This window comes from Lycium ferocissimum, chromosome 12 (genome assembly GCF_029784015.1).
Source record: "Lycium ferocissimum isolate CSIRO_LF1 chromosome 12, AGI_CSIRO_Lferr_CH_V1, whole genome shotgun sequence".
NCBI classification, from domain to species: Eukaryota; Viridiplantae; Streptophyta; class Magnoliopsida; order Solanales; family Solanaceae; genus Lycium; species Lycium ferocissimum.
The window spans coordinates 60,802,791-60,874,879 of record NC_081353.1 but is presented as its reverse complement, the minus strand read 5'-3'; the positions used below and the strand labels follow the sequence as shown (position 1 = coordinate 60,874,879).

Sequence of the window (72,089 nt, the reverse complement as noted above, 5' to 3'; positions counted from 1 at the left end):
CAACATAAAACACGCCTCAACTTATTTAGGTCCGCTCATTCCTAACTTCGAAAAAGTACTAGCAAGGGTAGAATGGTCAACGCACGCATAATGACCAAGTGAGTTGTTACAGTTAATGAAACAAAAATAGAGGTAGTTTAGAATCTTGAAACCTCAGTTGGTGCTTAGGAAGGATTACCAACAGATGATACCCATATGCCCATGAAACATGTTGAGAAACCCGTTCTAACAATGGATAGAGATACTCCAAATGGTATAAGTTTCTCAACTTGCTCTAGGTGAGAATGTTTCTCCTAAAGATGATGATGATTTGCTCATTACTGAGCTTGCTATGAAGAACGTTAGGTCTAGGTGTAGAAAGGCATCTGGTGAGCCGGGTCTAAAGCCTTATGATGAAATAACTGCGGAAAGAGGTTCTTCGGCAATGCCCAGAGCCCTTCACACTAGGGTACAAAAGGGAAAGGTTGAGGAAGAACTGAAAAAGACAATGCTAGCAAGTAAAAGGCGCACAGCTCCCAAAACTAGAGCCACTAAGCCCGTTTCAGTATAATTTGTGAAATCTACAGAGGATATTGCATAAAAGGAAATGAAAAGTAGGGTAATATTGTGGTCACTCCAAAGTCAAGACAAACTGCAACAACGAAACAGGTTAGCAAACCTGTTTCATCTAAGAGGAAATCTCGCCTTCAAGCTGCTGGATCAGCCAACTGAGAGCGAAAAGGATGATTCGAGGATCAAGATTTCAAGGACATTGATAACCATTTTGAATCATGAGATTCTATAAAGGATCCAACCAAAAAAACAATCCTAATGATCAAGAGCATTTTGTGCTAGGAGGAAGAGTAGTCACTAGCTCTGGGGGCCTGGATGGCTATATTGTTGGAAAGGCTTGAGTACCAAAGGTGGACTAACCTGTTCCTTCCAAGAGAAGAAAAGAGAAAGTTATGCATCGAACATTTTACTAAGTTCTATGTTAATGCTACTTTCAATGGATAGCAACTCACTAGCACTGTGCTGGGAGTTAAGATTACCTTGAATGCTCAAATTTTGGGTGAAATTCTGCATGTGCCCTCTATGGGTTAGGAAAAATATGTTAAGAATGAATGGTCGTTACTTGAAGGGGGTGGCAAGTGCCTTGGAGATCACAAGAAAATTCTCAGACAACCCGGCGGCTAGGCAACACAAGAGGGTGCAGAAGAGGGAGACACCCAGGTTGTATCAACTTTATTTTGAAGTGGTGCATCATATGATTATGCCTAGGAAGGAAGGTAGAGCTGAGGCAAGCTTTATGGTCATGGACCTGATGGAACTCCTCGACACTGATGTCAAAATAAATCTGCCCAGTCTCGTGATTCAGCACATTTACAAGATAACTCTGTTGGAGAATAAAGGCCACAGGTTGGCCTATGGGTTCTGGTTGGCTAACATCTTTGAACATTACCAAGTGCCAGTTGAAGTCTGGCAATATCAGACTTCAAAGTATGTCATTAGAGCCTTGGAACTAGTTGATCAACCAGTTTCAATTGGGGAGGCTGATGCTGAGTTGCATATCTTGACAGACTAACTCACAACCAGGAGGCTGAAATTGCAATACTAAAGGAAAAGTATCAGTATGATACAGATATGTTGTATGTCAAGTATGACATGAGCAAGATGTTCTTAATGCTCAGATTCTGAGTCTACAGATTCCACTAGACAAGGAAAGGGCGGAAAACACCAAGACCATTCAGGACTTGGTCACAACTCTGACCAAAGATCCCTCTTTGACCTCTAAGCCCCTTATTTAGTCTCTTTTAGCCCATCATTCTTAGTGTTCCTGGTTCTTGCTGTGAATCCTGGCCCCTGTTTATTTTGGTCTATATGTTTGTTTTTTTCCTTGGTTTGATGCTACAATATCTGCTTAATGAAAGCTATTTTCTCTCTTATATTTTTGCGCCTATTTTGTGTGACTAAAATATTCAAGAAGATATAAATTGAACTAATGTGTCTATTATGTTTGTATATGTGATAGCCCCAGTGGCCATGAGTTTAATATTTTCAATTGGTTCTTAACTGAAGCAACTTTTTAATGATGCCAAAAGGGGGAAGATGTACTGTGTAATGTTTATAACCCTACTATGTTAACCTAGTTCAATCTCAGGGTTGATGTTCAATTTCTAGGCTGTGAGATGTTTGGAACAGGTTACACAGAGACATCAGGGACATGGGTTTGTCATCATAAAAAAAGGGTAATTTGTTGGCACTAGCTCGTGTATATTTTGTGATTGACAAAGTGAACAAGGTGAATGAACCAGGTCAATGACCATGTTCCATCTCAGTACCATATGCGAGATAAAGTGAATGAACCGAGTCCATGAACATGTTCCAGCTCAGAGTCCTGCTGCGAGTAGACTCTTAAATTAATAGATAAGGCCTTGGCGGACAAGCTACATGATTTCTTGCCATAGTTATCAAGATACAATTCAAACTCCTAAAGGAATACTGAAGCCGCATGAATGCAAGAAATCCAAGTCTACTCAAACCCTAATTCTTACAATGGGACTCATCATGTAGGGTTTGTTGTCACACCCCGGTCTTACTAGGGTGTGATGGGCACCCAACCCCATATTCGGAGCCGAGCGAACCCGCTAACTCTTATTACACATATGAACTTATGAATCGCCGTAAATGAATACATAGAATTTTTTTTTTCCAAGTAAAATTTGACATCATATAAGACTCGTGTCACGAAACATAATAACATATCGGCTGCTGGAGCCGCTTACAGACTGACAACCCAATACCCCCGACTCTGTCTGCAAAGTCTCTAATTTCGAACAAAGCATCATAGCGTCTATACTCTGACTCGGCAGCACTCCGGGACAAGTGGAGCCTACCAACTCTGCTGGAACATCCTCTATGCTAGATTCAGCTCATCTGGGTGTACCTGCGCGGCATGAAACGCAGCCCCCGAAGAAAGGGGTCGCACGAGCAATGTACCGAGTATGTAAGGCATGAAAAATAATACAAGAAAGGCACAAAGTATGAATAACATATCATCGGGTCCATAGGATATATAGTGGGATAAAAGAAATAACCTGCGCATAGGAATACCCTTTTCAGGCTGGATACCATGCATGCTTGTCTTTCCATTTTAGAAAAAAAACATTTATTTTTCGTAGACATGGAGAATAGAACTCATATCATGTCGTGTCTTGTCATAACATATCATATCGTATCGTATCATATCATATCATATCGTATCATATCATGTCATATCGTATCATATTATATTGTATCATATCATATCATGTCATATCGTATCATATTATATCGTATCATGTCGTATCATGTCATGTCATGTCATAGCACCGAACAACGTCGGCTCGCCCGCATAGCGCCGAAATACGTCGGCTCGCCCATATATCCCGCGTCCGGGATGATAACGCCAGCTGACCAGGTGGCAATGAACATGTATCCCTTCCCCTTCCCCATATATCCCTTCCCCCACCCCATGTACATATACATATCTCATATACATATGTCATATAAGCATGCAGGAGAGCCCAAAGAAAAGTCGTGCATTCGTCGGAGTGACGTAAGGTCGGCAGCCTCCGACTACTTTATGGAATAATCATGGGCGCTTTATCTCACTTTGAAGGAATAATTATAAAGCGAGACCAACAATCAAGGATAACATCACGGGAAAACATAAAACAGGGACATAGCATATCATTTCATATATTTTGAAACCTTTAAAATAGTCATTATCCAAAAATAGCTTAACATTTCATATCGTCGTATTCATGGTAAGAACATATCCTCGACATATTCTTCATAGACCTTTCCTCATATCTAGCATCATCATTGTCATCATAAAATCATAGTCGTTGTTTTGGTCATAAAAACTTTCAAAAATCGTAAAACTTGGATTTTGGAGAAAATGAATATTGTGGAAAACATTCATAAACTTTTGGGAAGGAAATCATGCTTTGAAATCATAACTTCTAACTTGTGAAGATACGGACGTTATGGAAGCATCAATAGAATTACATCGTATGATTCATGCCATAGAAAGAAAAGGGACAAGCCTTGACATACCTGCGCCGCGCCTTACTAGCTACGCTTATTCGTCCAAACTTGTTGCCGCTAGTCTACATTCAAGACGATTAACGCAATTGTTAGGTTCATTATCGTATGCCTCTCTTAACCCTTCAAATACATTTACTTATAATCTGTCAAAATTTCGGCAGCATCTCCCCTGTAAATACACCGTCCCGAGAATATGGCTCGGCCCAATTCATCCATTAACAACAATCCGAGAATTCAACTCGGCCAAACCAACAACAATGCCAACAATCTTACTAACAACATTCCATTCATATTCAATTCAATTCAATTCAATTTAATTCACATAATCTTTCAACAACTCAATCAACATTTTGCTTTACCCGAAACCTTCCAATTCCACAACAACCATACATGTCATCATCATTCATATACGTTAACTTCAACAACACCCTTCATTCAACACCACATAATTCACAATGACAACAACTAGAATATCAAATTATATCAATTTACCACAACCTACCAAATCCCTCTACCATTCGGCACACAACACTTCTCACATAGATTTTCATGAATTTTCATTCATTTCTATGCATTACAATAGCAACCAAACTACTAAATAAAATTAATTCATCACTTCTACACATACTACTATATTCGGCCACACTACAACATCCATATTTTCCATGAATTTTCCATGTTTTCTATACATTACCACAACAAGCAACACACTACATGAAATGAATTCAATCTTCCACACAACACAACACATACACACACGGCTCAACCATGCATGTACACGGCCACACACCTTCACCTCTACAACACATGAATTTCATTCACTTTTCCATACTTCAACATACATAACTCTCCATAACATAAAAAAAGGGTGAACTCTTACCTTTTTCCCTTCGAGTTTCCTCTTGGTTAAGGTTGTGAATTTGTGCAAATGAATAACCTTTTTATTCCAACCACTCTTCCATGTTGTAGAGGGCCTTCCCATTTACTTGAAATGCAAGAAGAGAATAATTTTTGAACCATGATTTTCCCATGTCCCAAGTTCGGCGACCATGGCCGAACTCCTCTTTTTTTTTCTTTTTTTTTTTTTTGTTTCTTCTTCTTTCCTCCTCTTCTTTTAATTGATGGTTTAATTTTCTTCTCTCCTATATATATATATATATTACCAAGTCATGTGAGGGGCACATGCCCCTCCTCTAGAATTTTCTTTTAATTTCTAGCAAAAAAGATGACTTATTTGTCATCTTTTTTTTTCTCCTTTTATTTTTTCCTCACATGGTCAATATGACCTTTTTGGAACATTCAAGAAACTTATGTGAAATTCCCGTTTTGCCCCTCGACTTTTCTCAATATTACCATTTTGCCCCGAGCCTTCCGCATTATTTCCACGGCCCATTTTGCAAATTTCTCTTTTTGCCCTTAACCTCCCTCAATATCGCCATACTAATAATAGTCATAAATAATTTTTATAACGACTTGCTCATTAAAATAATTTTTGAAAATAGTCTCGCCCTTAACTTTCCACAACGACTTTGGAATTTCCAAACGTACAAGATACGGGCTATAACATCCTCCCCCCCTTTAGAACATTCGTCCTCGAATGTTTAACTGACCTTATGGCGCGTCATAATATTTCGGGAGGGTCCCCCTTTATAGCTGCTCTTTCCTTTATGCCCGCTTCTTATCCTTTACCTTATTCTCCTTATAATCAAACTCCTCGATTTTTACATGAATTCTTAATCCGTGTCATGGATTTCCTTTTGCCAATCTGTCGAAGTATCCCTCGTACTTCCATATGCTTTTCCTACTTTTTGGATTGTGTTGCGATTCCTCTTTAAGTCCAATATAATATGTTATCCCCCCCTTTTAAGGGGTTCCTTACATGCTAACCGTCCTTTTATAAAGTCTTCGTCTATACCTTATTCCTTGTCTACCTTCCCAACTCTGTGTCTAACATATCGGAAACTCCTAATCCTAAGTTTTTCTTTTACTTTCTGCCTATGTCATCATTTTGTCCCCATTTCCATACCCTTTCGTTCACTATTCGTCCTTCCGCTTGCTTAACTCACTTACTCATAATTCCTCTTTAACGCGCGCGTCCGTGCCTGTAGCGTACGTTCATATTTCGCAAGTGTTCGCTACCCTTGTTCTTAGCACAGAATCCTTACAATTTTCGCTCTCCCTTCATCCTTATTCATCGGGTCTTTAACTATACTTGTGATGCTATAGCCGAGTGGTCTCTTATGCACACTCCCTCCATTTATTCTGTTTCCGCTAAGATCAAATCCTTCGTACTTCACATGAATTCTTATTCCACACCTTCAACTTCCACTCGACAATGTCGACCCATTACCTTTATATACCTTTCAATACCGAAGTCTTACAACACCGCCACTAAACTTAGTCATTCCTTTTCTTACTTCACATTTCCTTGTCACGTTACATTATTCTTTTAGCCTCACTTATCGCAATTAGTTCTCGAATCTCATACATTCCTCTCCGTCTTCTTTTACCACACTCGTCCCTTTTCACATACTTATTTCGAGTCCTTTTCCCCAATAGCCTCGTGTTTTGCCGCAGTTTTTCTCGAGCTTCACTTACTGAGGTTCCTTACCTTTCTCTTTCTTCCGTCACTTTGATTTCTTCATTTTCCATCTACTCACTCTCTTTCACCTAATATCCTGTAGCAAATTAAATTGTCAACTTTTCGAATCCTTCACCAAACCTTGTTCTTCTTATACCATCCCCCTGTACACAAAAATATCAATGATGTCTTACATGTAACATACAACTATATCACATTTCGGTCACCCGTATATCGCCGATTTCAGTGTAATAGGTCGAATACGTCAATACTTACCCTCGTGGCTTTCCATGTCGCCACTTACCTTTTCCGTCGTATGTAAGGCTTACATAAGAGATTTCATTTCCTATAGCTTGACTCTATCGCACGATCTAGTTCGAATAGAAGGTCAACAATCCCTAGATGCCCCGTAGCCTCCTCGTTTATAAACGTGGCCGGCTTCACACCCATAAAATCGCGTGGACTCTCCGGACACGACTTTGCGTACAACCCTAGGACAGACTCGCTATGATACCACTTTGTCACACCCCTTTCTTACTATTACTATTTTGGTGCGATGGGCACCCAACCCCATATTCGAAGCCGAGCGAACCCGCTAACTCTTATTACACATATGAACTTATGAACGTCGCCGTAAATGAATACATAGAAAAAAAAATTCCAAGTAAAATCCGACATCATATAAGACTCGTGACACGAAACATAATAACATATCTTCCGCCGGGAGCCGACAAAACAATTACGTTACCGACAACCCAATACCCCCCGACTCGTCCGTAAAGTCTCTAATTTCGAACAAAGCATCATAGCTCTATACTTCCGACCCTAAAGAAAGACAATTCCGGACAAGTGCCGAGCCTACCAACTCGCCGGAACATCCTTTATGCTAGATTCAAACTCATCCGGGTGTACCGCGCGCATGAAACGCACCCCGAAGAAGAGGGTCGCACGAGCAATGTACCAGTATGTAAGGCATGAAAAATAATTCAAGAAAAGGCACAAAGTATGTAATAACAATATCTTTTGCGGGTCCACAGACATATATAAGGGATAAAAGAAATAACCTCGCGCATAGGAATACCCTTTTCAAAGCCGGATACCATGCATGCTTGTCTTTCCCCGTTAGAAAAAAACATTTCTTTTTCGTAGAGATACGGAGAATAGAACTCATATCATGTCGTGTCTTGTCATAACATATCATATCGTATCATATCATATCATATCGTATCATATCATGTCATATCGTATCATATTATATCGTATCATATCATATCATATCATATCATATCATGTCATATCGTATCATATTATATCGTATCACGTCGTATCATGTCATGTCATGTCATAGCACCGAACAACGTCGGCTCGCCCGCATAGCGCCGAAATACGTCGGCTCGCCCATATATCCCGCGTCCGGGATGATAACGCCACCGACCTGTGGCAATGAACATGTATCCCTTCCCCTTCCCCATATATCCCTTCCCCCACCCCATGTACATATACATATCTCATATACATATGTCATATAAGTACGCAGAGAGCCCAAAGAAAAGTCGTGCATTCTATTGAGTGACGTAAGGTCGGTAACCTCCGACTACTTTATGGAATAATCATGGGCGCTTTGTCTCACTTTCAAGGAATAATTATAAAGCGAGACCAACAATCAAGGATAACATCACTAGAAAACATAAAACAGTGGACATAGCATATCATTTCATATATTTTGAAACCTTTAAAATAGTCATTATCCAAAAATAGCTTAACATTTCATATCGTCGTATTCATGGTAAGAACATATCCTCGACATATTCGTCATAGACCTTTCCTCATATCTAGCATCATCATTGTCATCATAAAATCATAGTCGTTGTTTTGGTCATAAAAACTTTCAAAAATCGTAAAACTTGATTTTGGAGAAAATGAATATTGTGGAAAACATTCATAAACTTTTGGGAAGGAAATCATGCTTTGAAATCATAACTTCTAACTTGTGAAGATACGGACGTTATGGAAGCATCGATAGAATTACATCGTATGATTCATGCCATAGAAAGAAAAGGTACAAGCCTTGACATACCTGCGCCGCGCCTTACTAGCTACGCTTATTCGTCCAAACTTGTTGCCGCTAGTCTACATTCAAGACGATTAACGCAATTGTTAGGTTCATTATCGTATGCCTCTCTTAACCCTTCAAATACATTTACTTATAATCTGTCAAAATTTCGGCATAAAGATCTCTCCCCCCGTAAATACACCGTCCCCGATAATATGGCTCGCCCAATTCATCCATTAACAACAATCCGAGAATTCAACTCGGCCAAACCAACAACAATGCCAACAATCTTACTAACAACATTCCATTCATATTCAATTCAATTCAATTCAATTTAATTCACATAATCTTTCAACAACTCAATCAACATTTTGCTTTACCCGAAACCTTCCAATTCCACAACAACCATACATGTCATCATCATTCATATACGTTAACTTCAACAACACCCTTCATTCAACACCACATAATTCACAATGACAACAACTAGAATATCAAATTACATCAATTTACCACAACCTACCAAATCCTCTACCATTCGGCCACAACACTTCTCACATAGATTTTCATGAATTTTCATTCATTTCTATGCATTACAATAGCAACCAAACTACTAAATAAAATTAATTCCTCACTTCTACACATACTACTATATTCGGCCACACTACAACATCCATATTTTCCATGAATTTTCCATGTTTTCTATACATTATCACAACAAGCAACACACTACATGAAATGAATTCAATCTTCCACACAACACAACACACACACACACGGCTCAACCATGCATGTACACGGCCACACACCTTCACCTCTACAACACATGAATTTCATTCACTTTTCCATACTTCAACATACATAACTCTCCATAACATAAAAAAAGGGTGAACTCTTACCTTTTTCCCTTCGAGTTTCCTCTTGGTTAAGGTTGTGAATTTGTGCAAATGAATAACCTTTTTATTCCAACCACTCTTCCATGTTGTAGAGGGCCTTCCCATTTACTTGAAATGCAAGAAGAGAATAATTTTTGAACCATGATTTTGCCATGTCCCAAGTTCGGCGACCATGGCCGAACTCCTTTTTTTTTTTTTTTCTTCTTCTTCTTCCTCCTCTTCTTTTAATTGATGGTTTAATTTTCTTCTCTCCTATATATATATATATATTACCAAGTCATGTGAGGGGCACATGCCCCTCCCTCTAGAATTTTCTTTTAATTTCTAGCAAAGATGACTTATTTGTCATCTATTTTTTTTTCTCCTTTTATTTTTTCCTCACATGGTCAATATGACCTTTTTGGAACATTCAAGAAACTTATGTGAAATTCCCGTTTTGCCCCTCGACTTTTCTTAATATTACCATTTTGCCCCTAGCCTTCCGCATTATTTCCACGGCCCATTTTGCAAATTTCTCTTGTTGTCCTTAACCTCCCTCAATATCGCCATACTAATAATAGTCATAAATAATTTTTATAACGACTTGCTCATTAAAATAATTTTTGAAAATAGTCTCGCCCTTAACTTTCCACAACGACTTTGGAATTTCCAAACGTACAAGATACGGGCTATAACATTTGTGTTCAGCCGACTTGCTGCACACCAAAAGCTATATTTATCCAAGTCCTCTCATGAAGAAAGAGACTCACTCACATAGAGAGAAAATCAAAAATTGATCAAACACAGTCAATGCCATAATTGAGTGTTCTGATTCCTGAAGTGCGGCCTGGTACAAAGAATAAGATTGAAGAACCTATTTCATAGAGTTATGTTTTACAAAATTCAAATCTAGAATCGTGTATTAAGAATGTTTATCGAGTTGTACCTTTACTAGCTTTCATAGAAGCAATTGTCATAGGTGTAAACACTTGTCAAATTCAACTTCAAGTTGAGGGCAACTTGAAGTGGGCTCGATAGTTTAGAGAGATTGTTGAGATAGGAATTAGAGTTAGTTCCTAGGTTATAGAGTTTGTAATATGGATTTGCATAGGCTCACAGTTATAGTGGAGTTTTGGGAAAAATCATGCAGAGGTGTAGGTCGTGATTTTTTCACCCTTGTGAGTCGGGTGGTTTCCACGTCAATACTGTGTCCTTACTTTCCTGTTCTTTATTATTCTGCAAACGTTAGCTTGAAACATGTATAGTAACTTGGCCTATCCTATAGGTGAAAATTTGGCATAACGTAGGATAGATTTTTTATCGTGCAAAATAACAACCCTAAACCCTAAACCCTTATCTAATTTTTTTTAATCGCTCGATCTTTTGAGGGTCTACTCTGATGCCTTCTCTTTGTACCACGGGGCTTAAGAATGCCACTTGATTGTAGCCAAAGTTCACATTTTAAGAATTTTCATAGAGTTTCCGGTCATTAAGTTTCTGCAAGTTATTTGGAAGCAATTGGTATGCTCTTTTTTACTTTTTGAGTACCGAGATGTCATTTATGAATACTATCACAAAGGCATCAAGGAATGACTTGAATGCTCAGGTGCAGTTGGAGCATTAGTTAAATCAAAGGTCATCACTAAGAATTCATAATGTCCATTCAAACAATCGTTTTAGGGATATCTTTCTTCTTTATTCTTAGGTGATGATACCTTAACCTCAGACCAATTTTGGAAAAACATTTGGCAGATTGAATTTGATCAAATAGGTCATCAATTCTCGACAATTGGTATTTTTGCTTAATTGTGACTTTGTTCAATTGACGATAGTCGGTGCACATTCAAAGTGAATCGTACTTCTTTTTTCAAGAATAGAACCGGGGCCCACGGTGACACACTAGGTCTGATAAGACCCATGTTGAGAAGATCCTTCAACTGTTCTTTTAATTCCTTCAACTCCATAGGAGCCATTCGATAAGGCAGGATAGATATGGACTGAGTTCTTGACAAAAGATCAATACCAAAATCTATTTCTCTGACAGAAGGAATTGTTCTTTTTCATCTTCAACAATCAGAGACATACTAATTACAACCGGGGTAAGCGCGTGCGCCCGCGGGGGTGGGGGGGGGGGTGACACATGATCCCTAACGTTTAACACACTTGGCTAACCATTGTTAGGGTTAACGTTTAGGCTAGATGCACTTCAGTTACATCCTCAACAATTAGAGGTGTATTAATTAAATGTACCACATAAACTCAAAAAAGTCCTCACCCCTCAAGGTATTAAGAAATCTTAGCACATCAACATCAATATTTAACATGTAATAGCCATTCCTTTTGTTAACTTTACACGCAAAAGTTTCAACATTATCGACTCCTGATTCACTAGCTAACTTGTAAAACAACATAATATAGAGCTCATCTACATCAATTTTCAGTAGCTCAAGACTAGATATTCCATTAGCATATCTTAGCCCAGAGTCTGATAAAATGTAGCCACTGTAGTACATTTGAAGTATGTCTATTATTGAATCCATTTTCTTACCATGCCTACAAAGTGACAAAAAGACATTGATAACAGTGATTAATTGACAAGCACTGCCCCTTTACACAAATCAATAAACAATACAACAAAAATCCGTAATTTTTAAGTGAAAAAACTTCCAACATTCCTTTCTATCTTCTATGAAAGAAACACTATAATATTCTAATATACCTTAGTGGAAAACTAACAAGAACAATACCCAATGTAATTCACAAAAAAATTGAAAAACCTTACACGAATTTGAGATTTTACAAAAAAGCCATAGAATCTAATCGTAAATCATGGAATATGTCATCGCATGCATGACACAACAACAAATGGCTATTACACTTATATTAGTTAAGAAATAAATCAAAACCCCTAAATATTCAAGCCATTATTACTAAAAAAATCCCTAAACCCTAAAATCTGGCAAAATAGACGATGATGAAGGAGACAAGAAAAATAAACTAAGAAGGTGTGAAGAAACTTACTACAGTAGCCTGGAAATCGTACTAAATTATCGTAAAAATCGTGGGAAAGACGACATGACCAAGGGTTGAAACCGAGGGGTATGTCGAAGAAAGAGAAAATGAAATCTGAAATTGGGTATTTCATTTTTTAACATTTAATATCCTAAGTGATATTTTTAAAGTGACATGAAAATCGATGTATAGTCGGTTATATTACACGCACTACTGACCTAGCCCAAAAAGGAAAATGTCGAGTTTCAGTGAGTTTGAGTGTTCAGTTGGCAAGTAGGGAGTGCAGGGGCCGGGATGACAATCAGGGAAAAGTACAAGGGCTTCCCAGGCCATTTCGCCAATGAAATAATAATAATAAAAAAACTCTCATCTCTTTTTTCTCCTTATTTTTTACTTTTACTTTGATACTACATTACGTTCATCTTTGATATTACGGAAAAGGGTCAAAAATGCCCTTAAACATGCGAAGTTGAACAAAAATGCCATCTATTAATAGTTTGGCTAAAACATGGCCCACCATTAATTGTTTGGTGAAAATTGCCCCTGTTGTTACTTAATTGGGTGAAAATTGCCCCTATTGTTACTTAACTAGGTCAAAATTGCCCTTTTCATAACCAACATATCTTTTCTTTTTAAACATATTCTTTTCCTGATAAAAATATTATTCTTAAAGAGTTCTTTTCTTTAAAAATCCCTTTTACTAATAAAAAAGTGGGAAGTAATTTTTTCTTCTTCTTAATCTCGTTTTATCAGTTAAAATAAAATAGCCCCATGTATTTTTTTGGGCCAAACCAAGCAGCCGGGACCTTTTTTGACCAAACTATTAACATATGATTTTTTTGTTAAATTTTGCATAGTCTACGGATATTTTCGACCCTTTTTCAATAATATTAATATTTTAATATTATTTCTTAGTTTTTTCTCAAGAAGTTTTTCTTTTTTGCCAAAAAAAAAGAGAGGAAATTAGTTAAAAGGGATCTTAACAAAAATGAATAAAGGTCTCATATGATTCTGTATACATGGTAGATTATGGCATACTACATAAGCGATCTGTAATATTTTGTAGAGGGTTATTTAATCAATTCACAACTAAAAGAAAACAAAAGGACAAGTGAAAGGTTGAAGAGGCTTATTACTAAAAGCCCCCCTAATGAAATCTTAGTAGGCGTTTGGCCATAGATATCAAAAAATTATTCACTCTATTTGAAATTTTTGAAGTTGAAATCGAGTTCGTAAGGCCATAGCAGCAAATAATACATGTATTGTTTGAATGTATTTTTTTTCTTTCTAAAAGACATGAAATATGATTTATTACCCTAATTTCTAAAAACTAGCAAAACCATCCAAAACAATTCATAAACATAACCAGTTGGTTGAATTAAAACAACAGCACCAGATGTTTACACCCATCTCGGTTAAGTTAACCATAGATAATAAACTAAGGTCTAGAATTTTTCTTTTAATAAATTTGTAAAACTAACTACTCTAAGAATGGAAAATGAAAAATAAAAATAGTTATGTCCTTTGGGATATGGTTAATTACTGGCATAGAAGTATTAAGAAATTACAGTCAATCTACTTATTGTTTAAAAGATAACCGAAATAGTGTGAGAATATTTTATATTATTAATTAATACCATCTGCAAAATACTTGGTTAACTATGGTTGACTATTAATATACATATATATATTTATAATTAAATAATGTGACAAGTGTCATTTATTTATTTGTCGGGTTAAACACCCGATGTAGGTAAGTTTTTACCGAAAGTAAACAATAAATTACCACTAATGTATCGCCATTCATAAGGTTTAAGCATATTTCTTGTACATGTGAAGCTAGACAGAGTGACACTATTATGCAACTATCCCCACCTTGCACTTGTACTCCATACAAAACCCCACAAGAGCTAAAACAAATACTAATTGTAAACACTACCAATTGTGCCGTGGGTACGGCTTTTCTGCCTTGGCTTTTATCAAACTCTGCCTGGGCTTATTTTGGTTTAGATTTTTCAAGGTGGACATCAACACCGAACCCAACTAGTTCGCTCTGCTCCGGTTCTTTATTTCGATTTTTTGAAGTTCGGTTCGGTTTGGTTTCGATTTTTTCAATTCGTTTTTTTTATATGATATTAGAAGCGATTCCATTTGCACTAATTCATATTCTCAAACGCAATAAAACATAAAACTGATAAATTAAAATCAAAATCAAACAAACAGGATACACAAGAACAGAAAATCATAACCATGATATAGGATTACTAGGTGTTATATACATACCATAAGAATAATTAAGAAAATACATAAAAGACATGCATTAATCTTAAAGACATATCTTAGTCACCTTCCTTTGTTCAGGATATTTGATTTTCTCAATCGAAATCCGAAAACAGTGATACAAAAGAAAAGAGGTTTGTTACAATTGGGTTTTTGGGCTTAAACTTAATGGGCCCTGGATTATTTTAATTTTTTTTAACGTATTAAATTTCGGTGTTGGTTTTCTGTCTCGCTTTTATAAAACTTCGGTTCGACTATTTCGGTTTCGACTTTTTAAAGGTGGACACCAAACACCGAACCCAACTAGTTTGGTTTGGTTCGGTTCGGTTCAGTCCGATTTTTTCATTTTCGTTATTTATGCCCAGTCCTACTACCAATACTATAATAAATGAGATTAAATTTATAAAAATAGAAGAATTAAGGTAAAATTTGAAAAAGGAAAAACAAAAGCAAGGGTCAAAAATAAAAAGTGAAAATAAAAATTTGGTTGTTTTTCAAATTCTAAATATACTTTCTGGCCAAAAAGTGAAAAAAAATTCCGGGAAAAAGTGAATAATTTCCATGGCCAAACGTGTCCTTAAAATCTGAGTCTCAGAGAATACAGGTCGCTGGAGTTGAAACAAATTAAGGTAAGATTAAACTACGATTCGTGTTCCTCAATTCTCTCCCTATAGCTTCTGACCTGTAGATTAAAGATGGAGAAACCCCAATAACGTTGCTGAGTTTTTTTCTTCAAATTCTTTCGGTATAATTTCCATCTTTAATCTCTACTTCTTCTTCTTCTTTTATTTTATTTTATTTTATTTTTTTATGTGAAAGAAGTCTATGCAAGTTAATTATTCTAGGAACTCTTTTAACTGTTATTGCCTAAATAAAACTTCAATTTAACAATAAATATTGTTTCACAGGATACAAGGCTGGAAAAGTATTTTTGTGTGTGTGGGGTGGGTGGTGTTGTAGGGTTATTCGACCGGTTAATTTTTCATTAATGGAGTTTTACTGTTATTGTTATCATTTGCTTTGATGGACTAACTTAGTGATGTTTACACCATTACTGAAGAAATGTAACTTATTTTGATCAATCACATAGGGTTCGTTTGGTAGGGTGTATAAGAATAATACTGAATAGGGTGTATTAGTAATGCTGGGATTAGTTATGCTGGCATTATTTTCTTTCGACTGTTTGGTTTGTTGTATTCAATGAATAAGGTGTATTAGAATAGGAATAGTACTGGTGTTAGTTATACATAGGTTTGCTATGTATAAGAATAGTACTGCATAGAGTGTATAACTAATATTGGTTGAAAAACACTACCAAGCAAGAAATTAATAGTACCAGGGCTAATACATGTATTATTTTCTCTAATACATCCTACCAAACGATCCCTATGTGTTCGTAATTTTTGGACTTGTAGATGTTATTGCCACTTAATCTTTGAATTGATCAAAACTACTAAAAGAGTAGTCAGCCCTCATCAGTTTTATGGGGTACTGTTCAGTGTAAACACTTACCCGCATGGGGTGTATACAACAAACCAAATCAACTTACCATCATTAAGTTTTTATCTCTGGGTCAGATGGAGAATTCATATGAGCTTGTTTGTAATCCTGAATCCATGTCGAGTAACACAGTATGACATTTCCAACAGGAGAAGTGCTTCTTTGTTAACCGCACTGTGGTCGTTTCGTAGGGTGTCTTAGGTAGAATAGTGTTGGTATAAAATTTTAGTACAATGTTTGGTTGTGAATGTAAGTCTAGTACAACTAATACCAGTATTACTTATACACCCTATTCAGTACTATTCTTATACATAGTAAACCATGGCATTAACAATACCAGTACATTTTTTATACTTATACACTCTATTCAGTACTATTAGAAATTATGCAATTCATGTATCATTAAATCAACAAACCAAACAGCGGTAATGATAATGTCAGCATAACTAATCCCAGCATAACTTGTCTTCGAACCAAACGGCCCCTTAATGCTTTGTAACTACTCAGGTTTGGCAGAGCGACTTATATTATATAGATCCTCTCAAGAACTTGAGGACTTTGTCACTGACTCTGCTACGGAATGTAGAAAATAGTACTAAATGGAAATGTTTTATATGTTACAGAATACAGTTGTTCCTATAAAAAAAGGATAAACACAGAAAACTGTCAGATAAAAGACATCTATTAGTGTTTTCATGTCTGCAGATTTGTATTGTCAGGAAGTAGAATTTTTCTATCTTCCTTTTGAAAGATTGTTCCAATAGATTGAAACTGGTGGCTTATTTTGTCAGACAGGAAGCTGTAGATTTGCTTACCCACTCAGGACCTTAAGAGGACTTTGTCCCAGTTATATTGTTTTGCTGGATTTATGGTATTTCTTGGGTGAGCATTTCCTGGTGGTTGAATAGGATCTGAAATGTTTTCTTACTGACACGGTCGTCTTTGAGGTATGATTACATTCTTAATTGAAGGGTGAAGCATGTGCAGTGTATTCTGTTTGTGCTTTCGGAATAGCTGAGATGACTCGCTTATGTTGCACATTGCTTTGATGACCTGGATTTGATTCATGTAGACAGTGATATCCAAGCTCATGTTTTTTTCTTAGGCATATCTGAAAGCGTCACCATGCCTCGTAAGGTAAATTATGGAGTTGATTATGAGGAAGACTTTTATGACTATGAAGATTACAATTATCACTATGATGACGGATATGAATATGCAGAGACAAATGGTGAGTGTCTCCAGCCCTTCCCAGTGCTATATAGCTGAAGGCTGCATCTTTCATCCGTAATCACTCCCAACAAAAAAAAAAAAAAAAATGTAAACGAACAAGCAGAAAGAAAATGTTAATCATATATAAAGATTATCACTTCATGATAATTCTGAGTTACTTTTCTCCATAGTCATCTTTTATGTAGAACTATTCTAATTTTTCTCCCAATGAATGCAAGCCACACCAAACACTTGTGATTTTCTGTTGAACTACTACAATGCGACTTGCTTTAGTTGTGTCCATTTTCCTCTGAATTTCTTGTTCATCTGGCATTATCAGAAATTGTTTTAATCTACACGATAAGAATAATGTTTTTGTTTCTATTTCGTTGTTTGGTTGTTGAATATGGTCTTGAAATATGTTGGTGGAAAATATGAGTTACTGTACATACTGGACTGCTCTAAACTGCTAACAGGGATTTGGTAAAAGGATGAATAATTGTTCAGTTAGTAAAACTATTTATGGGCTATATAATATCAAAAGCTTAATGAATGGCTTTTAAAAAGTTCTGTCCGCTTCCATTTTATATGACGACACATTCTGTTCTGAAATGTCTCAAATTGCTTGACACTTTCACAAGTAACTGCATCTTGTACAACTTTCACTTCTTTCAAGGATTCTGAACAATCAAAACTTAAAACCACAAAATGATGTATCTATTATACCAATGTTATATAAAACTAAATATAACTTATTAAATTTCCGCACCAAGTCAAATTGTGACACAAAAAAGGGCAGAGAGAATATTTGTCTACTTGTAGAAAATTTCCATTTGATTTTTGTAAATTTTCATATTTATGGTTACTTTACCACGACTATTGGTCTTTTCAGTAATTTATGACCCTAAAATAATAAAAGCTTAATTTTAAAGAACTCAATATGTTGTTTACGTTTTGCTACAGGCAGGGCATCAGAAACGAATACAAAACAGGATCTGGTTAAGGTTGGCACCTGGCGTTGTTCCATTTGCACATTTGATAACAGAGATAGTATGAATGTATGTGATATTTGTGGAAATTCAAAACAGGAAACAGTTAAGACTGGGGTGTGGCGTTGTCCCATTTGCACATTTGATAATGAAGATACCACAAATTTATGTGATATTTGTGGGGTCCTGCGTAACCCATTGATCAAAGGGGGTGGTGGCAAATCTAGCGCAGGTTAGCAGCTGGCAATATGTCTGTTATAAATTTCATATTGATACACAAACAGTGTTCTTTTCAGGGCTGGGGGAGAGAGAACTATTTCTGTAGATAATATTTTTTGTTGCATTATTATTCTCCGTGATGTTATTTCATGCTTATTTTCCTTCCCTCAGTAGATGGTAATAAGTAATGTGGTGTTAAGCTTGGTTGTGGGAATTCTCCTTTCTGTTTCGGCAATGGTCCTTACGAAAGTGTCTTGCATCATCTATGGACTATGTCACTTATTAATACCATTCTAGGTAGTTCTTTATGTATTTTGCTTGCTTCTTCATAGAGTAGATTATTTTCCTGCAGTTGGTGGCATATGCAAAGATTTTAGGGTGCCTATAATGGCCAAGTATCTATTTGCATCAGTGCCGCATTGGAAACCAAAAATGCTGTTCACTTTGAAGCACAAAACTTTAAGAAAACAAAAACAGAGGGATCACTTTAACTTCCACGAGCTTTGATATATTTGTGGACATTTTCATACATGGAGCTATTAGCTGTCAAAATTATTACAAGGTTGATACTATGCCTTCACATGATCAAGAGCAGGATGCCACCCTGTAGAAATAAATTTCGCATGTTTTTATTTCCTTATACTTGAAAAATGGGTTTCACTGCATTATCGTCTTTCTTCCAAATTTTCAGTATTTGCTGTCACATAACATGTAATATCTTATAATTAATTTTCTTACTCAAAGCATGCTAATTATGGTTCAAAATGCTTGAAGTTTGACGCTCCATCTCCAGATGATTTAGTTTCAGGCGGGATGCTGTTGCCCACTGTAGGCTAATGATACTTTCTTCACGGTTCTGATACCGTGTTTGTGTTTGTTTCACCTATGCAGAAAAGATCTTTTTACTTCATAAAACAGTGTAGTTTTTTTTTGAAGGCGGTTGCCACATTAGTTAGGGAAAAGTGCTTCTGGACTTTAAGGTAGTATCTTTCTTTTGTGATTGATGATGCTAGTGTTTTGGTTATCTGCGGCCTTTTGTGATTGGAAGTATATGGACCACAAAGGCCAAGTGTCAACCTGTGAGTGAGAAAGAGCAGGTAAAATTGCATAACAATGCCAAAAGGGAAAGGTCCAAATTTTCCTCTCAATTATGCAAAATAGTCTAACTTTACCTTCCGTTAATAGTTGGTCAAATGAGCCCCTGAAGTTAGCAAAAGAGTTCACCTATGCCCTTATTCACAGACGGACTATTAATTGGTCCTAATTAAATTATAAATACAATGATCAACTCTTGGGGAACACTTGGGATTGCTTCATGTCCTCCACGTGACAATTTTAACCCATCTCATTGCTAGACTCACCAGCAAACTCAGTGCCCATATTCCGTGAGTTATCAACCTCTGAACCCGAGTTTGTCGAGAAAGTCCGAAAACCATGGTTTTAACAACTTGCTGTTTGGTGAATTAGCTGCAGCGGAGCCACCGTGGTCATAGATGTGAGTCAAGGATGAGTGTTGTCTCCATTTTTCCGGCAAGAAAGCCTCCAGCTTGCGGTTGCAGTTGGTGGATTTGTGAATCCACAAAGCCTTGAAAAATTGATGAGTCACCATTTACAGTATGTTTTTCACCTTCTGAATACATTACTTGAGCTTCGGGGTTCGTCCACCCTTTAGAGGAAAGATGATAATCCAATGATGAGACGACGGATCTGGTGGTTTTCTGTGGTGTTTTTCTGGTGGCAATGGAGTATGGTTGTGTGATGGATTTGTTTATGGGTAAAAGAAGAAATATGAAAATGGTTCAAGGGTGGTGAGGTGAAGCTAGTCATGGCAATGAAAATGAAATGAGGATGTGATGGTGGAGTGAGGGTGTTGCTGGGCAGCGGCTATGGAGGTGGTGGAGACCATGTATTAAGAAGGTCGGCTTGAAAGGCGTCTTTTTTTCACTGAGGAGTATGGAGAAACGAAGATATGGTTTTGGACTTATGAGGGGCTGTTTTGTGGTGGTTTTCAGGTGGCATTCATGGCGCAAGAATTTTGCGGTGAAGATGAGAGGGACGGCTTGCTTCTGTGGTGGAGGAAAATATTAAGAGGTGGGGCGGTGAGAGGGGGAGGTATAAGGGTTTTCTTTATGAAATTTTGGACAAGTGGAAGCAATTAGTACTAATCAGACTAATTATATACTAATTAATTTTTAATAGTTGACCTTAAACAATAAGGGCAATATTAGTCTAATTTTCTAATGATAGGGACATGGAGGGGCGCAACTATTAACAGAGGGCAAAGTTAGACCATTTCGCATAGTTCAGGCTCAAATTTGGACTTTTCCCATGCTAAAATAAAAAGTTTCCTTTTGTGTTGGAAGTGCAAAGGCCAAGGGACAATCTGTGAATGAGAAACAACAGGTTAATTTGCATGTTAGTCCCAGAACAAAGGCTACACAAACTTATTTTCCCTTCAGCATGAAACTTCTACCTGCTGGCTAGTGGCCTTTTGGATGAGTGAAACGACTACATGCCAATCATTAGGCTTTAGTTGTTGCAAAATAAAATTCAGCATGATTAGGCTAATGTTCTTAGGATTTGTTTGGATTCGTCTCTGGAATTGTTAAATGAGTGCTTCCATGGGAACATACGTTTTTTTTCCCTTTCTCGAGATATAGTTAAAATTCTAGCTATAAATAGCAGCGATATTTAAAAGTCATCAGTTGCTTAACTCCATACGAAGGAAAGGGTTATCGCTTCATTGGTGAAGCCATGCCCTTCAAGTGATAAGATGCAAAGTGATCCAAATGAGAACCAGTTGGTTCTTTGAATCTCAAATTTAAGTAGTTGGATTGATCTCAACATTATTGTATATTGGATGTTGAAATTAGTATTTAATTGAAAATATTTTTTAATTTTTTGTAAATTGTGCGCTTCACTTCTCACTAATCGCTTCAAGCCACATGGACCTTGTCGCCTTTTTGCGCTTTTTGCTTTTAGAAACACTGCTAAAAATAGCAACGACGGGTGAGCTAAAAAATATAAAGACCTTTTGGTATTATTTAGACATAACTGGCGACTGGTTGCGTACAATGCATGTGGTCTTCTATTTTTCTCATTCAGATGAAATTAAGTTGGTTCATTTCCAATCCTATCTGCCTTTCTTGTTTAACATTATTTAAGTCTTTCAATATTGTCCTCCTTTTATCCTGATTTACTTGGATAGGTCTTCATGAAGTCCCTATTCAACTTTATAATGGATACTTAGTTGTGTTAATTTCTAATATTTTTATAGCCTGTTCTCTATATTGAGAGTTTGACATCTTTCGTGTACATTACTGCTCCTTTTGCAGCTACTAGTGACAAAGTCAAACAGTCAAATGTCCTATCAAGTAAAAAAGAAATAGCTAGTGAAGTTAAAAGAGAATTGGTTGCTGAAGGGCCTACTAGCTCTTCCACATCAATGGCAAAAGTTAGACGTGATGATGTGAAGGATAAAGGTTCTTCTATAGAAACTAGGGGAAATCAAGGCATCATGAACAACGTGAGCAATATCTCTGTATCATCAGATCCTCACAATGCGGAGAGTAGAACTGCAACTTCAAGATCACAGAGTAAACCTAAGAAAATTGTATCCGCTGATCAATTAGAAGACAAATTAGACCAGCTAAATCTTGCAATCGTGAGTTAAACATTTATGTGATTCAAGATTTTCAAGCATTTACAATGTCTAATCGTCTGACGCTACTTCAAAATTTTCACCATGCAGGTTGGCCATGTTGATTCTGGGAAGTCAACACTATCAGGAAGACTACTCCATCTTTTGGGGCAGATATCTCAGAAGGAGATGCACAAATATGAAAAGGAGGCCAAGCAGCAAGTAATCCTACTTTTCACTTCTCATCTGTTTTTGTAAGATATTGTCAAAATCTTGATTAACTAGTTGATAAATCTCCTGTCTATAATCAGGGAAAAGGGTCCTTTGCTTATGCCTGGGCATTGGATGAAAGTGTTGAGGAAAGAGAGAGGGGAATAACTATGACAGTGGCTGTTGCCTACTTTAACACAAAACGTTACCGTGTTGTACTGCTTGATTCCCCAGGGCATAGAGACTTTGTCCCAAATATGATATCAGGTGCAACACAAGCAGATGCTGCAATTCTCGTAGTTGATGCTTCAATAGGCGCATTTGAAGCTGGCCTTGATGTTACTGGAGGCCAGACAAGGGAGCATGCACAACTTATCAAAAGCTTTGGGGTGGATCAAATAATAATTGCTATTAACAAAATGGATGCAGTGGGATACACCAAAGAACGTTTTGATACAATTAAGAATCAACTAGGAACATTTCTTCGTGCTTGTAAGTTTAAAGATTCGTCAGTATTGTGGATTCCCCTGAGTGCCATGGAAAACCAAAATTTGGTGACAAGTCCTTCTGATGCAAGATTGTTGTCCTGGTTAGTCTACTAGCCAACTGCTAGCACTACTAAGAAGCATAGCGTTACTCATTATCTTCAACTTTATCACATTTGCATTGCTTAGAAGAAAATTCTTTTGTGGAAGTTTTAAGTTTGCCTGAGGCGGAACAATGGAAACAATAGGATACATAACAAAGATACGAGTTAAACTTCATGCAACTGGAATTTGAAACAATCGAAGTCTTCTCAAGATTGACAACCCAAATTTGCAAGCTAATAGATAAAATGATGATTGTGCTGTTGAGTCAAAATTCTGCGGTAATTTAGTGTCATAACGCAAATAGCTGGCAAAGCCCCCATTATCTTGTGTAGCTCATAATGAAGGTTATTTTCAGGTTTCAAGGTCCTTGCCTTTTGGACGCCATAGACTCTTTCCAACCTCCCCAAAGAGATTACTCAAAGCCTATATTAATGCCGATATGTGATCTTGTTAAATCACCATCACAAGGACAGGTGTCAGTATGTGGGAAGTTGGAGACAGGAGCTCTTCAAACTGGAGATAAGGTACTCAATTACCACTAATGCAAGAGAGATCCTTCTCCTTTATTTTGTCACTTAACATTTAAATTCATCAAATATCATATTGAGAACGAGATCCTTCTCCTTTTATTATATTCCTGCTTTTAGAAGACTTGGGCTTTTATAGTCATAACTATCGAGGGAGTTAATACTGGTGCCTATAGATTATGTCAATCAGTCTGACCATCACCCAGATTAACCTGACCAAACACCATGCTCTTATTAGGAAGGGCTGAGGTAGGCATTAGGCAAGTAAATTTATATCCTAATTTTCCATCAAGGTGCTTCTACATTTTTATCTCCGAGTGTAACTCTCTTTTCTCACTGTATATTCTACAGCATTTCGAATTTTATTTGGGGCGTGTTTGGGGAGGGGGGATGGGAGTTCAAGGTGGCCGTTGTTTGAGCTAGGATTTGCGGGACTCCATGTTGGATTGAAACCTGAGGTGGTTTTAATTACTTCAGTGTTTTATATCTCGCTTACTTGCCTTGGAAGGGACATCTGCACATTGACAATAATGAGATAAGTATATGGTGAAACACAAAGACACTTCTTTTTTCTCCCTGTAATGTAAGACACCAGAATGTAAGGGCTCAAGTTAACAGAGTGACTAAGATAACTAACAGATAGTTGGGCATTCATCTTGTTAGTGCATTGTCGGGACATGCTGTTAGGTCATTACCGGAATTGCCATCATAATTATATTACGGTGCAATCATCTGTGGGCAATAATTGTTTAATGTTATGAAGAAATCCGCCATGGGTGATTTTGTGTTACGTGTAGATTATTTTCCTATTCAACCAGATTTGACCTTGTAATAAGAATGGCAAATTGTTGACTTCTTTGGGAGGATAATAGTCTTTTCTAATGCTAAATTCTTAACATGGTCAGGTTCTAGTTATGCCATCAAGAGAAATGGCTACAGTGCGTTCTTTGGAACATAATTCTCAGGTTTGTAGCAGTGCAAAAGCTGGAGACAATGTCACTATTAATCTACAAGGTATAGATGCGAATCGTGTAAAGGCAGGGGATGTGCTGTGCCACCCTGCATATCCTATTGCTGTTACAAATCATTTGGAACTGAAGATTCTTATCCTGGATATTGCCGTTCCAATTTTGATTGGCTCTCAGGTAACAACTCTTATCATTTTACCCTCAAATGAATAAGAGTTTCATGACATTTGTTTTTAGTTAATAACTCTAGAGCTCTGGATATTTGAAAATGTGCAGTTGGAATTTCACGTACACCATGCTAAGGAGGCTGCAAGAGTTGTGAGGATTTTGTCATTGCTTGATCCAAAGACTGGAAAGGAGACCAAGAAATTACCTAGATGTCTTCTAGCAAAGCAGAATGCTATTATCGAGGTTTCTCTCAAAAGCGACTAATATGTATACTGATATGCTTATGTTTTCCATTTTAGAAAAAAAAAAACTTGGGCAGGAGTGGGAAGGCAACTGCCTATGTATCTAGGTTAAAGGTTGGATAATAGCTATAAAAGAGATTAACTTTTAATTTGTTTGTCATGGTTTAGGTGGTTTTGCAAGGAATGATTTGTGTTGAAGAGCATTCTAAATGTAAGGGTCTTGGAAGGGTGTCCCTCAGGGCATCAGGAAGAACCATCGCTCTTGGTCTCGTGACTCAAGTTCTAGAGAAGAAAGAATAGACAAATCACCACTACTGGAATGAGGTTTGGCATGCCCAGAATCAAGGTATACATTTGTGAGGACCTGTAGCTTGAACGAGATGACCCGGTTTGCGGACTTGAGAGTGTGATCCTTTTTTTTTTTTTATAATTATCTTCGTTCTCTCGTGCCTGTCCTGGTCTTCGGTAGAGATCCACAATTTTTGTAGTTGCGACGAATATTAGTGATTTTACAGTGGCATTACTCTAGACACGGGTTTCTTCCCTTCATTATCTGTAGCCGGATGTTTGCTAAAGGATGCTTTTGAGGAAAAGGGGGGAGTCTTTGGGGACGGATCATTCTTTACTTGTACATTGGAGGAATTTTGATAGATCTTTTTTTTATCTAATTTCCCCTTTCGTCTTAAGATATTAAATCCAATGGTCCTCCCTTTATTGTCGTACTTGCTTGTAGAATTTTAGCAAAGTGGTGAAAGGAGAAACTTCAAGATGACCATTTTTTTCGGTAAAACTGGGCTTTAAATGATCATTCTCACCTTTTAGTTCCGTTGTAGGGTACCCGGATGGTATGATTATGCACACACTGAAAATGACTAATGTAACTTAAAATATCTAAACTAAGTAACCAGCTGTACGGATGCCAAACTTGTGAGGATGTGTTTTAGGATTTAGGTAAGTTTGTGTATTTCCTTTCCACACTCTTGTATGAGGAAAAATACACCGGGAACGTGGCAAGCGTTATAGAATATTCTACAATATTTTTTTAACTCAAATTCAATAAAGACGAATGTTCATCTCTGCTCTTCAGCAACATTCCTCATCTCATTCAGGAAATCAATAAGAAACTTTATTTTCCTATTTTAAAAAAAGAAATTATTTACTGTTTATTACTTAATTCTATATTTCAATTATTTAGTCGCTGCTTCATTGGCAGTATCAAAGGATTATTTAGTCGTTGCTTCATCGGCCAGTTGGATACGCTGCTAATTAATGTGACAAGCATTTACAACGAGTTCACAGAATTAGCCAGATGACTCTGAACTTTTTCTTCAAAACTATTTTTGTGATTTTCAGTGGATACGTTATTTTGCAGAACTACAAAGTATGACTCTGTATAATAGACTTAATGTAGTCGGCCCTTTTCCAAGTCTTGTGCATAGTGGAGGCTTAGTCCACTGATTGTTCTTTCACGAACATATGTACTTGAGAAATGACTACTAACAATCATGCTCTTTCACGAACATATGAGTTTATTCGTGTAAGACCTCAAAATATTTCAAACTAATTCAACAATAATATACAAAAATCTAATGCACACGGCTAATGTCATTTTTTAGCTACTAAAATTTGTCTAGTTGAATCAACAGAGAGGTCAATAACTGCCCAATGACTGGGTATGTAGGGGGAAGAATACAAGTACAAGAAGCATTTATCATATAACAAATCGATAACTTTAGGCTGTTGCTAAAGAATTGTTTGTTTCAACTTAGGCTGCAGTATAAGAAGACCAAAATATAAAAATTAAAAACAACGAAAAAGGGCCAAAAATGCCTCTGTACTATCTGAAAAGGTCTAAAAATACCTTCATCCACCTATTTTGCTAAAAGTACACTTCATCTATTTTGGCTCACGTTTCATCTATTTTGGCTTGCGTTTGCCCTTAAAACCAACAACCCTCTCTATATTATTATTTATTACGTAGCGCCTCTCTATTGGACAAAATTAAAACCCCAACCCCACCAGATTTTTGCCCTTTAATCGAATTGCCCCGACCCACCATACTTGCCCCACGACCCAATTCCCATTAAAAAAGCCCATCAAAACAACTATCCCTTCCAAACCTAAAAATAATGCATGAATTGTTGAAGCGTCTTTTCTAGCCACTTTGAGTAAACACAGTCAAACAAGAACTCTAACTATGCAAGTGAATACAATAGCAGAAGTTGGACATCTGATGGCAAAAGCACTTGCTCCTTCATCCCAAATTATATGACACTCTTTTCTTTTTAATCAGTCCCAAAAAGAACGACACCTTTCTTTATTTAATAGAGATAATGGTCAAAAACTATTGAGACCTAATGTGATCGGACCAGTTGGTCCGGACACGTCGGCATTTCGGTATAATTGTAATAGTTATTTATGGTGAATTTGTGATTATGGTAATATAGGATTTTAGTTCTTTTAGAATAGGGTTACCTTGTTAGACTAGGGCAAGGAGAAACCTTACTTGTATATAAGGAGGTCATTATGATGAATGAAACGTAGAAAAGAATTCTCTCATTATTCTGTCTCTCTAAATTTTTATTCTTGTCTTAAATTTAACATGGTATCAGAGCCAGGTTAGAAAGAACACATAAACCCTAAAAAATGACAGGTGACGGAGAAACTGGCGATAAAAGCAAAGGAATCGCCGGTGAAGAAAACAAAACCCAAAGAGCCTTATGACATTACGTCGAATGATAACCCTAGAATTGTGGTTACACAAGTCCAATTGAAGGGTGAAAATTATGAAGAATGGGCTAGATCCATGAGGACAACCCTAAGAGCTAGGAAGAAATTTGGCTTCGTTGATGGTATGATCAAGAAGCCGGATCAAGAGTCGCAAGATTGGTGGACTATAAATGTTACACCTTGGAAAAATTTCGCATCGTTCGCATTATAAGTACACTAACGTAAGCCCAAGGTGAGCATGAAGCCCGTACAAAGCTAAGGAAGATATCTAACAAATTCTAAGTGTGTACCTTAAGGTTTCAGAGTTAAGCGAATTGGTGGAAGCAAGTTCGTTGAAGACTAGAATTAGTGTTATGTTTTTGGAAGGTTTTGCATCATTTGTGCATTGTTTAGCATTAGCTTGAGAGGGAATTATAAGGCTCCTTAGATGGTTGATGAAGGTTTACATAAGTGTCAAGAAGGTGTCATAAGGATTGGAGGTCAAACGAATCGAAAAGAATGCATTTTCGCAAAAATTGGAGTTTGTGGGCAGTTTGCGGCCGCATACTGAGTTTGATGTGCAGCATACTGGCTAGAAACTCCCCTTTTTTGGGGGATCTTACTACCCAGCATCTCCCCATATTTTGGAGGGAGTATGAAGCCGCAAGTCCCCACTTGCTGGGCCGCATCTCCCTCGTAACACGGGGTGGTGGGGCGGTTTTAAGCCCTTTTTAAACTCCAAAGATCCCATTTTTCATATTCACTTTTCACATTTATCTCTCTATATTATTAGGGTGTTCTTGAAGGTTCTCCATCATTCCAAAACCTTCCAAACCATCCAAAGAGAATATCAAACTCCAAAACCCAAGCTAACTCATGAAAGATGATTGTTCTTGCTTCTATTTGAAATTATGGTGAATTTGGTCCTGGAAGAAGTTGAGGGAGGTGAAGTTCTTCTAGTAAAAGGTATGTTCTTCATCTTATTTCTTATGGTTGAGTTGACTTAAAAGTTTAACAAGTCTTGAAGAGGAAAGGAATCATAGTAGAGATGTCACAAGGTATCAAGTTGAAGTGGATGACTATCGGTTGATTTTAAAAGGGAATTTTGGATTGATTTAAGTTTAATTTGAATGAAATCTCTTGATTATGGTATTTTTGATGTTGTTATTGTTATTTTGGAATTGTTTTGGAATTTGGTGGAACTAGAGTAATTAATAGGGGAAGTGCTGCCCAGTTTTCATTAGCTCATTAATTACTCTAGTTTGATCTTATGAGAGTTTTCAAGGCTTAACTCTAGTATGAATTATCTTGAATGTAGATTCACAAGTTTGGGAGGATAAGCGTTAAGTAGTTAATGAGACGAAAAGGTATGTTGAGGCTGTCCCTTTCTTTCTTATGGCATGATTCCATTGTTACGAACCTACACGAAGGATAACTACAATAACTACACTCCTAGAAATGCTAGAAGCTTCTGTCCTTTATTCTCTAATGATACTATTGATCCTTGTTTCATGATTATTGATTATTGATATTGTCTTATGATTATTGATCTTGTTTATTGACATTGATCTCATCTTACGATTATTGTTCCTTCAAGGTGAGATACGCCCATGATGATAGTTCCATAATGACAATTGGAGGTTTACTGACCTTACGTCACTTCGATAGATTTATAGCTTTTATTTGGGCTCTCATGCATGCTTTATATATATGTATGAATTTTCTCACACCGCGCCGCGCTATAGTCGACCGGGCAGGCACGTAGATGTGCAGACCACTGCAGTGGGTATGTTATGATATTACCCCGGACGCGGGATGAGGATGATAGGATGATAACGCCAAGCCTATATGGCCGGGTACGGTACTATACATGTATGTATGAAAAATGTTTTTTTAAGGAAGCTAAGCATGCATGACGTCCGCCTTAAGAGGCATTCAAATGTACAGGTTATTTCGCTTATCTCATGTTTCATTCATATCTTTATTGTGTTGTTATTCATGCCTTACATACTTAGTACATTACCCGTACTGACGTCCTTTTGTTGTGGACGCTGCGTTTATGCCCACAGGTAGACAGGGAGACGGACCAGACCCCTAGACTACTTCATCAGCGATTGTACAGGAGCACTCCGCTTGTGCCGACTGCAGTTCAACTAGTACTATTCTTTTGTGTACATATGGGTATGGCGGGGTCCTGTCTCGTCTTTATGATGCTATGCGCTCCATGTAGAGGCTCGTAGACAAATGTATATAGTTAGATGTTCTATGACCTTTTCTGTTCATATTTTGTATATCATTTTTGGCAGCCTTGTCGGCTTATTTATATGGGCATAGTTTGATGATGAGTCTATAGATGTGCATATATTTCTTAGACTCATGTCCCTTACAGATCATGGTATTTATGAGTTGGTTTTGTCGCCCACATAGATATGATTATGAAATATGTGTTATGAGGTGCTCGGTAGGTTAGCTTCAGGTGCCCATCATGGCCCTCTGGTTGAGTCGTGACAATAAACTTGATATTGGTGTCGTGGATTCACAACACCATAGAACCAACACTTCGCTCAACAATTTTGGCATAAAGAGGAAGCAGAAGAATTGTGGACGAGCATCCGAGAATGGTTCACCGTTATCAACAGCCCTGGGATACAACAACTTAAGGCCGAACTCGCGGAGTGCAAGCAGAAGGAAGGTCCATAGTGGATTACTATGGAAGACTCAATACGTCTATAGTGGATTACTATGGAAGACTCACTAAGTTGTGGGAGGAATTGACAAATTACGAACAGATTCTGACTTGCAAATGTGAAAAGTGCACGTGCAATCTAGGGACGGCCCTAGAGACCAAAAGATAAGAAGAAAAAGTACATCTTTTCCTTATGGGATTGGATGAAGCAATGTATGGAATGGTGAAGTCGAAGATATTGGCCCAGGAACTGTTGCCAACATTAAACAAGGTCTACTCGAAGTTGGTGCAAGAAGAGCGTGTGACAGGAATCACACGAAAAATGGAGGACCGGAGTGAAACCTTGGCTTTTGCCATGCAAGGGAGAAACCCTCACCATGACTAAAGTGAAGGGAAAAGCGATGGTTCATTCTGTACACATTGTAAGAGACACGTCACGGATGGATGTTTTCAACTCATTGCTATCCGGATTGGTGGCCAGGAAATGAAAAAGGAGATGAAAAAATCGAAGGAAGAGGAAGAGGACAACAACAGCAGCAGAGGGTTGGACCCGGATCCGGACGTGGAAGAGGCAACTAATGGGCTAACGCAGTGGTTTCTAAGGAAGGAGCTCATACAGAGATAGGACAGGCGAACACAGGCGGGACATAACCTCACAATTTGAGCGAAGAGATCTGGAAGACTGTGATTCACGTGTTAAATTCTCAAGGAATAAACCCAAATGGCAAGATGGACGGTAAGGCCGAAAACTCATCCTGGATCATTGACTCCGGAGCTACCAACCATATGACAGGTAGTCCGGAGGAACTAAGTGACCAGCGAGACATTCCTGAGTGTCCGATTGGGCTTCCGAATAGAAGTAGCTCGGTGGCCATGAGAGAAGGAGCAATCAAGATAAATAATAGGATTTGGTTGGAGGATGTCCTTTATGTTTCGAATTTATCATGCAACTTTATTCCTGTGTCACAACTTGTTGGTCATTTAGATTGTGATGTAAATTTTAACAAAATTCTGTGTTCTATACAGGACCCCCCCCACGAGGAAGCTGCTTGGAACGAGTGAGCGTCAAGCTGGACTTTACTATTTTTGGAATGTGTCATGGCTACGAGTTATGAAAGTGGAAGCAGTCGATTGGTTCGTTCATTGGCACAAATGGTTAGGTCACCCTACGGCACAAGTTACGAAGTCTATTACGACATTAGACCTATAAGAGAGTAGTGTTTGATTAGATAACGAATGTGATGTATGCCAAAGGGCAAAGCAAACAAGAAGTGTTTTTCCTTTAAGTGATAATATAGCTTCAGATTATTTTGATATGATTCATTGTGATTTATGGGGACCATATAGAACCCCTTCACTATGAGTGTCCTTCCTTTTTCTTTTATTTGACTATGAGTCTTGTCGCACCATCACGCCTATCTTATGACATTCACTCGCTTTTTATATCTATTCCTTACACTTCACTTATTCTACCCACCTCTATTAACTTTACCATCTTATCTTGTTCTGTAAAATCCCAACAACACGTCCTTTCATTTCTAACTTCTCTTCTCCTTAGCCAAGCTTGTCCTTTGGTTGTTTAATCCCTCTCCCTTACTGGTAGCACAAGTCATATCGAGCGAGTGCGTATCCCGTGAACAAATATTCAACTATCTAGCCCCCTGCTTTGCCTAATGCTTAGTAGTCGTGCCTGACTATTAATGTGCCATGAAATTATGACACATTTGATTGTTTTTAACTCTAAGTTTTACTTGTTTTCGAGTAAGCTTGTGTCAGTTTGATGTGTTTTGTGTATGATACTAGTATTAAGTGGTTGGAATGCAAAAGCAAGCCAAAATGAGGAATTGAAGATTTAGGCACTGATCTTGTATTTGTACGGACTGTCGACATGTCATGGCCCGTCAACATGTCCACGACCCGTCAACTGAGTCGTCGAAGTGCAATGTTTGTGAAGTAACAGGACGAGAAGAAAGACGGACCGTCAACATGCTTGACGGTTCGTCAACTTGCACCGTCATTTGAAGAATTGTAGCTTGACACTCTGTTAGAAGTCATTAGGCACACCGTCGTTACTCGACGGTACCGTTGAAGTACATTGACGGTCAGTCAAGTTGCAAGCCGCCTGGGCTGTTTAGTCTTTTATTAATTTCGAGTTTTTGACTTGTATAAATACCTGATAGAGTTTTATTTTTCAGACATCTTGAGTTTAAGACTTGTATTGAGCATTTTGAGTTCTTAGTACTTTTCAAGGGTTTCAAGACTATTCTATTTTCTTTTATCTTCAATTCTCGTTGTAAGTTCAATAACAATTACAATTACAATGTTTTACGTGTTTATCAATTCCATGAGTAGCTAAATTCCCTACTAAGGTTGTGGACCCAAGGATGACTGTTTTGCGAATGCGTTTCTAGTTGTGATATATGCATAATGGCTTGTTACAGATTGTTAGTTCTTCATTATTCATTGTTAGTTAATGGTTGCAAACATTAGTGTATGCCATAAATCTTGATTTATTTGAGAAAATAATTAGGATTTGGTAAGAACTAATAACAAGAACTCAAGGTTTTAACACTTGTTTAATAAATTCACGTAGGAATAAGAGGAATTTACTTGGCATAATTAATCGTTCTTCATGTAAACTCTTTCGTATTTGAGAAAATCATAAAGAGATATTGTTCTTAATTATTGGGAAATATTAGGAACTCCATTAGAGATTAAGTACACTCATACAACGACCCATTAAAAGTATATCATATTAGAACCCTAAGCATTGCATTCATCTAGTGGGGACACAACCTTAGTTTCTTTTACCGATAAAGTACCAATCAATTACCAGTCAATCAGATCGGTTCTAGAAAAACCAAGACTTTTTACAATTCTTCGGAATACAAATTTAATACTGCAAGAAAGTATACAATGAGTTTAGTAACCTTTTCACATCATATTCCCTGTGGAATTCGACCCCAACCTTGTTGGGTTACTATATTTGACATCATCTGCTTTACGCTAATAAAAAGTGTAATTTGAGCGTATCAACTATACCATCCTTAAACACGCTTTGCATATACACCACCTAAGGAGGAGCTACACATCTGTTCCTCGACAATACCATTCAATCCAATCACTGTCCCCAATGCTAATGATTTTTATAACCCGTACTAGATTCTGAAATCCCATTCCTTCCTAAAGCCGCATTCGTTGAAGTCTAGAGGTTGTAACTGAAATGAGTACTTCTAACTATGCTCTTATCACTGTTGGAAATGGAATCGTTCCGCTCGCGTTGCTGCGTCTGAGCTTCAGCTACTTACAAATCTTCCTCTCTCGGTAGCTCATGCCTTCTCCACCTTAGCTCTTTGCCTTTCAAACTTCTTACCTTTTCTCCTAATGTCCTCCTAACCCTTTTTCTCCCACACACAAATGAGGTGAATGTTCACATTCTGATGTTCTAACTTCATGCTCGCACATCTCATGCACATATGATTTGATAAAGGCTTTACATTCATTTTTACCATAAACAGGAGTTGTACTGAGTCCATATGACTTCATTCTTTCCATAACCCCCGTCGAACGTCTGACTAGTCGTCCGTATCTTAGTCGCAGGGATCAACATATCGTGTAAGGAAGAATAGGAAGGGACTTCTTATAACTCGGCTCTTTCGTACGATTTAGATCAAGAAAGTAAGGAAACAACCCTAAATGTCCTATAGCCTCCTGCTTATAAGTGTGGCGCGCTACACACCCATAAATAAGACTCTACTAGACACGGCTCATAGACATCCCTAGGACAGACCTGCTCTGATATCACTTTGTCACACCCCAAACCGAGGTGCATGACCAGCACCCCGCTTTACCGGCCGAGTACCACTTGGCCTACATTCAACATACTCAACTTATAACAACTATGAGGTGCCATATGACATTTGTGTAACATAAAGGATCACCTGCGCGCAGAAAAAGCCCAACACAGTAATTTATATATATACACGCAAGCCGACCAAGCTGCTAATAATGTCTACAAATGGCCACATGACTGACAAGGCCACAACAACAGTACCAGTACCGAACTAAGGCCTACAAGCCACATATAAGATCTATACATGCAACACCTATCTATGAGCCTCTAAGAGTAAGCATAAACGAAACATAGCAGTGGGGAAAGGGCCCCACCATACCCAAAAGATATAGATAAAGCATGTATATCGTTACATACCAAAATGAAGCAAGTCCGAAACAAGTGGAGCTTGCAGACTATCTGCTAAACTATGCAAGCCTAATCAGATGGTTCTCCAACTGCTTGTCAGGACCTGCAACACGAAATGCAGCGTCCCGTGCAATGGGACGTCAGTACGGATGAAAGTACTGAGTTTGTAAGGCAGGAAAATATAACATAAGTAAGACATATATATAAAAGAATAGAAGTACCCTGATCCATCTGAGGACGTGCAATATGCAATGCATGAGTTTAAAAATCGTATGCAAGTATATACATGTAGTACATCATCATCATCATATCGTCCTCAACCCGCGTCCAGGGAGCATCATTCTCGTAACATGCCCACTGCAGTGCTGTGCATATCTACGTGCCTGCCTGGCCGACTATAGCATGGTGCGGTGTAGTAGAATAATGAATACATATATATACAATGCATGAGGAACTAATAGAAATGATATCTGGGCCTTTTGGAGTGACGTAAGGTCGATAACCTCCGAATAACGTTATGGAAACTCATATCAACATCAAGAAACCATTTAGTGAAGGTAATTTATCATAACCAGAATCAATCAGATAATTAAGGCATTAAAATTTGAAGTACAAAGTATAATAATGGAGTGAATTGTTATGGAACGCTCGTGTTTATGTTCTAGTTGGATTCATTCCAAAGAAAGAGGGAAACAAACACCTTACATACCTTGATGGCTTCCTGTACAATCCAACCTCGCAGCTCGTCTAGCGTTACAACCTATAATAACGATAACGTCTCTCGTTAGGCTAAGAATATACTTGGTATATCATGTATATCAAATGACGAACTTGTCGTATCATGAATCGGATAACATCTACCCTGTCTCTAATACTCCCGCAAGTTCACAACACCAAGAACAGCAGCAACCATACCCAATTTACCATAATCAACTCTTGAATTAACTCCCATCAGCCAACAAACACCAACAATAACATATACAATTTCTTGTTATTAATTTTGTATTCTACAAGCTAATCACTTGATTATGACATGGATTTAACTCTAATTACACCAAAAAGGGGAGGATCTTACCTTAATTTCAGTTGATCAACCTTCAACTTAACTTGTACCAACTTGCACCATATCCCATATTTGCCAAGAACTCTTCTTCTTCTTCTTCTTCTTCTATTTTACTTCACTTCGAAGATAGCCCGAATTCAATAACGCAACAAAACGGAATAACGAGATCGAAGCGGTGAGCGAAAACCGTAACAAAATTGAATAACATTGTTGTGTATATCTATTCATGGAATAACATTGTTGTGTGTATCTACACACTGAATACGTTGCTGTAAGTAAAATTTAAAAAGAATCAATTTGCTGCAAATTTCCTTGTGAAAAATTTCTCCAAGTAAGAAGGTGGTAAATCTATATGAATGGCCTATATATATATGTATATGTATATGTATTGCTGCATATATATACATATATATATATATTGATAAACCTCCTTTACTTTTGCCAAACATATATATCACTTTAATTCCTTACCATAGTGGAAAGTGGGTCCCATTCTGATAAAGATTACCTTGCAAAGAATCCTCCTAAGGGTGCCACCTAGGTTACTAATTCAATTAGTCATGGTTGACCTTTGTTCAATTATCCAGTTTAACGCCATGTGTAATTGGTGTCTTTATTAATTGTTTATCCACAACCCACCAATTAGCTAATTAATCTCCCATTAAAATCTAATATTTAACCAATTATTCACATAATTAATTTCTTGATCTCAATTCACTTAAATCGTAATCATTTTTCAAACACTTCATATACTCATTGTCATGATTATGTGACATAGCACTAGTCCATAACTTCTTTTGGTACACACAAAATATTATTTCCAATCAACGTCATTCCACTTTCAAGTCTTAAATAATTTCGGGACTTCATCCTGAGCACCTATAAGCTTGGGGGTAACTTCGTTTCCCCTATTTATGTCTTTTAACTTGTAGGCTTTCTAACACACAAAAACACGGGATGTAACAGTCCATCAACGCGTCTCCTCGATCCTCAGCAACCCTCTGGTGCGCCTTATCCTTTAGCTCACTATATATCTTATGATAATTTCTCCTTGCAACACCAAAATTTCCTGGCAGCAATCACCACAGGAACTGAGCTAAAAACCTTCTCGGAAGCCACGAAAAAGGAACATTGGAGAAAGGCAATGTAGCAAGAGATCCAAGCATTGGAGGATAATGGAACATGGACATTAGAAACATTGTCAAGAATAAGAACGCACTCGGATGTCGATGGGTGTACAAGATCAAATACAACTCTAATGGGACAATTGAGCGATATCAAGCTCGGTTGGTTATTTTCGAAAATAAACGCGGAGAGGAGGGAATTGACTACAATGAAACATTTACTCCGGTTGCTAAGGTAGTAACTGTTTGGACCTTCCTGGCAGTTGCGGCTACGCATAATTGGTAGTTGTATCAGATGGGTGTTCATAATGCCTTCTTGCACGACGATCTTACGGAGGAAGTTTACATGAAATTGCCATCGGGATTTCGTGTTCCTGATCCAGACCAATTGTGTCGACTCCGAAAATCTTTGTATGGTTTGAAACAAGCCCCATGGTACTGGTTAGCAAAATTGTCAAGTGCATTGATGAAATATGGGTTCAAACACTCATACTCCGACTACTCTCTATTCACGATGCACCGAGAGGGTATGCAACTTAACGTTTTAGTCTATGTGGATGACTTGATTATCTCCGGCAACGATCATAGTGCCATTGAACGATTCAAAGACTACCTACGTGCATGCTTTCACATGAAGGATTTGGGCCCCTTGAAGTACTTTTTGGGAGTTGAAGTTGCACGAGGACCGATTGTGATATTTCTCTGTCAACGGAAATATGCCTTGGACATAATCTCTGAGGCCGGTTTGCTAGGAGCAAAACCACTCAATACTCCCATGGAATAGGATCACGGTTTAGCGCTGGCCAAATGATCCTTATTGGGAGATCCGGAACCATACCGATGTTTGGTCGGTAGACTAATGTACCTCAGTTTTACGAGACCTGAGTTGTCGTATTGCGTGCATGTTCTGTCCCAATTCATGAAGCAACCGAAGGAAGCACACTGGAACGCGGCACTCCGGGTGGTGCGCTACTTGAAAAAGAACCCAGGACAAGGCATTGTGATGAGAAGAGATTGTGATCTCCAGTTGTACGGATGGTGTGATTCGGACTGGGCTGGATGTCCGTTGACTCGAAAATCACTTACCGGTTGGTTTATCTCCCTTGGGAATTCACCCGTATCATGGAAGACCAAGAAGCAATACATTGTCTCTCACTCGTCAGCGGAGGCGAAATATTGATCAATGGCAATGACGGTCTGTGAGTTGAAATGGCTAAAGGGAATTTTTCATAGCTTGGGTGTTAAACATAAATCTCTGGTGAAAATGTATTGTGACAATCAAGCGGCATTATATATTGCACGAAATTCGGTGTTTCATGAACGGACTAAAAACATTGAAGTTGTTTGTCACTATGTCTGGGACGCGCTGCAGTCCGGAATCATATTTCTCAGTCATGTGTCTACCAATGAGCAATTGGCCGATGTGTTTACAAAAAGCTTTGGGCAAATCGCAACATCAGTATTTACTTGGCAAGTTGGGCATTTGAGACCCTCATGCTCCAACTTGAGGGAGGGGTATTGAGACCGAATGTGACCGGACCAGTTGGTCCGGACACATCGGCATTTCGGTATAATTGTAATATTTATTTATGGTGAATTTGTAATTATGGTAAAATAAGATTTTAATTCTTTTAGAATAGGGTTACCTTGTTAGACTACGGCAAGGAGAAACCTTACTTGTATAAAAGGAGGTCCTTATGATGAATGAAACATAGAAAAGAATTCTCCCATTATTCCGTCTCTCTAAATTTTCGTCCTCGTCTTAAATTTAACAAAAATATACATCAAGTATCACATCCTAAACTATCAGGTGTGAGAGTTTCCTACCTGAACTATCACCCATTGGTTTGCAGATGACACCTCAACTATTAGTTGTTCACTTTTCCTACCTGAACTATCACCAACTAGTTTGCAAAGTACGTCTCAACTATCAGCTGTTCATTTTTAATGAGGTGTGTTTTGTGAACTAGTTGGTGATAGTTCAGGTAGGAAAAGTGACCAACCGATAGTTAGGTGTGTTTTGCAAACTTGCTGATGATAGTTTAGGTAGGAAACTCTCATACCTGTCATACCTGATAGTTCAGGTAGGAAACTTAGAAAAATGTGATACTTAAAGTGTGTTTTTGACCCTTAACCCTATTTAATACTCCTAATAACTCAACTTTAAATTTACTTTTTTACTCTTAATAAAATGATTTCTAGCCATACAAATTTCTATAGTTCGTTTTAAATAACAAATTTCAAAAGTGTTGATTTATTTCTTAAATTTCGTGTCAAGCCAAACACCTTTATATAAAATGAAACGGAGGGAGTACTGTGTTTCCGTACAAAATAAGTTGTTGACTGTACCCTGAGTTTCCACCATGAACTTTGGCTAATATAACCAGATCTTTAACGTTGCAGCACTCTACGTTTACAAAGTATATTTAACAAAATATCTTAAAGCATGGACGCTAAATAACTTCTAACGATATCAATTTTGAAAAAGATTTAAAATCAGTTAGTCTGTCTTGTAGAAAAATCCTCAATTTAAGAACAGCTAAATGAACCTGCATAAGTGAACTCAACATCTATAACAAACTAAAGAAAACCATCATTTGCAATTGCATGAAAGTTTCAATTTTTTCAGACAAATTTCGATTTAGGTTTGGAAGGGATCGTTTGTTTTGATGTCTTTGATGGTCTTTTTTACTGGGAATTGACTCATGGAGCGATTATGGTGGGTCGGGGTGATCTGATTAAAAGGGAAAAAGTCTGGTGCAAGTGGAGTTTTAATTTCGTCCAATAGAGAGGCGCCACGTAATAAATAATACCGTAATAAAGAGAGGGCTATTACTTTGGTATAGGGAAAAAGCTCATTCATGCCATTCGTTAACAATTGGTGCTAAAAATGCCACTGTCTTGACCATTTTGGGCCGTATACGCTAACTGAACTCTGCTACTATCAGATTTTTCCACATGACATTATCTAAACCCTTCAATTTACGAGTGACATATGTGATGAAGTTCGTTAAGTAGCATATTTGAGCATTTTCTCTATTCATATATAAATATCCATCTTTTATAATTTATGTAACTTACTTATAAGGACAAGTCCCTTATACTAATAACATTATCATTTTATATAGAAAAATTATACTCTCTTATTTAATTGGATTACGAGTCTAATCTTATTCTACAACTTTCATTATTTTCATATACTTTATGTGTATTTAAAAAGTTTGAAAAACACATAAAATTTGTTTAAGAAAAAAAGAGACGAGTTAAAAGAGAATACACTGATGAGGTGGTGTATATGGGTATGAAAAGTACATATGAGGGTGATATATTTAAGCCTTCTCCAACCACTAATTAACACCCAAAATTTTACTCATATGTAACTTTTCATACACATCTGTACCTCATTAGTGTACGCTCTTTTAAATCAATATCTTTTTTTTTTCCTTAAATAAATTTTTGTGTTTTAATCTTTCTAAAGAGCCATAAAAGTACATAAAAATTGTGAACGATATAGAATAAGATTAGATTCATAATCCAATTAAACAAGAGTTTATAGTTTTTCCATATAAAATAATAATCTTATTAGTATAAAGGGAAAACTTGTCCTTATAATATTGTTACATTAAAAAAGATGGAGATTTATATAGTAATTGAAAAAAGAACTGGGAAATGGCTTAAATATGCCATTGCACTTAATGAAATGGCTCATATATGCCACGAGTAAGATGAAGGGTTTAGATAATGCCATGTGGCAAAATTTGATTGTATTGGAGTTCCGTTAGTGAGTAATGACATATATGACCTAAAATGGCAACAACTTAGGATTTTTAGCGAAACTATTAACGAGTGGCATGGATGGACCTTTCGAAAGAGTTCAATGATATATTTGAGCTTTTTCCCTATTACTTTTAAGGGAAAAGGTGAGCCAAAATACGCGAAGGAAGAATATTTTTAGCAAAATAAGTGGATGAAGGGTATTTTTAGGCCTTTTTGGACAATACGGGCATTTTTGGCCGTTTTCCAAAAAAACAATATTCCATAAGCCCTCTCGGGATTCTTTACCATCCAGAGATGATATATTATTGGAATGCCTCGCTGACATAATTAATCTAAGAAATTTTTTCCATATAAATAATTCAGAGAGTAGTAATTTTTTCCTGTTTGAAAAAGGAAAGGAAAGTTGTGACCAATTTCCACTAGGAATGAGAAATTAATGTTAATTAAGGTCTTCCAAAACAACACAAAACGTTAGTAGTTATAGGAGAGACGCGAGAGCGCATATCATATTCTGTTTGAGATGACAGAAACAGTTGATGGCAATGATAGAATATCAGAATTGCCTGTGCATATCATTCATCACATCTTACGCCACACTGGACTTAACCTGACAGACGCGGCTCAAACTGTGGTCTTGTCCAAGAGATGGTACGATTGTTGGATTTCGAGACCGCATCTTCAATTCTATCAACCACGAGACACCACCGGGCAATTCGCAGAATTGCCCTTCTTTTGGGGTGGTCTTTAAATTTTGCTCTTCGGCTAAAACCAATGAGTTCCAGGTGCGAACCCCGCCGGTTAAAATTTTAAAATAAATTCGCAAGGCGAGTTTAAATTTCGCTATTTAGGCATACACTTGTGAAGGAATTATCAAAGTTATGCCGGACCCGACATACTTATGCCTTATTGGCAGACTTGACATAAGTATGCCGGGTTCGGCATAACTTTGGTAATTCCTTCACAAGTTTATGCCGGGTCCGGCATAAAGTTTGTTCATTAAAAGTTTGCCCATAAGTATGCTCCCACCGGCATAAACTTGTTAAGGAATTACCAAAGTTATGCCGGACCCGGCATACTTATGCCAAGTCTGCCCATAAGGCATGAGTATATAAATTTGGTAATTTCTTAACAAGTGTAACGCGACCCAAACCTTGTTTTGTAATTTTTTTTTAATTGATGCTTGAGCGGGGGTTCAAACTCAGAACCTCACGATTTCTGCGTGAACACTCAGAGTTGCAATGCGAAGGGCAAAAATTAAAGACCAGCAATATGAGGGGCATAATTTAAAGACCACAAATATGAGGAACAAAATTTAAAGACCACCCCAAAAGAAGGGCAATCCACGCAAAAAAATGGACACCACCCATATGACCCTGGAAAAATTTGTCAACTGCGTCGATCAATCCCTACGATTCCATGTCGAACACAACTTACGTCTTGAAGAATTCTACCTTACATATTGTGATCCAAACTTGGTTTCTCATATTGATCGTTGGATTGAATTGCTGGTTAAACATAACGTCAAGGGGCTGGGAATTTTGCACGTCAGCTTTAGTAGATTCATCATACTATACCGTACCTGATGTTATTTATGCTGCTAAAAAGCTGGCCTAAGAGGGTGCAAGTTTGAATTTGATATTAGCACCACTCACACAAGATTCCGTTGTCTTGAGGATCTTTATTTGTATAGCGACCATATTTCAGATGCCCAATTGCAAAGAGTTATTGACAGTTGCCGGTTAATCAGGAAACTAAACCTATTGTAGTGCGAGGGTATAAGCAAATTGCATGTTTTTGGCCAAGTACGTCTGGAGAATTTGACTTTTGCATTGTGCAAAGTCAGTAGTCTGGTAGTCCAGGCCCCAAAACTTCAACGCTTTGGATATGCAAATTCTGGAGCTATCGTCGATGAAGAACACACTGAAGACAATTTTCTTCCTTGCAAAATTGCTATTTTGGATGGTTACAATACTTTACAAACACTCACGCTCACCCGTGCCAGCATCGCAGACCAACAGTTTCAAGATGAATCCTGTAAGTGCACAAACATTTCAGAATTGACTCTAATAAAATGCTATAAGCTGAAAAATATAGAGATTCAGATTGAAAAGCTCAATAAATTCACCTTGACAGAGTTGAGGAATCTAGAAAAAGTCACGATTTAAGCTCCAAATTTATTGGAATTTTACTTTAATGGTGATAAAATGCCCTTCTCATATATGGATCCTTCTTCCCTGGAAAGCGCCCGGCTCTATTTCTTCTTGCCGAGCACAGTAATATCAAACTTTGGAGATGTGGATAGCAGTTGGTGCACAAACCTTCATCACTTTGTTCGAAAGTTGAACTATTTTAAAGGTTTGATATTAGTCATATCCTGCCACAAGGTAACTAAAAGTACTTTTCATTCTTTTTTTGATCCATGGATAAAATTTAGTTTTTTATTTAATTATTTATACATTACTTCTTGGATTTGGTTTAAGTTATGTCATTGACAAAATTCCTGCGGACTAACAGCATCCTTATTTATGAAGATCCAAGAGCAATTGTTATTCCCCCAAGTCGTGATGTCGTCATAGTAATTACACCTATGCAGCGAGTTGAATCAGTCAGACACGGTTTAATGTCCTACCGTCCCAAGATCATGTCTGTACTTCCACGTACAAATAGCAAAGTACTCCAGGTAATTTCTTAATTACTGGGAATCCTTTCAAAAATTGCCTCTCATACTTGTAGACACTAAGACATTAGAGTTTTAACTTTTATACAATTAGGATTAGTGACAGTGTATATAAGTTAAATCTAAACCGTAAACATGTAATAGCCATTTTTGTATATGTTGATTGCTTGTCTGATAATCATTAGTGTATTCTCTACGTCTTATGTTTTTGTTTAAATACACATGTTCTCTGCATTGAAGGGGTGTTCGCAGAAGCAAAATTGTGGTAAAGAATGTGCATTCAATACTAAGTTTTCCCCCTTGCTTCGTGAATTAAAAGAAGTCATCAATTGTACTGAGACATCTGAGGAGGAAATAGCCTCCATTTGGCATTCCTGGTTGAAATCCACGTCTCTGATTGACCAAGTGACTAATTTCATATTCAAATGGAAATAACAAGCTTAGCTGGAAGAGTGGAGGTGGATTCAGCATTTTTACAGTTCTTATTTTATATCTATACATACATACAGTTTGTATTTTTTACGTTTTTGTTTGCATATATATACCTAGTTTGACCTGAAAGCGGATACTTTCAGTTGAGCACTAAACCCGCTTGTGGCTCTGGCTAAGACCTCCAGCCTCAATTTACACATTTATGCTTGGATGTCAAATCCATGAAAAGTTACTTAACCTTGCTCTAGCTCTAAACTAATTGTGCTCACATGAAATACATTTTGCAACATCTGTAGTTTACAATTTTGCATTTGTTGGATTGTATGGAAAATCAAGGCAATGGATGAAAAAGTATGCTAAAGTTTATTGTTAACAAACAACAAAAGTTATTGATTAGTAGGTAGTCGAGTGTGATCCTACTTGAACACTACTCACTTTTATATTCTGAACAACAAGGAGTGGTTTTTAAGCAGATAGATTTCATTGCAAATTGGGTTTCTAGTTTCTTTTTCAAAAAGTGAAGCTTTATGTTGGCTTTTATTGATCATGAACAAGGCATAGTGATACATGACTATTAGGCCAGCAGTTTTGGCGGGAAGAGTGGTTACAAGATAGTTCGCATTGTACCTTTTTCATTTCACAGTTATGATTAGTTGTCAGTGCAATTTCCATTTCGTGTATTTCTTTAGGCAAGAAACACGTGACTTAGTGCTATAGAGTCTGAAATATTTAGCTTGTAATACATATATGATGATAATACAAATTCTCTCTCTTATCTCTCTCTAAAATCTGCTTTTTTTCCCCAATTTCTTCCTCCTTCTTCTTCTTCTTCTTCTTCTTCTTCTTCTTCTTCTTCTTCTTCTTCTTCTTCTTCTTCTTCTTCTTCTTCTTCTTCTTCTTCTTCTTCTTTCCCAATCAATTTGATACAATTACATATGGATACCAAGATAAACCTCAACACAACTTTTCATCCTCAGACAGATGGTCAGGTAGAGCGTACTATTTAGACTCTTGAGCACATGTTGAGAGCATGTGTCCTAGACTTTAAAGGTAATTGGGATGATCATTTGCCACTTATTGAATTTGGCTATAATAACAATTATCATGCTAGTATCAAGATGGCACTGTTTGAAGCTCTGTATGGGCGAAGGTGTAGATCACCCATTGGTTGGTTTGAAGTTGGTGAAGCGGAGTTGTTGGGACCAGATTTGGTCTATCAGGCCATGGAGAAAGTCAAGTTGATCCAAGAGTGTTTGAGAACGATTCAAAGTCGCCAGATGTCTTATACATATGTGCGGCGAAGAGACTTAGAGTTTCAAGTTGATGATGGGGTGTTCTTGAAGGTTTCACCAATGAAAGGTGTGATGAGATTTGGAAAGAAGGGAAAGCTCAGCCCCAGATATATCGGACCTTATAGTATCCTGCAAAGGGTTGGTCAAGTAGCTTATGAGCTTGAGTTGGGACAAGAGTTGGTGGTTGTGCACCCAGTGTTCCATGTATCCATGTTGAGGAAGTGTGTGGAGACCCGTCATTGGTTGTTCCCGCTGATACTATAACAGTTAAGGATGGCCTAACCTATGAGGAGATCCCTCTGGGCTATTCTTGATCGTCAGGTTCGCGAGTTGAGAACTAAGGAAGTAGCCTCAATAAAGGTCTTATGCCGAAGAGGCTACATGGAAGCCGAAGAGGACATGAAATCCAGATATCCGCACTTGTTTGAAGAGCAAGCAGAAAGAATTCAAGGTACATAACCTCCATATCCATGTCATGTCCCTTACATATTCATGTCTCACGCTTCACGTACATGTATTCAATATTCATGTCTCATGTCCCAGCGTTCAAGTTTTCACGAAACTGTGTCATGTTATTTCAGTCTCCATGTTCCATGTCATGTTTTCTTCACGTTTATGTACTGAAGCCATGTCCAGTTGTATTCCTAACCATGACCCATCATTCGAGGATGAATGATCCCAATGGGGATTATTGTAACACCTCGTACCTCCTAACTATGCTATGTTCGTGATTCAGGACTTAGAAATCAGATGGGGAGTGTTAGAATTAAATTCGTTCCAGTTAAGTGGATTATCATTTTTATGACCAGGGTTATTCGGACCGTATAAGGTCTTACGGGCTGTACATTTGCCCGTACATTTCCCCAAGAAAATCCAACTCACTATTTAGGAATTACGGAAGGAGATACGGACCGTATAAAATTATACGGGCCGTATTACCAACCGTATAATAAAGTACGGACTGTACTTTTGGTCTTTAACAAGGCTTGAAAATATTGGGGTTCTGTTTTGTGCCAGGAGGAGTACGGTCTATTAATAAGGACCGTATCTATAAATACGGACCATATATTTTCCCGACGCATCACCAGTATAAATATGTGGGTTTAATTTTAATTCTATTTTTCATCTTTTCAAGCCCTAGCACGAAGGTTTTCTCCTCTTATCAATATCATACACCAAGGTAAGCCTATTCGGACCAATTCAAGTGAATTCTAACATGTATCACTACCAAAAAAGCGCTTGTTAGCCACGGTTTTAAGAACCGTGGCAAAACTAACCAAAAAAATGTAAGTTCTCTACGATATCAAAGTCGGGGCTAAAGTTTCGTTGGCAAATGAGGCGGGTAAGTAAATTTCACTCCCTCCCTTTTGTTTCCATTTCCCCCCTTTATTTTATTTTACTTTTTTAGTTTTTATCTTTTAACAAAATTAACAATACCTCTTTTCAGTTCCATTTGTTTCAATATCCCCCAAACTTGACTGCTCACAAAATTCCTCTTCCACGATTTCTCGACCAAATTCAATTTCTTCCAAAACTTGACTGCTCCCAAACTAGCAGAACTCAATTCCTGCTCGAAGTCCGATTAGAATTCCATGCTTATTGCTTAGGTTTCATGTGAATCGAAAGAAATGTTGCTCCATTGAGGTCCAACTCTTTCTTTATTCTTTTTTCCTGTTAAGTTCATATGTAATTTGTTGTGAATGCTTGTTTATTTGGAAATTTTAGTTGCTCCAGGTAACAAATCTCTGCTACCTAGGGTTTTCAAGTCAATTTTTTATTCAATCTTCTATGGGTTCCTTTAATTTGTGGGTTTCTGGTTGTGCAATTTTTTTTTTTTTGCTACGGTTGCACCTGTTGGTGGGTTTGGTGGTGGTGGTCCTGGATGTGTGAAGTTAAAGACTTTATGGTCTTGTGTACTAATTTAGTGTTTTGAATTTGTGGGTTTTTATTTATGAATGGGATCTTGCAGAACTGAGAAGGGTTATGCTTTTTATTTTATTTTATATATGAATGGGATGTTATAGAATTTCTTTTTCTGCTTTAATTGGAATGTTGTTCATTTTTGTATCTAAAATATTGTACTTGGTGTGCGAGTTTTATACATAACAACTAAAAATGCTACCAATCTATGCATGTTTTATTACATGAACAATTCACTTCCTGACTAGCAACCAAACGGTCCTTAAATTGTTGTGCCAAGTTCCTATTTCGAACGCTACTACTCAAAAATGACCTTCGATTTCCACACAAACAACAAAATCCTTGAAGAAGTTGCTATCATCCCATCAAACCATCTTCGCAACTCTGTAGTGTGTATTCTCCTAGTACTTGTTTTTTCCGAGAGTCGTTCTGTATCATTGGAAGCTTAGCACATCTCTGTAGTGTGTCACACAGCATTGATACATATACTAACAATATTGTGGATTCTGATTTTTGGTGTATACTAACATAGTTTCTGTTTGTCTGTAAGTGGAATCAGAAAAATAGGGATTGGATTCACAATGCTCTTCTATATGTGCATTAATAAAGTAGAAAACTTGTGAAAAGATCTAGAGTACTGTAGGTATCAACACTGCCAGAGTGTAGAGAATGCATTAATTACTTTACCATCCAATTTTCCAAAATTGATGTGCTTATTCTCATATTTGGATGTAGAATTCCAACAAAGGTTGTTGGATGATATTTCCATTCTCATTAAAGTTATAGCTTTGACTTTGTCACTCATTGAGAGTTATATTAGCAAGAACAAATAAAACGAATTCGGAAAGAAAATTCCTATGCATGAATGAAGAGCAAGTTCATGCTTTGTAATTTCTGAAATATTTATCCTTTTTGTTGTTTTTTTTGTTAAAATTTCTGGGTAATTTTTGGATATTTTTACTGATTCAGTTTTCTTAAGTGTTAATTTTTAGCTTTTGCTCTGTTATGATTTGGGTCAAGCTCTGTTATAATTCTCTGAAAAGATTGTAGAGGAGCCCGTGAGTTTCCTTGCTTTAATTTACTTTCCAACGCACATTATCTTTCATATGTGGCAATTGGTAGAATATGTTTCATATGAAAATATAAACGAGCAGGTAAATATTGGACCATTCACAATCGGGTACAGTGCCAATCCCAAATTCACGCTCTTGGGTTTTCAAGTCCACTTGGGTCTCCAACTTCAAGTAGTAGCGGAAGAGAGGTACCAAATCTCTCTACAAACATCTTGGCTATTAAATACCTTTTTTTTTCCGTTCAATAGTCAGTGGGTTCTTTTAAGGGTTCCATGGTTGTGCACAAACTGTGTTGTATTGCGGTTTTCTTCACTTTATGTTTGCCAATTTGAGTTAGAGTACCCTTATCAAGAAAGATTTTAGGAAAACTCCTCTCTAGGTTTTCTCCAACAGGTTCCCCATTTAAGCAAAAAGGATCTATTTTCAGGTTTCCTTTGAGCATACATGATTTATCTGTTATACCCCGCGTTTTCAGAGCCTGAGTATGACCTGTACCTCACTGTAGTAATGGAGTGTCAGAGACGTTCCATGATGTTTTGAAAGGCACAAGCTATGGAAAGTACGTAACAACGAAGAAAAAGGGTGAATTACGACCTCGTAAGTCGTAATCGGGAAAGAGTATTTTGAAACACGAGAACATGGCCATTATTAGTATAATGAATGACAAATATCATGTATGGAGAGTTTCAGAATATTTCGAGATCGAGCAAATTGAAGAAAATAAGTTCGACGAAAATTTGAGAAATGCGGGACGGATTTTTAGTCAAATTTGGAGGCGCAAATCTCCTAGTATATTTCGAGTTTTAAGGTGAAACAAGAGCCTAAAATGAAGCTCGTCGAGTCTAGTTTGTAATGCAATAAACCGCTCGTTGATAGGACATCAGAGTAGAGAATTATAGACGTTACAAACTGAACTGTCGCGCAGAAACCAGCACTGCTACAGTACCGCTACAGTACTGTAGCTACAGTGATGCCGCCTCAGCCCCTATAGAAAGGGTTAAAATCTCACTTTTTCATCCAAAAACTTCCAAAAATTTCCAGAAAATTCAGCAGCAAGGGAGCAAATATACCTCACAAAAATTGAGGATTTTGAGTGAAATTTCAAGTAACGAAGTATCAATCGAGGTCCGGGCAACCCGTAGTCGCGAATATAATTTCGTTTAGTGTTGGAGTGGCTTGGGAACAAGAAAATGATGAAGATTTGGGCTACCTTCATAAAATAAGGTATGAATCATCAAATCCCTCTTTTTATCATGTTTGATTAAGGGATATTTGAAAGAATAAAGATTATAGTTGTTGTGTTGATGTTGTTGGATTATGGATGGAGAGTTGAAGAGAAATTTGGATGAAAATACATATATTTATCTTGTAGAATGTTGAGAATGTTTTTATTGATGTTGTTAGTATTAATTTCGACTTCTTTGTGGAAATAAAGTTATTAATTAGTCGTATCCCAAGTTGGTTGGTTGGGGAATTTAGAAAACAGTGTGTGGACTGTTTTATGGCATATGTTGGTGTTGGAAATGATGTTATTACTATTGGTATTGTTGTTGATGTTGTTGGTTGTTGAATTGGAATTTCGGGCTAGGCACATAAACAGGGGAAATGCTGCCCGAATTTCGACAGAATCAAAAAGGGCTTTTATTAAGTGTTTAAGACGAGCGTATGACGATGATCCTAACGATATTATGAATGGTTCTATATGTAGATTACGAGACTACGAATAATTCTTAAGCGACTTGCAAGACAGGAAATAAGTTGGAAATCGAGAATTATCTTCCAGGTATGTTAAGGCTCGCCCTTTTCTTTCAAAGGCATGATCTCTAGGTTAGAATTTCATAAATGTTTCCATATTTCCCTTGTTATCAAAAGTTAAGAAGTCTAAGTTTCCGAGGCATGTTTTCCTTCCTGATGATCCATAAATGGTTTCCAAAATATTCATATCTTCCAAACCAAAGGTTGCGCTTATGTGAGCCCTTATGATGGCAACGATGGGAATGTTTTACAATAACAATGATGATGTCAAAGATGAGAATGTTATTATGATGAAAATGATGAGAATGATTTCATGTTTAAAGGTTTCAAGTTTATGTTTTCGATGACGATATGAGAACGTTGAACTATTTCTTGATGTCTCAATTTTTGTTCATGAATGATGACTATTTCTTTTAAGATTCCAAAAGTACATGACTTGATGCCCTATGAGATTATGGTCTTATTCTATGTTTTCTCTTAGTTCTATTCTCCATTGATAGTCTCACCTTAAATCAATTGTTCCTTCAAGGTGAGACAAAGCGACGATAATTATTCCATAATATAATCGGAGGTTACCGACCTTACGTCACTCCGATACAGTTGTGGCTTTTGATTGGGCTCTTATGCATGCTTTATATATATGTATGTATTTTCTCACACCGCGCCGCGCTTATAGTCGGCCGGGCGTGCACGTAGATGTGCACACCACGCGGTGGGCATGTTATGATATCGCCCGGACGCGGGAGGCCGACGTGGGCTAATGATGATAACACCGAGCCTTAAATGGCCGGGCATGATACTACTTATATATCACACCGAGCCTTCATGGCCGGGCATGTTACTTCACACCGAGCCTTTATGGCCGGGCATGTTACTATGTATATGTACGAAATGTTTTTTTTTTAAAAAGGCTAAGCATGCATGACATCCGCCTTATGAGGCATCCAGATGTTCAGGTTATCTCTCTTACTCATTGTTACTTTTCATATCTATATTATATTATTATTCATGCCTTACATACTCAGTACATTATTCGTACTGACGTCCCTTCTTGTGGACGCTGCGTTTCATGCCACGCAGGTGTATACAAACGAGTAGAGGATATGGCTAGAAGATGTTCCAGCTGGATTGGCGAGCTCCATTTCTTTCCGGAGTGTTGCCGAGTCAGAGTATCCATGTCATGGTATAATGATTTATGTTAGAGACTTTGCGTGAGTCACGTATATAGTATGTCGGCTTTGCAAGCGCTCGTAAGCCGATGTATTATCATGCATTACTTTACGATTTCATATGATTGCAGATCTTACTTGATTTGATAAAGACGGAGAGAATGTTTTTCCGAAAAACTTTCATCATGCATTTCATTCCATGACTTAAGGGCCCAATGAGACTAAGAGTATAACGAGAGCTAGCGGGTTCGCTCGACTCTAAATAAGGGTCGGGTGCCCATCATGCCCTATCAGGATTGGGGTGTGACATTATCCTTTAGGAAAATACTAATTAGATGTTTGGATTTGTGACCAACTGCTTCTATGATGGTTATTTTTTGCTTTCGGTTGGTATACATTTATACATAAAGAATTTAACTTCGAAGTTATGATGATTCTCCTATTGTTCAGGAAGAGGAGGAAGATAAAAGGGTTTTGAACTCTTGATTGACAAAATGAGATATGTATTTTAATTAACTTTAGGATGACACTCCCGCTTAAATTTTCCTCTAGCTATGTATTTGTGCAAGGTTTCATTTGCTTTTAGAAGTGTATGGAGATTGATTTAGCCGATTTAATTTGCGAGATTCAAAATAAGTTGTAGTGTTTGTGTAAGTAATCACTACCAAAAAAGCGCCTTTTAGCCACGATTCCAAAAACCATGGGAAAAATAACCAAAAAATGATAAATTTTCTACGGTGTTAGAACCGATGGCAAAATTTCGTGGGCAAATAAGGCGGGTACTAAATTTCACTCCCACCCTTTATTTTCATTTCCCCCCATTTATTTTTCTTTTGGTGTTTATTAGTTTTCTCTTTCAACAAAAGCTCTTTCCACCCAAAAACGTCACCCAAAATTCGTACTCCACCAAAAATTCATTCGATTGCTTCACGAAAATTCAACTGATTCACCGTGCATAGCTTCGAATAGTAGCGGAAAATTGTAGAATCACTTCTTCCAGGTAACAAATGTTTGAAAGTGGTAAATTTTTTTGTTCAATCTTCAATGGGTTCCTTTTTGTGCAAAATCTGAAAGTTTTTAGGGAAAGGAACAATTTTGGAAAGAAAATTCCCTATGCATGAAAGAAATTTGGCTTTGGTCGCTTGTGTTCGTGAGTTTTACTTTGAGGTACTTTTGTGTGTGGAATTGCTTTTGTGATTTTTGATTAATAAAACTACCACTACTGGGAGCGAAGCATCTATATGTAACACCAACTATGGATTAAGTGTAACTCTATTTTCATAACTCAATTTCAATGGATTTAAACTATAGGCAAGTGTAGCCTACGTTGAAACTGTTCGAGAAGTGAGTTGAGAAAGTGTGACTTTATTATGGTATTAGATAATTAGAAGAAGCTATTCGACTATTCGATCACAGATTTATATTAGCTACTGAGTCTTTGCCGAACTTTGAGTAAGTGCTTGCGATGGTGACACAATAGAACTAGTGATAGAACATAAACCTTAATTATGAACATTATTATAAGGAGTTCAAATTGTCAAAATGGAATAAAAATTGATTTTTTCTTATTTTCCTCACTTAGCAAAGCAGTATTTAGCATCGAGAGATTTGCTTATTAAAAGTATCATGTCTTATATGTTCATACAAGTCATGAATGAAGAAATTTTGTGTTAAATGGGTTATTTGAATTACAACCCTGCAGTTAAATGAAATGCCGGAGAGAATTCCTAGCGCTATGTGTTATAATATGTGATTCTACTGTTGTCTAGCTATTGTTATTAATTAATTCTACTGTTGATCTGTATACCTAGTATGAATGCAGCATATTTATTCATATTTCACAAGAGCAAACCATCGTTTACTTTTATTGTTTGTCGGTTGTTCGTCGAGTTTTGGATAGTGATTCGAGAAGTTACGGTTTGAACTCGCTATTGGATATTAGTTCTTGATTTCTTATTCTTAATCGCTTCTTCTCAATTGGTTAGTATCGCATCGATGTAATATCAGTTCCTTTGTTGTAGTTTTCGGCCTTAGTTTACGATTTGATATCATTTGAATGCTATAAATTTCTTTAGTTTCTCATCAAATCTTTAAGAATTAGAAATCCTGTCTATATGAAAAATAAACTAAACTAATCCTTTCAATAGATTTAAGTAACTTAAAGTTTTGTATCCTTTAAAGTAACCTCTGCATGAAAACTATCATATTCTAGGAGACCATGAAAAGAAAACGCAAGAATTCAGCTCAAATCGTTGGAAAGTCTAAGAGGACGACAGAAGTCGATAATAATAGCCCAACTTCTCAAAATCTGCAGCAACAAATTAGTCGTGATCAACTTGATGCCCAACATGAGAATGAGAACATAGAAACCCCTACACTCGGTGATGACAACTTAAATTCTTCTTCAAGCTCTAATGAAGCTAACTCACAGCAGAAAGAGAAAGAGGAGCCCTTACTTGTCAATATCAGAGGTTAGAGATAAACTTAATGCAAGCTGTTGAATTGAAATAATGGAGTTTGATTGGTTGTTTAAACTCGTTATATCTTGGAAGTTTTTCTGTTTGCTTGTTCTTGTTTAGGTATGGAATGTGTGTTTGTGTGTGAAATGAAGACTCTAACTCTTCATCTTATGTTGTTGTTAACAAAAGAATTGAATTCCACTTTCCTGGAAACATAAGAATGCAATTCCGCTTTCTCATTAATGTTGATGATTGCTTGTTAACTGATAGATATTTTATTTGGAGAAATTACAACTCAAAAGATGCAAAGCGTGATCGAGTTTGGAACTTGGAAAAAAATAAAAAAATTATGGTGGAACTCAACGGGGATGGACAAGGAAGTGATAATGGTTCAAACTTGCTTGTTAGATTTCTTGGCAAACTTTCTCAAAAGTCAATAATTTGTCCAATATCGGGAGAGATGGGATAGAATGCCGTACGCGAAAAATCGCCTACAATGGCGTACTATTGAGGTAACTATCTTAATTTTTTCAGGTTCAATTAGTATATCTTTTTTCATTAAATATTGGTTCATGAATGTAAATTCATTTGAAGGAGAATTTTGAGTTTGATTATCTTTGTTGGAATTAAATGGGTGATGCATACTTTACGCGATAGATGGAGGGCCTATAAATATACATTAAGAAATAAAACCTTCTACCCTAACAAAAGTAAGGAAGAGATACTTGCTAATCCTCCGGAATACGTGGATTCTATTGAGTGGGCTGCTTTTGTGCATCACTATCAAGAGAAGATGAAGGTAATTGTTCTTTCATAAAAGTCTAGTTATCTCACTTAATTCATGTCCAATAAAATCAATATATATAATTAATTAAATTGATCTTTGAGAATCGCAGAAATAAAGTGAACAAAATACAAGAAATCGAAGTAAACTTAAAGTCCCGCATCTCGTGGTAGCAAAAGCAATGCAAGGAGAGGTCATCAAATGGTAAGTTTCTTTACCTTGAATTTTGTTTTGAAAATCACTTTATTATACCAAATAAAATGTGTTGCATGCTACTTTGTTTTTTAATCTATACTTGATTAATGATAGGAGAAAAACATGGGAAGGCTTTGTGTGCCGAAGTGAGGTTATTTTGTCGGCTTTCTTGGAAAAAGAATGGCAATTATGTGAATGAAGAAGGGAAGATTATAGACATGTAAGTTCCAAACACTTATCCATTTTCAAATTTCGCTTATAATGTTGTTTTCGGTGATAATTTTCTCAAAAATGGACTTTATTTGTTTCCCTTTATTATGTGTATCCGATGAGAACAATGAGTTTGTGAACCTTTAGTGCTCAACTATAAGTCCTTAATGGTGTAAAACCGCATCAACTCGGTTTCCCTCCGAACTCGGTAGGCGACTAAGTAAGTGAGTGTGGAGTGCTGAACTTGAAAAATAGGAGAAGTAGGATTTTGGGTGCAACTACTATTTTATCTCACCAGTTATGCATTTTGACATGCTAAATGTATAGGGAGTGTGTGTTTGTCCTATTTTTTTGTTGTCCTTAAGGCATGAGCTGTGTTTTAGGCTCTAGGATGTTAAAATATGTTAAGTACCAGTCTGTCCTTGGGTTTTAGCCACACTCTTGCCATCTATCTGATAGGATTCAATACAAACTTAATACTTACTATTTCTATGAAAACATTCAGTGTACAGTTACAATATATATAGAAAACATTCAGTGTACAGTTACAATATAATATTATACGTGAAGCATTTTATTCCCTGAAGAGAATCATGCGCAAGCAGTTTTGATATTTTCATGTAAGTTCCATCTGTGTATGATGATTCATTTTCCCCATATGCATTCATGCCTCTGCTCTGTTTGTCAAAGACATATTCCATTGCCAAGTGTGTATCATTAATCAACCATCCACCTTAATTATCAGATACACAAAACACATGCATGCACAAAGTTGCAGTGCAAATCATCAATCAACCATCCACCTTTTAAACCATCCTATCGATCCATACATCGTCCTCTTCCCAGCCATCTTCTCAGTCCTCCCAACACCCCCCCAAAAACCAAAACAATAAAAGTTACCTCATTTCTTTCCCAATTTTTGATTTTCTGGTTTGGTTTTACGGGGGGGCGCTTTGAGCATTGCATCATTCTCGGCTTCTTGTTGAATTTCAAGGGAAAAATTGAAGGATTTTTCATTGTTGTTCCCAATTCAAGGGAAAAATTGAAGGATTTCTCGACTTCTTATATCAACAAATTAAAAGCAAGCCTGGATGATATTGGGATTCGAGGAAAGTTGGGATTTTGATTCTGAGCAATATCTTATGTTTATGTTGATATTTTTGGATGGGGAATACATGTTCGGGACCCACTTTGAACAAAGATTCAGAAGATTCATCAAAGACAGATGGAAAAGGCTCTGATTCTAATAACTCTAATGTCCAGAACACCCCACACTTCTATCCTGTTTCACCTTTGATGCCCAGCCTCGTACTCTAGCTGGACATGCATATGCTAGTTATTCATGGAAAACTGAGTAGAGCTGGTGGTAATTTCGGACGTCTTCAATTTGAGCTTGAAGATGTCACATTCAACCCACATCCCCAATCTGCAAATATGATTATAAAGACATTAATATTAAACAAGGTCTTGTAGTAATCAACTATGATGTCGTTATCTTTTTTAGTGTGTCTTTTGCTGCTTGTACATGTCTTTAGGCCATTCTCCTAACATGTTGATCTATTTGTTAACCATTACCAAAATGATTATTTGTTTTGCTTTCTCCTAGTTTGTAATTGGACTTCTAGTTTAGTGATAATGCTTTCTTTTCCCCTGGGATGTTAGCAGCATTGGTATGAAATATCTCATTTATTTTCTTTTACTTGTAGGATAAAATATCGGAGCATCTATCTCAAGATCAAGAACATGCTGCCACTTTAGGTGTTCCGTTGAAGATATTGGCTCATCCTAATGATGCTATTGGAAAAGTATATGGAGCTGAACATTCTGGTCGTGTGCATGGTTTAGGTGGTAATATTTGCCCCTCGACTGCTTTTGGAATGCCTAAACATTCAATTAGTCATGCGAATCTTGGTGGTTCTAGTAATATGTCTCATCTACGTGTTGAAGACCTAGAGAAGCATGTAGGAACTTGAAAGAGAAGCTCATTGGATATGAAGAGACCAAAGAAAAACTTGAGGATACCAAGGAACAACTTGTGGAGACCAAGGAACGGCTTGCGCAAAATGAGAATCACTTGGCAACTCTTCATAGGTTTTTACAAGCTAAATTTGGTAGTGAGTTGCCTAGTTTCAACTTAGATTCTTCTTAGCCTTTTGTGCATAGTATATTTTTGAACCACTAAATATGTAGTGTACCTAACTTTTTGTATTTCCATTACACTAGTAATTGTGGTGTCATTTTTGTCTATTCAACGCTTGAAACTTATGGTTTGAGATATATGATAAGTAGAACATTGAAACTTTGATCTTTATAGCAATGCTTTGTGTATTATGCCCAATTTATTAGTGAATGCCTATCATTATGTATTGATACTAGGAAAATGTAGGGAAATAATTATATTAAAAAAAAAAAGTGCACATTTGCCATGGTTCAACCATGGCTAAATAGTATATTGAATTTGTAAACTGATTACGTTATCTCATAAATTAGCCACGGTTCTCGTGTAGGTAATTAAAAATTCCAAATATATTTTCATTTTTCTCTTTTTAAAATTTAGCCATGGTTAGACCGTGGCTAAAGATAAAATAAACCGTGGCCAAATAAAGGTTACCACGGACGTAAAAACCGTGGCTAATGCGCGAGCGACGCTCCTGATGGGCACGCTTGTAACCGTGGCTAACTTACTGTGGCGAGATACTGGTAGTCACGGTTTAGGTGCCCTTTAGCCACGGTTTTTCGTGTGGCTAAATGCTGCGTTTTTTGTAGTGTATCCATGATTTCTAAATAGAAAATCATTGTTCCTAACCTAGGGTTTTCAAGAAAACCCATTTAAGGGATTCAAGATTAAGGCTTTTAGATTTCTTCTTCAAGTTCAGACAAATTTTGGAGCGATTAAGGTATATAGGGTTTCTACCTACATGTGGGAACATCATTCTTCTTCTGCCACGCCATGTACTTCCATGATTATAGAAATCTGCACCAAAACTAGGGTTTCCATCCATGTTCATGATAACCCTAAGTACATGTACCATGATATACCATGTTGTATTATTAGTTCGTTATTGTGCTCTTAATAGCCCCTTTTGGTTATTGAGAATCTGTCCGTAATCCATGAAAACCCATACTTTACATTTCATGGGTTCTTAAATGCAAGATATGATCTTCTAAGGTTATCTTCATGAAATTCTACATGCTTCCATATTTTCATACAAGTTACACTATAGATCTATCTTTAGGTTAAAATACAATCAAGAATCATCTTTACAATCATGTTTATATAATTCATGGGCTATTAAGCCAATTATATCCATGTTCATGTTTTGGAAGTTGCATAGGTTACTGAGAAGGCTTAGACAGCCTGAAACTACGTACGACAGCATAGGATAAGGATCGCTCCGCCCAATTAGGACGATTCCTTCATGTTTACCCATTGCGGGTTATTAGATCCGTTCCTGTTCATGTTCATGTGTTGTAACCCGGCAAGGTATAGGATGGCTTAGTTGGTCGGGCAGAGATCAGACGCCATGTACATACGTGGTGGTTACATGTCGGTTATACTAAGGCCCTTCCACTTAAAATGTTTTACTTATGTTATATATATGTTCATGCCAGATGATACTCATTGATACTCATGTTCATGTTCAGCTTACAGATACAGTTTCAGTTTTAGTTATATTATTTCATGTGCATGCTTATTTCATTCAATTTCTTTACATACCAGTACAATTCAAGTGTAATCTTTTTGCCCGCCTTTTCATCGTAGTCTTGCCCTTCTGGGCGGCTTTAGTTTTTCCCTTTGGCGGCATTTCTGAAATCACAACACACTATTAAGGAGGGTAAAATCTTATGTTTTTGTTCCATTCGACGTATATTGCTGTTTTTTTTCGTCCCTTTTTATTTGCTTGGAGGCTTGCATTTCATGATGCAGATTTATAAGACGATGAATCAGCTCGTTAGGACTTTGCACATATCAGCTAGTGGTGAGCCTGATCTCATTCGGGGTTTTATCTCTATTTATATTTATTTCAGTTATGTAGGGGGCCTTGTCCCTATAAATAGTTTAGCAGTCAGACTCATGTCAGAGGTTTTATAGACTAGACTAGTTCAGTTAAGCCATGTCAGATGTTCAGAGTCATATAGCCAGTATTGGCTCAGCATTTATTATATATTTTCTGACTTATAATTATTTAATCTCATGTTTTCCTCTCACCATGCATGTTTATATTATATTCCGCATCAGTACATGCCCGATGTTGATTCAGCAAGCCGTATGGTTTGCTTGATCATATGCAGCAAGGCACTGAGTGTCGTGTTACGCCCAGACCATAGTTCAGGGCGTGACATTATGAGCGAGCTTCGAATTATTGTAGATGGTCTCCAAATTCAGAGATCCATTTCTGATAGGTCACAGTTACAGAACCGAAGCTCCTCCAACCAGAACTGAAGCTCTTCCAACCAATGGACATCGTACTCAAGGTATTATGGGACCTAATCCCTATCAACCTCCTCCATATAATTTAAATTTTCGAATTGATTTTCCTCGTTTTAATGGCAACGACCTCTTAACTTGGCTCTATAAGATTGAACAGTATTTCTCCTATGAGGATGTCCCATTAGCTCAAAGAGTGAGAGTGGTGGATATTCACTTTGATGATGATGCTATTTCATGGCACCAGTTGTACATGAGTAGTAGAGGTCAATTACCTAACCCTGGGTTGGGATGAGTACCTAGCTCACTTAATGAAAGATTTGGGGAAACATTTATGGATCCAATAATTGAGTTGAAGCAACTAAGACCGGAAGGTTCAGTAAGGGAATTTCAAAATGCCTTTGACAAATTGCTCGCTGTGTGTCCCTTACTCCTGCTCAAACTGTTAGTTGTTTTTTAGGTGGATTAAAACTGAAATAGCCTATACTATAATGCTGCAAGATCCCCAAACCCTTAACCATGCTTACAGGCTAGCTATATTGAGGGAAGTTGCCTTAGCAGCAGCAGCTAGAAATCAGAAATACTACACTTCCCCTTCAACCCCTCAATACCCAAAGAAATTTACTGAACCTAAAATATCCAACAATCCACCCTTTCAATTAACTAAAACCAATAACGGTTCGCTTTTTACGAAGGCTACTACGAATTCGTTGATGCTCTTTCAGACTTTGTTTTAAAAGAGTCGCCACCTAATTTTTAGGAAATTAGGAAAACCAGTTATGAAGGGTTTATTCAAACACCATGAAAAAACCTTCGTAATCCAGTTCTAGGTAAAGATTCTGATGATCCCATGGGGAAGGTGTTAGGCACCCCAATATTAAGGATCCGTACTATATGGTTAACCTTCGAATTCCAGTGTATGAATATTTGCTTAAACTACCTATTGTGTTGTGTTTATTTTCCCATAAAGAACTATCATGCATATCATGTATTTTGGAAGAATATATCCCCTTTATTTATAGGGTATTGTAGTTTCGGATTTATATCATCTGAGTATAAGTAGTTTTCTTTTATATATAAGGAATAAGTTTGTAAAAGAACTGCAAAAGAAATGTTAATTTTTGTAAGTTATTTTTTTGCACTCATACATCGGGGCTTAGGTTGACTCGTATTGGTACGTTTCAGTCTTATTCGGAACTTTATATTATGCGTGGGTTCTTTAAATGTTTATAAAGGTATTTTATATTTGAACGAGTATATCCTAAAAACGTGAGCTAACTTGGGCCAACTTTGGGGCTAAGATAGAGTTTCGTGCTTGAACATCCTTCATTCGTCTCTATTTTTCAGAAACGGGTATTTATAACTTGGTAAAAAATCTGGTTTTTTGTTTAAGTTTTATTTAAAAAAGCTGGTCCAATATTGTGCCAAAGATTGGGCATTAATGAAGATGTATAGGTTAAAGCCAATTGTTAAATCTGTCCATTTAAAGCTGATTTTGGAAATCCAGTTTTGAGTAGGAATTAAATTAATCAACTCATCTTTGAGAAATAACTTTATTATATAGAAACGTGATTGTCATTTAAACTTAGAAAAATCATAGTGATTTATTTGAAAGCAGTTTTGCGAGGCCTCATTTGTGTACTTAGTTGTAAAAAGGCATTATGTTTGAGTCCGTGGTTTTTTGAAAGTCGCGTACGGGGACCTAAAGTCGACTAAACGGCATAATAACCGTTGTCCTAAGATGTCTAATTCCAATCATAAGGATTTTCCACTATAATATGAGTTTGAATACACATTTTTTACAAGTACATCAGTTAGGAATAAAATAACAAATAAATGCAAAGAGACTAAGTTAGACTAGGGGCGTACCAAGCCCCTAGCTGGCCATTTTCACCCATGGTTGGGCCTTCTGCACGCCTCACTATTATATTCTTCGTGGACTCGATCTTAATTGACTCGAATGGTCATGCAAGTGGAGGAAGAAAAAGAAAAAGGGACCCGGTTAGTTTATAAACACTGAACTTATCACTAAAATAATAAAAACTATGCATAGTATAAAAGACAAGAGAAGGACGAAGCATTAATGGCTTCGCCTTCTCTCTTCAAGCTACATATCAGTCGAGATGGGACAGGATCGAGAAAAGAGGCGGGGTAGGTGGTGAACAGGAGGCGGCACTAGGGTTTTGCTCCCTAGCCGCCTCTCATCTCTTTAGTTTTCGCAATAGACCCCTAGGGGTTCCTACATATCTCGGGATATACGAGAAGTCTGGCCACTTGTAGTTCGACTCAACTAAAGACCTTTAAGTGCGTAGCTGAAGAGTCCTGAGATTACCGGTGTTATGCCCGTTTTTCTCAGAGACTTGTCGGAGGGTGGCCGACTCTCTGGTTTTGAGCCCGCCTACATATCCCTGGTCTTTGGGAATCAGGCCACATGTAGTTTGACCCGCTGGAGAAGAGTATGTCCCATATACGGGAATACCTTCGGATTCCCCGGTGTGTACCCGACCGGTTGCGGTTTTTAGTAAAAGAAATCAAAAACAAATAAATTTTGGCTGAGTTTGAGAGTGGACGGCTTCCAAGTCCTGGCCGGAGAGCTTGATTCTCATGGGCGCCCTAGCTTGGCCGGTTGTCTAAGAAAAGTTCCACGTTTGCTCTGCAATTTGTCCGGATCCGGTTTAGCAGGTTGGCTCTCTCTCGGAGATTGTGTGCCTGCTTTCAAAATTCAACGATATTGCAGATATCTTTATGATAGTTGTATAAATGGCCCTCCATGCAGCAGGAAAGTAAATATGCAATAGCATTATGTATGAATGAATGGCCCTCTCGGCAGTATGAGTGAATGAATGAATGAATGACCCTCTCGGTAGTATGAATGAATGAATGGCCCTCTTGGCAGTATGAATGAATGAATGGACCTCTCAATAGCAGAAAATTAACGTGAAATGGCCCTCTCGGCAACAGAAAATAAACGTGTGATGTCTCTTTCGGCAGTATGAATGAATGAATGGCCCTCTCAGCAGCAAAAAATAAACATGCAATGGCCCTCTCGACAGCAGAAAATAAACGTACAGTGGCCCTTTCGGCAGTATGAATGAATAAATGGCCCTCTCGGCAGCGAAAAATTAACGTGAAATGGCCCTCTCGGCAGAAGGAAATAAACGTGCAATGGGCCTCTCGGCAGCAAAAAATAAACGTGTAATGGCCCTCTCGGCAGCAGAAAATAAACATACGATGGCCTTTTCGGCTGCAGGAAATGAAATAATTGAAATGAATGGAAGAATTAAAAAATGACAGATATGGCCCTTGTGGCTGGATGATCTTTCTTTCATCCGTAGTGTGGGTTGTGGCCCTCGTGGCAAGATATGCCCCTTTGTTTTTACCCTTTTCGTCGAATATGTCTTTTTGCTCATTCATTGTGACCCTTTTGGCTTGATATGTCCTTGTTATTCTGTTATATCCCGCATTTTTGTGTAATCAGATAATTCAAGACAATCGCGGAGTACAACAAGCAAGGCCATATTTTCATTTTTGTTAAGCACGTGAATGGCTTATGAAGAATTTGGAAGCGGAAGTATCAAGAAAGGTCAAGGGCATAAAGGAAATTCGTACTACGCCTCATAGAAATACAAAGGAAGGCGAAGGGTAAATTTGGAAGTTGGAAAATGTTTCCCGAATTACAAGAACTAGCCCAAAAATAAGTGGGCTTGAATTTTTAAAGAAATGGACAAGGCCCAACCGCTACATAGTGGCACGGGCTAGGCCCGAATTAGTTAATTCATAAGGATAAATAAGATGACTAAGTCATCTTATTTGGTCAATTTTCTAGAAATTTCAAGAAAGGTAAGAAAGGGATCATGTAACAATATTTTTATGATCAAGGACCTATTCATAAATATGGGAAAAGTTTGGTGGAAGACTTGTGGGTATTTATGTAGAAAATCATCTAATATTCATCAAATTATCTAGAAATTTCAAGAAGAGAAAGAAGGAGAAAAGAAGGAGAAAATCTTCAAGGCCATTCGGCCAAGTAAAGAATTCCAAGAAAGTTGCAAAAAAATTTCTTCAAAAAAATTATTTCCTACCAATTAAAGGGTCCTTAACAAAGTGGAGTATTCATTTGGGCAAGGAAAATCCATATTCACACAAGTTGGTCAAGAGAAGGGTTAAAGAAAAAGGTAAGGAATTCATCCCCTATTTATGTATATTGTATGTCAGTGCATGTTGTAGTGAATGAAAATGAAGGAAATTCTTGAAGGATAAAGATGTAGGGCGTGGCCGTGCACACCCATATGTATGTAGGAGTCATGTTTTAATCCCATGTTTGGTTGTTATTGTTATGAATATTAGATTGGTAATGGAAGTTGAATGGTGTTGGAGAGATTGTAGTTGTGCATGTATAATGTGTGAAGCCGTGTGTGCATGGTGCGTGTGTACAGATATGTGGTGAATTGTGAGGGAATAATGATCAAGTTTTACTTAGTATTTTAGTTGTTGTGTTGTAAATCTTACATTACAAATAAAGGCTTGATAAGTTTGAAGTGTTGTAGGTAGAAGAAAGTGGTAAATTGAGATTATGTGCCTTGAATGAGTATGTGAATTGCTAGTATAATTGTTGGGTGGTGTTAATAGTTTGGCCGGGTTTGAATTCTAAGTTGTTGTTGATTGAAATTTGGCTATATTGAATGTCGAGGATGGTATATTTACAAAGGAAGTGCGCCGAAATTTCGGTAGCCAAGTGTTTTCTTAAGATTCTAACTCTACGAACCTTAATAAGAGTTTTGGTAAACAGACCAATTGCAGATTTTGACGAGATCGCGACGTGAATTCGGAATAGCTAAAGAAGCAGAAAGAGGTATGTAAGGTTTCCCCTTCCTTTCTTGGCATGTCTTAGATGTGGTAGGCTTGAATACGTACCTCGGGGACAATCCCTCTCCTAGAAATCCGAGATTGAAAATAGTTACTATTCATTCAGTAAGATTGAACCAAAGTGCATAAATTGCGAAAGAAATGTCCAAATATCCTAGAACTTGCAAGGATAAGACCCGATTACCCTAAGACCTTCATGAGTAACGTCATGACACGTAACATATGTAGATGATGTACGTTGCTATAAAAATGAAAGTACGAGAATGTTAAACCATTGTTGGATAACCCAATTCTATTATAGGTAATGACTATTCTAAAGATTCTAAGTACAAGGAATTATGCCTTATGACCCGATGGATGTGCGCACCCGACATACGTGTAAGTATATGATAACGAATCGAAAGCGCTATAGGCGCCGATAAATATGCATGATATAAGTATAAGTATATGATAGTAGAATCGAGCGCTATAGACGCGGTGAATATATATGATATAAGTATATACATATGACACAAAAAAAGAATCGAGCGCTATAGACGCCGATATATGTATATGATATGAGTATATGTATATGATGAAAGACCGTATGTTTATAGACGCCGACAATTATACATGATATATGCATAGATGTACGGGGAAGATGGAGGTAAGGGCAGAGCGTTATATACGCATATACACCTGATCAGTTGGAGTATGGCACATGATATCGTCCCGGACGCGGGATGCCCGGACGCGGACGTGTATATATTTATGGTTAAATGGATCGGCCGCCGACGCCTCGGCAATATGATATATTCTATTTTTTTTATGTATATATGTATATATATATAGGACAGCCTAAGAAAGCACGGCATCGCCCAAGGGCACTTATAAGTACAAGGTTATTTCTATCCTGTGACTTGAGTTGTAATTCTTTTATGTCATTATGCATGATTTATGTTCTCGCATATTACTATTCATGCCTTACATACTCGGTACACTATTCGTACTGACGTCCCTTCTTGTGGACGCTGCGTTTCATGCCGCGCAGGTCAGCAGACAGGCGGATTTGATCCTTAGAGCTCACGGGGCCCGCACTTGGGAGTCGCTCCGCCTGTTCTAAGCCTCACTTCGTGGTACTCTTTTGTGTATATTTTCGGGCACGACAAAGACTCTCGGCCCTTTCTATGTATAAGTGTACTATGTCTAGAGGCTCGTAGACAGATATGTACAGTCAGTTATGTACAGTTAAATATGTGGTATTTTGGCGTTTAAATGTTGTTGTATGATGTGACAGCGAAGCTAACTGGTCTATGTTCATAATGACGTGGCTAATGTTAATGTTCAGTTCGGAAAAAAAATATACAGTACTATTCGTACGACTTGCTAAGAGGTACAGGTAAAATGATAGGTAAGGGGTGCTCGGTACAAGTATCGGGTACTCGTCACGGCCCCTAGACGGGTCGTGACATATTCGCTCTTGTATGGCCCTTGCGGTCAGATAGGTCTTTGTCGTTCATTCTTCGTATGACCCTTTTGGTCCACTGCACACTTGTTATTTATCTCTCTTGGGACCATTTGGTCAGTGGTGTCTCTATCATTTGTCCATCTCATGACACTTTTAGTCAGCTACTTCCTTCAATGCAGTGCGCCTTTCCTTTATTTGCTGAGCCTCTCAGTCGGGCATGTTTTTTATTCTTTGCTTGTGCGATCCGTCTCTAAGTCGGATGTATTTTCTTTCGACCATTCACTTGTGGTGTACATGATAGTCTAACAAGTTATTCTTGTCGGACTTGTCCTTCACAGCCCTGTCGCTTTCCTAACAGTCGAACAGGTTATTCATGCTGGGTTAGGCCTTCGCAGTCATGTCGCCTTCCTGTTAAGACCTGCATCTACAGAAAAATTGTGAGTTTCCTAAAAGGACGATTAGCGTTACTGTCCTCCTGTCTGGTGGCTTCTCTGGACGTCCTTCTGAACCCTCTTGGTCTCGGTATTCCTAGAGATGGTTTCAGAGCGTACTTACACTAATGAGTGTATATTCTTTTTTGAAATCTACAGTACAGATTAGTGAAGTGCATTGTTCTATATATATATATATATATATATATGTTCATTATTATTTCAAAAATCTTTTGTCATGACATGTGACTTTGAGTGCAGTCTTCCGGATCCTCCGAAAGGTATGGCTACTGAATCCTGATCTTGATGGAGGAACCTTAAGACCTTTCTCAAAATTCTGTCTAAGTTTGGGCTTGCCACGTGCGGCCCCTGCTATTTCTCATCATGCGGGAATTTTTGAGGTTCCCTAAAAAATGGTACCCCAGTATAGGGTCTTATTTTGCTATCTTCCTGTTGATTGTTCCTGGTAGGAATTTTGAGATCCTCTCATTTTCACCGCCGTGTAGAACGACGGCTCGGCCGGTCCTTGTGTCTCGGTCTTCCTAGTTTGATCTCGTTGATCCTATCCTGCTTCATCGTCTCTAGGGTTTTCGTAATGGTTTCTAGGTTTTTCTTTTATGACGACCGAGCTCGAAAACGCCTACGTATCCTGTCGCAGTAGGAATTTAGGTCGAATGTAGTTCGGGATAAAATAATTGAGTTTTGGTTTTTTCTAATAAAGCGACCGGGTCCGATATGGACTGCTACGTATCCCACCGTGGGGAAGTCAAGTCATTGCGTAGTTCATTAAATAGATGATTTGTTTTTCTCCTATTCTAGTACGATTACAAGCAGAGGATACGATTACAAGAAAACAACAATGTGATTACAAGCAAAAGGAGTCCTAAATGTAGTATCTCTTGAGCGCATCTGCATTGATGGCCTTGGGCCATTCTTAAATGTAGTATCTCTTGAGCGCATCTGCATTGATGGCCTTGGGCCATTCTTATCCGTCCATCTTGGCTAGGACTACGGCTCCTCCTGAGAGTACTTTCCTGACTGTGTATAGTCCTTTCCAGTTCGGCGCGAATTTCTCTTTATATTCCTCTTGGTGAGGGAAGACTCACTTGATCACGAGTTGTCCGATCTGGAAGAGTCGGGTTCTAACCCGCTTGTTGAAGGCTTGAGACATTCTTTTTCTGTATAGCTGTCAATGGCACACGGCCACCATTCTCTTCTCCTCTATCATAACCAGCTGTTCATAATGATTTTTTTACCCATTTTGCATCTTGCAGCTTTACTTCTTGGATGATCCGGAGCGAGGAGATCTCCACTTCTGCGATTATGAGCGCTTCTGTACCATAGACAATGAGATATGGGGTTGCCTCGGTGGAAATGCGGTTCTTTGTCCGTTACCCCAATAAAGCATAAGGTAGCTGTTCGTGCCAATTCTTGTAGTTGTCGATTATCTTCCACAGGATTCTTTTAATGTTTTTGTTGGCCTCTACGGCTTCATTTATCTACGGTTGGTAAGTAGTAGAGTTTCTGTGGGTTATCTTGAACCGTTCTTAAATGTCCCTCATCAAATGACTGTTTAAATTGGCACCATTATCTGTTATGACGGATTCTGGTACACCAAAGCGGCATATCAGATTGTTTTTGACAAAGTCGGCCACGACTTTCTTGGTCACTGACTTGTGGGAAGTGGCTTCTACCCTTTTAGTAAAGTAGTCAATGGCGACTAAAATGAAATGGTGTCCATTGGAGGCCGGGGGCTCGATGGGTCCTATGACGTCCATCCTGTCACGACCCGAACTACGGGCCATGATGGGTATTCGGGGCTAACCACCGAACACCGCTCATACTGTTACTTATCTACTCCCATTCATACCATATGCTCATAATCGTAGAAATCTATTAACATTTGAAACATAATTACTTTTATAAACATAAGCCCTTTGGCTATCAAAATAATATATACATGCATATACATACAAACTATGGGATCATACTACCCACACTGCGTATCTACGAGCCTCTACTAGAGTACTAGACATATGGACGGGATAGGACCCCGTCGTGCCCAAAAAAAATATATATATATATACATATATGTACCAAAAGAATAATCAATGGCACCTCCGGGAAATGGGGTGCTCACAAATCAGCTACTAACTCCTATGGATCGGCACCGTTCCCTTGCCTACCAGGCATGAACACGCGTCCAAAGAAAAACGGACGTCAGTACGAACATTGTACCGAGTATGTAAGGCGCAGAATGAAATAAGCATAATAAGAATATCATAAGTCATGAGACGGAGATACAACTCGCGTCCTCTTATAAGCATCATTACATGTCATATACATTCGTCATACATAAGCCTATCATGCACATTATCATAACTTCGTACTTTATCATATCGCATATACATCATCATACCATACATGCATCGTCGTATCAATCGTACATCATCATATCAAGTAACCGCGTCCGGGGGTAACCATCATATGCCGCCCACCAGCGGTGTCATGCCCGGCCCTCTAGGCTCGGTGTAACGTAGCAGCCCGCCTTAGCGGTGACATGCCCGGCCATCTAGGCACGGTGGGATCGTACGCAGCCCGCCTTAGCGGTGACATGCCCGGCCAATTAGGCGCGGTGGAATCATATCATCATACATGGCATGCATTATCATCATACATTATACATTATCATAAAGTCATTAATATCATTCGTGTCATAATCATACCATGGTTTCATCATAGGTTAATATCATTATACATATATCATTAATTCATACCTTAGAACTTGAAAGCAACTATAACTATGTCGGGGTGACGTAAGGTCGTAAACCCCCGATTACTTTATGGAGTAACCATAGTCGTCATATCTCACCTTGGAAGGACTACGTTAGGCGAGTGTGTACAATGAAGAACACATTAATGGATCGAGTAAACATCATTAGTTTCGTAGATACATTATATCATGGTCTCTAGACTTAAGCTTGGCATTATCATCGTCGTAGTCATATCACAATTCTTGTCTCGTATGACCATTTATGGACATAGGCCCTTAGCCCTTTGGGATGCAGGAAATTCACGAAGAGGAAGGAAAATCATGCATAAGATTCATGCCTTAGAAAGAAGGGTTAGGCCTCACATACCTCTGTCATTTAGTTACTCTATTGCTTGCTCGTTCTCCTCTAATGCTTGCGTCTTTACCTTCAAGAGAGTTCGTGTCGTCGTTAGCTAGGCAATTACAAGAATATGCTTCTAAGGCTAGAGAAAATTGGGCGCGTTTCCTTTGTTTATACTACTTTCCACCATATTCCATATCAACTCCCAACATTCCTAACAACAATCACAATATCATAAACAATAGGCATCGTCTAATTACATTGCTCACAATTCATATTCTCACTACAATTCTCCATAACTATGACAAAAGTCCATCATCGCGTTCTTTCTCATACGATACTCATTTCATGTTCTCAATATCATTTATAACACATCCATTTTCATGATTCAATCCCACTACTACTCATTAATGGCACTCTTCACACATTTGTGACCCATTTCCTATACTCTTCTACAATCCATATTTTTCAACTCATAAATACTTCAAACAACATAGGAAGACCATAAAACTTACCCCAAATGATGAAGGAATAGACCTCGAATGATAATACACCTTTTTGCACAAAAACCCTATTTTCGCCTTTCTTGGATTTCTTGACTTTGGTGGCTATAATGGAGTTTCATAAGCTTGATTCACTTCAAATCTTGTTATTGATCCTTGATCCCCTTAGTTTTCTTGTGGATGAATTATAGAGAAGGTTCTAGAGGTCTTGAGAGGGTGAAGTCGTGTATGGAAATGAAATAAATGAAGTGGACTCACATTTAAAGACTTGAAATAGTTTGGTGGGGTCAAGGACTTCCACGGGGATGACTTCACGGTCCGCATGAACCCTTTGTTCGTGGAACTAGTCGTGGTTCACAACCAGCCAGCCATCTTCTTGGCTGGCTATTCCACGGACACATCCACGGTCCGTGGATCATGCTCGTTGTCCGTGGAACACGGTCGCGGAACTCACGGTTCCACCGGAATGGTTCCCGTCGTTTCGTTTGATCTCCAATCCTTATGGAACCCTCTTAGCACTTGTTTATCACTTACATTAATCTCGGGGACGTTATAACTCTTTCTCCACAACATCCTTAAGGCACCATTCACTAAATACTCATAGTTCTCGTCCGACACACTAACTTATAGCTCGCTTTCCCTAACAACTTTCTTGCCTTAACTCGGATGCCTTTGGAAATCTTAATTAGGACCATCACCTACTATTTCTTACTTATCCGAACCTCGTATTCATCATGCCCTTTGCGAGTCTATTCACTTGTATGCTAAGGGGAAATTTTCCGAGGTGTAACATTCTTCCCCCCTTTTGGAACATTCGTCCTCGAATGTTAGATCGTCGGGATTCTAGAAAAATTTCGCCAGAGTTTCCCTTGTAATATGGCACTACCATCCTGTTACAACAGCCCATAATATCATTGCCTCACAGGGCCACAACACAATAGCAATATAGATTGGCCACACACGACCCATATACATAAAAGAAAAGCATACGTACCTTATAATCTCGATGCTTCATCATGTATCTCTTCTGGCGACTGAAATAAATGCGGATAGGTGGATCTCATCTTTTCTTCTACTTCCCAAGTCATTTCCTCTCGGTTGTCGTTTCGCCATAAAACTTTGACTGAAGCTATTTCTTTGTTCCGAAGTTTCCATACTTGCCTGTCTAATACGGCAATTGGCACTTCTTCATATGTTAGCTTTTTCGTGATCTGAACATCATCGACTGGCATGATCCTTGTGGGATCTCCAACACATTTGCGGAGCATTGAAACATGAAAGACTGGATGGACTAGTTCAAGCTCTGAAGGTAAGTCTAATTCATAAGCTACTTGACCCACCTTGCGGATGATCTTATAAGGTCCGATATATCGAGGACTTAATTTCCCTTTCTTACCAAATCTCATCACCCCTTTCATTGGCGACACTTTCAGAAATACCCAATCACCAATTTGAAATTCTAAATCTCGTCGGCGATTATCCGCATAAGACTTTTGGCGAATTTGGGATGTCAATAATCGATCTGGGATCACCTTGACTTTTTCTACTGCTTGTTGAATCAACTCGAGGCCCATTAATTGCACTTCTCCGACATCAAACCATCCAATTGGAGATCTACATTTCCTCCCATATAAAGCTTCATACGGAGCCATTTGGATACTGGAATGGTAGCTATTGTTGTATGCGAACTCGATTAGGGGTAAATGGTCATCCCAACTACCACCAAAATCTAGTACACATGCTCGTAGCATATCCTCCAAGGTCTCAGATAAGTACGTCGGTCTTGTCCATCTTTTGTGGATGAAATGCCGTGCGAGCCTTACTTGGAGTACCTAGACCCTCTTGAAAGGATTTCCAGAACTTAGCTTCGTGAACGTGCTCCTCTCGGTCCGTAATGATAGATACCGGAATACCATGAAGTCTTACAATCTCCTTAAGATATAGTCTTGCATAATCTTCAGCTGAGTAGGTGGTTCTGACTGGAAGAAAATGAGCTGCTTTCGTCAATCTATCCACAATCACCCATATAGAATCATACTTTCCTCGGGAACGGGGCAATCCTACAATAAAGTCCATATTGATCACTTCCCATTTCCACGTAGGAATTTCCATTGCTTGTAATAAGCCTCCTAGCTTTTGGTGTTCTACCTTCACTTGCTCACAATTTGGACATTGTGCTATAAATTCTGCTATGTCTCTCTTCATACCATCCCACCAATACCTCAATTTAAGATCATGATACATTTTTGTCGCTCCTAGATGAATAAAATACCGAGAATAATGAACTTCTTCTAGAATTCGGCGGCGCAATTCTGCAACGTCCGGAACACATAACCTATCCTGGTACCTGAGAACCCCATCCGCTGAGACTTCAAATGGTGACTTTTCTTTTGGAAACTTCATACCTTTATAATACTTCAATTTGGGGTCCTCATATTAGCGCTCTTTTATTTCTGCGTCCAAGGACGGAACTGTGGGATCATTAACACTAACTCTAGCCTCGCCTGAATCAATTATACGCACTCCAAGATTTGCTAATTGATGGAGCTCATGAATCATTCCTTTCTTCTCCCAAGGCACTTCACATAGGCTACCCATAGATCGGCGACTAAGTGCATCCGCTACTATGTTTGCCTT

General features: G+C 37.8%; 1 protein-coding gene across 4 annotated transcripts; it reads left to right on the top strand.

Annotated features, from left to right (window-relative positions):
• Positions 1-15,482: 15,482 nt before the first annotated feature.
• On the top strand, positions 15,483-25,555 carry LOC132041111 (uncharacterized). Of its 4 annotated transcripts, none has more exons than XM_059431904.1 (11): positions 15,483-15,501; positions 17,164-17,319; positions 17,478-17,603; positions 18,548-18,805; positions 22,128-22,456; positions 22,544-22,654; positions 22,744-23,231; positions 23,588-23,756; positions 24,665-24,904; positions 25,004-25,138; positions 25,306-25,555. In XM_059431904.1, exons 3-11 carry the CDS (start codon positions 17,498-17,500, stop codon positions 25,435-25,437), a joined length of 1,968 nt encoding a protein of 655 aa, XP_059287887.1. In that variant the 5' UTR covers positions 15,483-15,501; positions 17,164-17,319; positions 17,478-17,497; the 3' UTR covers positions 25,438-25,555. The 4 variants fall into 4 exon arrangements, with proteins under 4 accessions (XP_059287887.1, XP_059287886.1, XP_059287888.1 ...); XM_059431903.1 differs by having other exon boundaries at positions 15,490-15,617; XM_059431905.1 differs by lacking the exon at positions 15,483-15,501 and having other exon boundaries at positions 16,958-17,319; positions 18,548-18,588; positions 18,673-18,805.
• Positions 25,556-72,089: the final 46,534 nt, after the last annotated feature.

Bases quoted from the DNA above. Each gene is read 5' to 3' on its own strand.
- LOC132041111 (XM_059431904.1), top strand. From the start codon at position 17,498: ATGCCTCGTAAGGTAAATTATGGAGTTGATTATGAGGAAGACTTTTAT. The intron at 18,806-22,127 runs GTTAGCAGCTGG...CTCCTTTTGCAG, and splicing joins TGGTGGCAAATCTAGCGCAG to CTACTAGTGACAAAGTCAAA. The intron at 23,757-24,664 runs GTACTCAATTAC...TAACATGGTCAG, and splicing joins CTCTTCAAACTGGAGATAAG to GTTCTAGTTATGCCATCAAG.